Below are 69,282 nucleotides of genomic sequence, written 5' to 3' on the forward strand. Positions count from 1 at the left end.
AGCAAGCTATAAAAACATGCAAGGGTAAAAACCACGATAAGCATACTCTTCTGGAGATCCTTCCAGGAGTCATAGCCTTTTGAATATCTTGAGCAATTTTGAGTTTAAAACTCTCCATTGTTGCTTCATCAGGCATCTCCCTTTCCAAAGATGAGAGGCTTGGTAACTGCAGATCTTCAAGGTATCCATATGCACCTGCTCTTAAAGGAACCACATATTGTGCATAATACACAAAAATTCCACTTTTATGAAAAAAACTCATGGTCTGATTAGCATAAATAATGTCTGTAAATTCTTTATGAATGGCATGGAATGTTCCGCTGAGGCTCTCCACAAGTTGCCACTCGAAACTTCTTGATGGAAAGATATCTACAACCAATAATCCATTATTTAGCATATCCTTCAAACAAAACCATATACTCACGTATACTTTACAACTCAAACTTATAGTGTGCTTGTTGGGAAAAACATTCTCGTGGAGCCAAGTGCATATCTCTAGCCATGTAAACATGTTGCACCAAAGTAAACTAGCCTTGAGGCATGGCTATGAAGGCAAAGATATGTCCCTTCCAATGATATTTGATATCCCCTTTTTTTTTTTTTTTCACTTTGTGAGAACCCCTACAAGATGGTAGCATTGTAACCCAATCATTTATAGTAAATGTTTTGGGCTCCCATTCTCCATTTGCACTCTTGATATACATGGTGCAAGAGTTTATAGAATGAGAAGAACGTCTTGTGGACTCCTTTCTTCATTCTTTCACTTTGCTCTAAAATGGGGTGCACACCCACATGCACGCGCGCGCACGCGCACACACACACACACACACACACACAAGGCCAAATTGGCCTATGAGACAAAAATAGATACATTTTAAGTTTAAGGAATTATCATCTTTTCCAAGTACAATAAAGAAACTATAATCTAAAAGGAAACATCTAGGTAGGAAATAGCAAACAAATGAAAATAATTAAAGAGCACTAGGAACTAATACAGGTATCGATATCATTCCAAGATATCTCTCATGGTTCTATCCAAGATGGATTGGCTAAAGCATCAAAGTGGAGCTACTCAATGACATCCTAGTATCATCTATATTGCCTTATGGTGCTCAAGCAGGGATGTGGATCAACAAGCCATGGGAGAAGTAATGTGCAACTCTTAGTGGCACTATCTAAGGTGACTCCCTATGATGGACTCATGAGTTAGTGTGGAGTATGATCTAAAGTATCAAATGTATCTACAACTTTGATGGCAATAAGGATATGCTACCATGAATCCCCAAAGTGACTTTCTTTGAGACTATCTAGAGGGCGCTTCACTATTTGTTTGAAAACCTGTTGAAAACACCAACAACAAAACTAATGTCTAACTTGGTATTACACAAGTAGATGAGATTGCCAAAACCAATCTCCTATACCTCACAAAGTCTACTAGTGTTGATGTATCCTCGACGGATCATTTTTCATTGACATCCATATGTGTAGATATCTCCTTATAGTCTATCATGCCAAATGATTTCAAGGTCTCACATGTATATTCTTATGAGAAACGAAGATTGTGTGTAATGTATCTGTTGCTTGTTAGCATAGGGTAATGCTTAGTAGTTTCTTAGGGTATTTTCTCACTCCGCAATTCACACTCCACAAGAATTTTCAAACTTTGATCTAAGTGGGTAGCCCTAGCTCTTCCTCATAATAAAGCATCTAGCTTCAATCCACAAGGATTGACCCAAGGGATTCTATAGACCTAATAATGGCTAACAACATTCTAGCTCCCAACTAAGATGATCACTTGGTAATCGATCATAGCTAAGAGCAAACTAATTCACACTCGGTTCAAATGGACTTGAGAGACAAGGGGGAGTTGGACTCAACCCCTCTACCCATAAGGAAAAATCTCATCTTTGGGCCCCTAATATGGTGCTTAGTTGAGTTCTAAGACCTAAACCTAAGAAGTCATCTTTCAGCATTGACCTAGTTTCCATAATTGGAAAGCACCTAATCAATTAGGTCCACCTAGCCCAAGTACTTTCATCAAAAAATTTGCTCAATTCTCATTCATAACCATAGTACTCTTTAGTTTTCTAAGCATAGCATACTATACACATTGTTTGAAAAATAAAAATAGCTTCTTTAATTATCCAATAGTATTTGGTTCCTTCCACATCTTCATTAAATTCATATACATGAAATCGAAAAGATTTTCTTTCAAAACAGGTGTTTTTTACCACTTCAATATTTACATTGCTAGATCCACCCATAAGAGCCACATATACAAAAAGATCTGCCATGTGAGATAGCATTCACCCTACCCATACTCCCAATTCATGATGCACTTCATATTATACTCATATAGATTTCTTCTCTATAATAGGCTTGAGGAGTTTACCACATGTAAACCCTCTATATCGCATGTGTTTAAGGCCCATTTAAAAATACCCTTATCTATGAATATTTCCAAAATAAGGCATACCCATTCTCTACTTTATCTATGAGTAACCCCTTTATATGGCACCCTTATCTATATATATATATATATATAATGTGTTTTTAAAAACCCTTCTTTTGAACCATGAGATACACTTACATATTTATGAGTGATCACCAAAAATTGACTAGAGCCCCCTAATTTTTGTGCTTCCATAAGATGGAACCTTCCCTACACAACCACCTACCTTGACATTTGTCAAGTGTTTGTATGCATGTAAAGATCTATCTCAAGAGTAAGAGCCCTAGCTATTGCCCTCGGGGAGATGCAATACTGATCAGTTCCACCTTTCACCTAAGCATAAGCTATTATTAGTTTAATTGCAAAATATAAATCACAATCATGTCTTGTCAAATACAACTATTAATCAATCTTTTCCACATAGTATTTGCATTTTAATTGAACAATTTTGTAGTAGATTGTTGTGCTTTTCCATAAGAAGATATATTTGTTTTTTAAGAATTTAGTTAGAAATTTTGACTTGCCCTAACTCTAAATTATTGGTTTTTCCTAGTAAATATGACTCTGCTTTTAATCTATGGAATAACTTGTCTTGCTTGTATGTCAACAATGGACACTAGGTTTTTTCTATGTGCATCACTCTATTTTTCTTAATGTGTCAATCTTTACTCTTTAGGTCTAACAAAATCTGCCTAATAGATTTAATAGATATCCTAGCATACTAGTATTTGGAAGTTTTGCAAAGCTCCAAATATATATTTCTTCTCAAGTTTTGCCAACAAAGAGAGAGGGAGGGAAGAGAGAGGATATTTTGTTGAGTTAAATAAGAGGGAGGGAGAGCTTTGGATACCTCATGACCCCTCCCAATGATTAGGGAGATAAGCCTCCCCCTTCATTCCTTCCTCTTATTCTTCATTATTGTCTTCCCCCCCCCACCACAAAGGTTCAACATTTTTTCTAAAATCCCATTTAGTCCATGGTTCATACAAGAGGGAGATTTGCTGATTTAACTTTAGATTGGCTATAGATTTTGAGTGCATGTGCTCTTCTTCTTACTTCTAATCTTCTCTTCTTCCTCCTCTTTGCTTGTACCAATGGTACTGAAAGGATGAAGAAAGGGAACATGCTCAACCCTTTTTCCTTGCTTGGTCTAGCTTTTGTTTTCCAAGAACAGAGAGGTGGTTTGGGATGTGAAGTTGGTGCCTCTCTCTCTCTCTCTCTCTCTCTCTCTCTCTCTCTCTCTCTCTCTCTCTCTCTCTCTCTCTCTCTCTCTCTCTCTCTCTCTCTCTCTCTCTCTCTCTCTCTCTCTCTCTCTCTCTCTCTCTCTCTCTCTCTCTCTCTCTCTCTCTCTCTCTCTCTCTCTCTCTCTCTCTCTCTCTCTCTCTCTCCAAAAATCATAGTGATCTCCTCAAGTTATCCATGTACTATGGTAGAGGGAAGAAGACTAATATAGAAGCAATATAATAGGAGGTGGAAAGCCTCTTCCAAGGCCTTTTTCACTCTCACGCTCACAATCTCTTTGGGGGTTTTAAAAAATCAAAGTTTTCATTTGGAGTTGTTATCCCATCTTTGGAGCTTTTCATAAATTTGGGAACCAACTAGAGTTAATGAACACATTTATAATCTCTTTTTTTTGGGCAAGAGAAATTTAAGAAGTTATTTGAAGTTGAAAGTCATAACATTGAGAGAAATGTGGTAAACGCAATCACAAAAAGCTAAGATTAATAAAACTTGCATAGTCACTCCATAGTCATAATTGTATTATACTATAGAGCTCACAAAGTGATACCATGATTATATTCTTTTTTTTGTATCTTCATAAGTTATTGCACAATTACAACAAGATTAGATCAATTGTTATTTGCAAATGACTAGCCTTTACCTTCATCTATCACAAGACAACGTTAATCCACAATAAATTTACTAACGTGTATGAACCTTTCTCATCTACTTGCTATATATAATTGTAGGACCACATATATCCAATGGATTCGGTGAGTCACATCTCCAACATCATATCCAAATCTGTAGGATTAGCATCTATGAAGCCTTATAGTCTTTGACCAAACAAAGTTGTAACTTTATTGGTTGATCTCATTGCATCTTGATATGACTCCTTAACCTCTCCCCTTGCTCTTATTGCTTTCTCACAACAATGGAATTTTGCATCTCTCATTATGTACATCATGTTGCTCCTCTTGTTGGCAAGAGGCACAACCATGGATGTTGGAGAATCATACCAAACACCATGGCCAAAATTAGTTGTAGTTTATGGAGGGTTTATGCTAAAATATTGTCCATTTCTCTATGCAGTCCAAAAAACATTATGGCCTTATGTCATTATGAAATAAAATTTATATGAACCCATATCATAACATAGCAATGTTATAGTGAGCAATTTAATATGGTAAAAGACAAACATAATAATCCAACCATTGTTTCAAGATAAAGAGAACACAAAAGATCGTAGAGACCACACTCTTTAACCTAAGGCAAACATTGATGAAAAAAATAATGTTGCAACAATAGTAGTGATGGTAATGTATTGTATGTCTCTACTCTTGGTGATGCATTTATTATTGCTACTAATAATGGTATGTCATAGGACTAAATCCTTAATTCAAGGGCATCCTCCCATTTTACTTCTCATGAGGAGTGGCTTGTTGCTTATGATACCAATAGAAAAGGATATGCCCATTTGGAAAATGACTTTGCATGTAGCTTTGTTGGAGTGGGAGATCTACATCTATCACTTGCTAATAGTTTTTCTAGTATACTCAAAAATATATGATATGTACAAGATCTAAAGAAAATTGTCACAATCACTAGACAAATTATGGTCATTGTGTTGTCTTTGGTAGTCACTCTTGGCAAGTATGCAAAGGGTCTTGCATTTTGTACTTTTTGCATATGTCTAGAGTAAAGGATCATATTGTACGTGATTAAGAAGCCATTTGTATTTCTTTGGCATAGTCATTTGGGTCACATGTTTGTGACAAGAATGAAAGTTCTTTCTTATTTGTAGTATATTTCTTCTTTTAACTTTTTAGATTTTGAGATGTGTGAGCATTTTATGTATGGAAAGTAAACAAAAGTTTTACATAATAAGATTATTGGTACAAAGAAAGTCAAACCATTGCAATTAGTGCATAGTGATGTGTGTGAACCTATGCATATAGTTTCTTTGGGAGGAGCATCATACTTTGTTACTTTCATTGATGATGCTACAAGGAAAGTATGGGCTTATTGTATTTGCAAAAAAGTGTTACATTTGATGCATTCCAAAAGATTTTAGCTTAGGTGAGAATCACTCAAGAAAGAAACTCAAAGTCTTAAGGACTAATAATAGTGGAGGAGTATACTTCTTACATCTTCCAAGACTTTTGCAAGATGCAAGGTATCAAGAGGGAGTTGAATACTCCTAAAAGCCCAACTCAAAATGAGGTGGAAAATAAAATGATAGGAAAGGGTTTGGAGTATGCTATCAAATGTAGGTATCATCTATGGATTTTGGATTGAGGCTTGCATTCATTGCTAAGGAGAACATGGGGCATGTCTAAATAGTTGCATCATGACATCTATATACCATGGCTAAAAGAACTTGTTGTGCAAGGCAAGGAACAATTGGCATGTAAGCTTCAAAAAATTTTATATGGAATGAAGCAAGCTCTAAGGGAGTGCTACCATAAGCTTTACGCTCTTATGATCTCTCGAGTATACACATGGATTAAGACAAGTTATTGTCTCTATACACAATGGCTATAAATGGTAGCCTTGTGACCTTGAACCTTTATGTGGATGATATGCTTATTGCCAACAAGAAGCCTCTATTGGGTGTGGATGCACTAAAGAACAGGTTGCTTGAAACCTTTGACATGAAGGATTTGAGAAATTCAAGCCATATTCTTGCAACGAGGATCATGATATAAGAAGATTCTCTATCTAGCTCAAAAGGATTATATTGGAAAGGTATTTGAGCATTTCAATATGGAGAGGGGGAAGCCTATTAGTGTTATGTTGCCTCCATATTTGAAAATTAACAAGAGATCAACCCTAAGTTACATGAGTAAAAGGCTAAAACAGCCAAGATACCCTATGCATATATGGTTGGCAGCTTGATGTGTGCAATGGTAGCTACACATACATTGATTGTGCAATGCAAGTGGTTAACAAGTTTGTGGCAAACCCTAGCGGTCTAACAAGATCTAACGCTGGATATGCTAGTTTGGATGATCTAAATAACCAAATCCATCTATTGCAAATGTAACAGCCATTGAGCTTGCAATAAGTCTTTGCAGCATCAAGCTAACTCTCCTTTTGTATCAATTGGAAAAAGAATTTTCTTTTGTCTTTTTTTAAAGGTGGGTTTATTCTTTGTTTCTTAACACTTGGCTTACAAGTAGCCATGACCTCATTGGTAACTTTAGGCACTTACTTAATGCTCACTTTCTTTTTATAAGGAAAATTTTGGCTCATTGGCTTTCCTTCTCCTTATGTGCTTTCAGTAGTTCCTCAACCACTAGTTTACCCCCATCTCTAAAGGTTGTGCTCAATTCTAATGCAATTGTTCTACTTTCATTTTTAAGAATATAAGCCTATGTACACTTGTTGAAAGTAATGATAATCTTGGCATCTGGCAAGCTAAGGTGTTTTCTTCACACATCAAGTTCAACATTGCAGTTAGAAGTCCACATCAAGGTTTGTCCAAGAAGGGTCTCTTCTCCCACATCCTCTCAGTTTAATAATAGAAAGAACACTAGAGGGATGCTTTTTGTTACAACCAACATTAATATCTTACACTTTCCTAAGAAAGAGTAAGGTGCTCGTTGTATGGGTTACTTATGGTGTTAGTTGGCATAAAATCTAGCTAAATTAATATTTGTTCATGCATTATAAGTGAGAATATTGAAATCAGAGCCTTCGTTGATGAGAGCATCTATAATGTGCTCTCTCTTTACTACCAAATCAACCTTAAGATAGCAAGTGGTACCAATTATTTTTCTCCCTAGTCAATCTTAACAGTTTTGATTCTAGAACAACATTAGGTAGAAGTATTGGTAGTTCTAGTGAGGCTCTATCCTTGGATTTGTCATTCGGCCCCTCTTCTTCAAATATGTCTTTTTAAGAGTTATGGCCATCTAACACCCTTCTATCCTTTCTATGTGTTAAGTTGCTAATAGTGCACAATTGTAAATGAAGTTCAATTTATAAAATTATTCCAGCTCCAAATCGATGCTTTTGCAAGCTCTTCTAGTGCCTTACAGTTTGCTAGGAGATTGTGCTCAAGCCTTCCCCATAAGAACTCAATATTCTAATAAGCTCAAATTTATTCCTCAACCTTTCATACAGCATTCTTGGCATTTTCTCATTCAATAATGAACTGAGCATCATATAGATACCCTCTAGGGCATGTCATCTAGCTCAACTTGATTGGCAACTACAAGCTCCTCCTTTACACTCGATTTCTCATTAGTCATTTTGTATTCCTCCATCTTTGAGAAGGAAATATCTATGATTGTCAATACATGCATCCATCCTCTCTCATCCTCGAGGAATGCAATGTATTTGTTCAAAGGTCTATGGCTTATGGAACATTGCACATTGCACATTACACATTGCATTTGAGTAAGACAAAAACCACATCAAGGCCAACTTGAGAGGTCATCCAAGTTTCCCATTCTGCATGGACTACATGTGGGTGGTTTCTAAACAATACCATTCCATTTCCAGAGTCCTCTATTAGTTTGGCATTTCTCATTCATGGCCTTCCCAATAGGAGATCATAGTTCACTCTACTCATCAAAAGCACTAATATGTCCATTAGATCCAAGCAAGGCTTACAAGAAGAGACCAAGTTGGCATTGATTCATTCTAAAAATTAGCTTCAACAACATTCAAGGAACATTCATTATATCAATGCACACTTTGCATCTTTCTCAACCTATAGATACTCTTCACATGTATAGGCATCTTCTATGTTGGTTAAGGAGAAAAGAACTAAAGAATAGCAAGCATGAGATATCAAGCTTGATTAAATGTTATGTAAAAGATTTAAAGGTTCACATTTTATGTTTCAAATAGGAAACTATCAAGAGAATTTTTCTTTTTAATGTATTCATTAAAAATTTTAGAATTCCAACACTTTCAACCATATTTATCATCTAGAACTTTGTACAAAACCTTTTGACTAGGAAAAAGATAATATAAACGATGCCAAATCACATGGTCCTACATCTTAAAGAGGCCAGAGCTAGAGCATACCAATTCTCCAACAAGTGTGCTTATGGTGAAGAGGAAAGGGTAATGAATGAGTAATGAAGGGATCCACAACATTGCATCAAGATTTTGTATTTTCTAGGAAAGGAATATTATAAAAGAAAATGGAAAATAAGAACATCTTGTAAGAAGTTAAGTAGACTTTGTTCCATACTTTTACCAATAAGATTAAATAAGGTTTATCCATAAAAATAAGAAGTAAATAATTTTTATTCCATACTTTTCACAAATAAGAGTGGCATAAGGTTTATTTCATACAAATAAGATGTTATATTAAGGGTATTCAATACTCTTTTACAAATAATGAATAATCTTGTTGGTATCAAGTTCAAGATTGAGGTAGTATTTTGTGTTGATATTCAAATGCCTTAAATGGGCATAATTCTATCTATGAGATGATCCATTGTAATGGAGTCTTAGTATCAAGATTCTAGCATGAGGAAAATATGTCCTTCTCTAATGGAATTGCTTCCTTTGTTCAAAGGGTTTCGCTAGTAGTATAGAATAACATAACCTTTGTAGAGTGTGTATCAACCTAGATTTTCTTTTTCACAAATAAGAGTAGCATAAGGTTTATTTCATACAAATAAGAAGCTATAATAAGGGTGTTCGCTACTCTTTTACAAATAATGAATAATCTTGTCGATATAAGATTTGAATGCTTAAATAGCATTTTTCGAAAGGATCAAGTTCAAGATTGAGGTGGTATTTTGTGCTTATATTCAAATGCCTTAAATGGGCATAATTCTATTTGTGAGATGGATCCATTGTAATGGAGTCTTAGTATCAAGATTCTAGAATGAGGAAAATATGTCCTCTAATGGAATTGCTTCCTTTGTTCAAACAGTTACATGGGTAGTATAGAATAACATAACCTTTGTAGAGTGTGTATCAACCTAGATTTTCTTGAACCTCCATGTTTCAAGATTATGCATGAGACTTAACAATCAAAGATTGGATCGCATCAAAGATTTTAATCTTAAGGCTACTTTATTTTTCCTAGTTGAGGTAAAGGGCCTATGATATGAAGGCTTCCCTATTTTTCCTAGCTAAGGTAAATTACCTATTGAAGAACACTAATATATATCCAAACTTATGTTTGAACGTCATGTTGTAAAGAAATTAGGTATTCCATATGTGAAAGCTTGATATTAGTTGCAAATAAGCCCTATCATATACCCCTTTAGGGACTCAAATGGTGATCCTTATACACAATACATTTCAATACCTATAACAATACTTCCTTACATACTACATATTGAGATATCATTGTAAGTCATACGGGTTGAATCCAAGCATTGTTCACAAAAAACAATTTTCATGATTGACACAAAAACCTTGAACCTTGTGAGCTTTTTGAAACCAAGTCCATGTATTTTTGGCACTTTATACTTTCTTAAGCTCTTTAACTTCTTTTTTTGGGATATAAAGCTTTTCTAAACATTTTGCAAGTAACTTAACATTACCCCTTGGTTTTTTGTGAACTATGAATAAGTTCAAAAATCTTAGATCCGACATCTATAAGCCACTACAATGCTAAGCTATCATATTTATATATGTATAGACATACTACAACTTAGCATTTTGTGGATAAGGATTGTTCATTGCCCTTGACGTAGGATAACCAACCAAGATAGTCAACTAAGTATTTTTCTTTATGCAATTTTCAATCACCCTTTGTTAGCATGGAACATAAAAATTTGGACAAAGATTGTGATCCCTAGATCATACACACAATAAAATTACCCTTCCATTTTAAAATAAGAAACTAAAATGGACCAAAACATTCTTTAAAGCATTCAAAGCGACTACCACATTCATAAACTTCAAAATCTCACCTGCTCTCACTTAGAATATGTATTATTTTGAAATGCCATTGGATGATTAATGCAAAAAACAATGGAATTATAATATTTTGAGATCATGCACTTCAACTCATGTCAAACTATGAATTATTCAATCTATATCGATAACACGATTTTGATTCTTGTTAGGTTCAATTGGAAGAATGATTTGCTTAGGGATATCTCTCATCAATATCAATGGAACCTAAAAATTTTCAAATAAAGTATGAGTGCATCTACACTCCCCAAACACATATAATAGTTTGATTTTTCTCAACATCCATTTCCAAAAGCTAGAATGTCAAAAATCTTAAAGCATAAGGTCAACCTTTAACTCTCATGGTTAAAGGTGGATGCTAATATAATTTGTTGATTGGCTCTTACATAGGAATATCATAAAACTACTTAATATATAGATAGTAATCCATTCTTACTTCACTCATGATAAAACTTATCATCCTTCAATCACATTACTAAAATGTGCATATGACATTTTTTTACGTTAGCAGAGGCAAAATCCTTGGGTCAATAGATCTTTAAAAGGCATTGAGTCATGGCCCATGTGTGCCAAATGCTTTCCCAAAGATGAATGATGGCCCAATTTGACATACTCTTCAATGATTTCCTTCAAAATCATGAAATATTATGTGGCTTCCAATTATGACTTGATCCAAAACACAAAATGAATTGAACATCTCTATAGGAATCGTTATAGCATTGCATCCATGGTAGACCATTATAGCCCAAGAGAAGCAAATTTTTATTTATTTTACATATTACTATATTTAAGATACATTTTGTTGAATTTTAGTTAGATATGAACTTATACTCAATTTGGAATCATGTGGATTTGTAACATTGTTGGGGTGTGGGAGGGTATATGTTCTTGTCACTAATGACAAGAAAGCATTCCAAATTATTGATCTCTATGTTCCAAATACGATGTCAAAATCAATCCTTAATATGTGATCAAGCAAATTATTGTGCACTCTAAAGAAGTTGATGGCAACCATTGGAGGATTGAATTCTTGGAAGTGAAATTAGTTCGAAGTCCCACAACCTTCAAACTAAGACAAGCACAAGAAACAAACAATGCTTAGAAGACCCTTCAAGTTTCCCAAGTAATGCTAAAACCAAAAATTGTGCCTTGATCAAGTACAATTAAGCAATTAAGTGGATCCATACCATTCTTGGTGTATGCAAGAAAATGTAATCCTACTTTGTTGATGAAGGGAATGCATTTCATAATTGTCCATGCTTGTGGCAACCTACAACCAAACATTATCTACCAAAATCATTTCTTAGGTCAAAGAGTTAGCATTTGGATTCTAGAAAGTGTGATCTCAATCCTTGAATGCAAACTTTTAGAAACAATAAGTTGTCCCAACACATTAATTTAAGATGAGCACAAAAGCTAGCTATGCTTGGAAAGGACTCACGCGAGTATAAGGAAGCTTTTTAGGTTTCTAATTTGCATTCATCAAACCAACCTATGGGAACAAAAAGAAGTATATCTTTGGTAGCACTGTAGTTAAGCTTCTTCACCAATAGTCGAAGCTTCAAAACAAAGAAATTATAGGAATTACAATCTTGACTAGAATGGTCATCGCCATGAATTCATAGAGCTTGTGTGAAGAAGTAATAGTTAAGGTAGAAATAGCCAAAACCGCTTTCAAGAGTATTCAAAGGACTTAAAACCATCCATCCCTTCTTTTCTTAATCGATAGTTGGAAGCCTCTTAATAATATACCCAAACTTGTGTGAGATTCCAAGCATACCTATGTTTGAGCCCACAAAGTCTATGGGACTTTCAAGTGAGTGGGGAACATAGTTATTGTTTAGGCTAGTTGACCAATAACCCATCGTGCGCACATGGCACACGTCTCATTTGGTTCTCCTTGTGTCATTATATACATACCCTAAAATTTCACAATATCATCCTCGTGTTAATTTTTGGAGCCTGCTTAGTTTTCTCATTTGCAATAGGTGTGGTAGATTTTCCCCTTCTCTCATCATACCACATTTCCATCATTTGTCCTACCTCATATTTGCTAGTGTATTATTTTTCGTAGTAGCGACTCGATGTCACTTTATATTCTCAACAACGGCTATCCCCAGCTGGGATGGAAGCCTATCAAATTTCAATTGGTAGGCCTATTATGTCAACTTGATATGTGATGGTATCATTTTGGCAAGCTAAGGCTTCATGATCTTGCCTATCACATGGCACTTAATATTGGGGTGACTCTCATGACCTAACATTGACCTAGCTAGTAGCTGTTCCTCACTGGTTCTGATCCACTATAGCAACATTAGAAAAGGGTGGTCTATGCAACAATTCTGATTCTCCATGCATACAAGTTGTGTCTAGTTATGTTATCACGGTCTTGTGACGTGATAACTTGACAATCTGGAATTTTCTTGAGATAAATTACATAACTCTTCACACTTTCCAAACATTTTATAGATCCTCTCTTCCCTACCCAGCTCAACATTTTCCAAACCATTTGTTTTTCTAATGATCTTTGGTCTCATAAAATTTTTGCATTTACCAATTTGGAGCCTATTGTGCCTTTTTGCCTATTCTATGTCCCAAATTATTGCGCTTCTAATGTATCTATACCATTGCGACTCCACTGTAAAGATGTTTCTCCAACTTAACCTTTCTCACAAATTTGACTGAGCAATCTCACTTTGTGCACTAAACTTGTAGCAAGGATATGCTCTTCCTTCGTTTTTAAGTTCTTTATTTGGCTCACCCTATTACCTTCAGTTCATCTACATGCCAACCACCCAGACAAGGCTCTCCCATTGATGCCCTTGTATCAGTAAATGCATTTTTCATAAAGTTCTAGTGTTGCTTATTGAAAGCTTACCCTTCTTCAGGATGCACCAAAGAAAGTTACAGATGCCCAACTAGAATGAGACTATCTGATTTTGGCAGTACTAGTGCATATATGCTGCTGGGAGCCAGCTTAACTTCCAAAATTTGGGCCAACTCAATTGACAACAAAACAAGGACAAACGAGCTGAAAATAATACTGCCACCTGAAAAAACTAGGTCATCATACGTTTCTTGACAAAATTTCACCGATTTACCCAGTTTTTCTGGTGCTTCAAATGCACAGGACATAATACACTTGCAATTTACCATACAAAAACTGAAGGGGTGCTTATTCTCAGATTAAGCAGGTAAAAGCAACCCAAAATCTTTGTGCTAATCTGAAAATCTGCATTTTTGAAATCTCTTCTGCTTCTGAGCCTCTGTAGTTCCATGGTGCTTCAAGTGTGGTCAGCAAAGACTTACAATCATGTCGCTGATTTTGCTGGAACCTTTTTCTCCTTTTTATCCTTCTTTTCCTTTTTTTTCAGTGCATCCATGTGAGCTTTCAAGACTGTTGCATATGCCATTTGAAAACGAACGTGATCCTTGGCTGTTAGCTGCAAGATAACATTGAATATCTAACATTAGATAAGCACAGACAATTGCCAGTTTTCTATACTGTAACTTCTTTACAATCTATACCGGAGGACACGATGCTTTGTTATGACACATTCTTGGTCATAATTAGCAACTAACGAGAGTGACTAAAGTTATCCTGATAGTTTCAGCTTAGTAGACAGCATCCTTGAGTTCTGACAAGATGCCAAACACAAACACGTTCTGAGGAACTACAGTTGCTACAGATAGGATATGTGCACAGGCTTCCATTGACTGGAATCATAAGCACCATGGCCAGATTCTGCCATTTCCTTACAGAACACTGCTACATCTGTTTTAATACTCTTAAAAGTCAGTATGGTACGCACATATTACGTACATCTCAAGATGCTCAGGTAGCAAATAAACATAGGGCAAGCCTCTGCTTTAACACGACAACTTTGACCAATTTCTAATCTTCAGCATGGTCTAGACAGGCACTTCAAGTCACTTCAAAAAGTCAACAATAATCTCACATAGTTTCTCTTCACACTGTTTAGGTTTGCTTTCACCAAAGGGGTTACAAATCTCTCTTTGAGGTCTCTGAAAAAGAAAATCTTCTCAAAATAGAAGTCAGATGGTCCATCCAACAAAAATTTAAGCAGTATATTGCAGCACAGCAAATTGGAGTGACATTTAACTTTTCATGGTTGAGCATGATTTTCGTACAAAAATATTTTGTGTGTGAAAAATGAAAACAGATTAGCCGGATAATTACCACAGTAGCAATCTTCTTCTTGCCGTCAGTTGCACGAACAAGACAGCTATACTCGATGCTTTCTGCAGGTTCATCCTCAGACTGCTTTTTGGCTTTCTTTCGGGGTCTCAAGGCCGCTTTTGCAACAAAAGAAGCAAAGTTATACATATGATTTTCAGTTTGAATCAAAAGCAATCACATGCAGTATGAGACTCAAATTATTCACCTGCAACTTAGAGGAACTGAAATTAGAGATATCAAGCAGGAGTGTAAATAAAGTCCTGAGGGGGCTACCTTAGCCCTATTTGACTATCTTTTGGCAAGTTCGGAAACAGCTAATACTAATTTACTATAAAGTATGAAGGACTACTACTACCATTTTTGAGTTACCAAAGATCACCGAGATCCTCACTCCTTGTCCAGGACTAAGCCCGAGTTATGGCTTACAGGTTTTAGGATCAGCAAAAAGACACTTCACTTCCCAGTCCGCATCAACATACCCAAACCACATCTTTTGAGCTTGGGTGCTTCGTTAGCATTCTGTGTCTTTCATGCCGTAATCTCCTGGCTGTGAGCTCCGTCAGAATCTGACAGAGATGGACGAACCCTGACATTGCCTTCATGTGTGCATTTGTGGAGTCCAGCTTTAGCATGCATTTTCAGCACGGTTCATGATCATCTCCATCCAGAATTTAGGCACATTTCCAGCATACCACATGGCGTTCAGCTGGCCCCATTTTTTGTCATTTTGGGCAGCAGGTCAGACAGTAGGCAGAGTCAGCCATAGTTGGCAGCAGGTTGGCCAGAATTGGAGGAGCCCTCCATCTACCATCACCAGTTTCAGTCACCTCAATTCTCTCTCTTATTGGTTGCATTCTTTCTCATCTCTGCCATACTCTGGCACCTTCACTGATGCACTCCAGAGATGTGCAAGGGCTGACTATAGCAACCTTGTATGAGATCAGTTCGGTTTAGTTCCTTCTTTATATGCATTCACTTTGTCTCTCTCTTGTCTTCTCTCTTTGTGTTCATGATATGCTTCCATTGCTCGCTTTCGCATGGTATTATGGGAGGAACCTGAGCTGTCCCAAAGAGGAGACCAAGTTGCAGCATTTGCAAGCTTGCGTTGACTTCCTACTGTTGGGCAACATCCAAACACAACTGTCTAGGTGATCATGTCACCTTCTCCAGCCCCCTACCACAACAGCCTGCCCTTGTTTCTCACCCTTAGCAGGTCCTCAACCTCCGGAAGCCCCTCAGCATCAAAATGCAGTGTTTCTATGTGTTTTCTGCAAGTTTTAGAACGACATCAATGGAAGACCGGTACGATTGGCAGGATCAGGTGGAATGTGGATATGACGAAAACAATGAGGACCGCCAAAGTGAGAACCATAGTTACAACCACTGAGATCAAGAGCTCTGATTGGGTAGATTGAGAGGATCTTCAAGATGAAGACAAGACCATGAAGCAGACCATGGTGGCCTCATTCCTACCATGATCATTTTTGAGTTTCTATCCCCCCATCCTACCCTCCATGACATTGAGGGTCCTCTTTTTATAATGGCACCCTTCGAGTAGGTGCCTATTCAAATGCATCTTCCTAAGGAGGAAAAACAGGATGGCTCCAACTATGTGTATGGTCATAAAAGGTGGAGTGCATCTTTGACACCTTCAACTTATGGGACTTTGTCACATGCCCACTATTCGCCCCACTGTAGATCCATGCATTGGATCCAATGTTGATCAAGTAGCCCTTTAGGACCGGCTCAACTCTCGAGGCCAGTCATTCCTCTTCAAGAGCTTCCACAACTTTGTTTCTCATACATCTCAGATGCATCTGCTCCACAACAAGGTTTGGACATGTTAGCTTCTCTCTACCAGGTTTGAACTTTTGCACCTCTGATGACCCTTGAGATGCACCTTCGACAATTATGGTTTCTGACTAAGCCCCCACGAAGGACCGGCTCAACTCTTGAGCCCAATCATTCCTCTTCATGAACTGCCATGACTTTGTTCTCGTACATCTCAAGCATATCTGCACCACAACACTATTTGGACATCTTAGCTTCTCTCTACCAAGTTTGGACTTCCACACCTCAAAGGACCCTTGAGATGCACCTTCGACAACTTTCCATTGTCGTTAGCCAATTCACCTACCATGAAGGACCACATCAACAAGATGGAGGATATACAAGACGAGCTTGCATCTCTAGGAAGAATGTTTTTTCAGAGGACATGGCTATGACCCTACTCTCACACCTTCCATCATTAAAATATTATGTATCCTACACCAGTCCCCTCACCTCCAAGGTTTAGGATACCATCATGTGGAAAGAGCTTGTTTTCATTATATTGGAGCAGGATGCCAAAACTCTAGTCCCCTCACTTCCAAGGTTTAGGATACCATCATGTGGAAAGAGCTTGTTTTCATTATATTGGAGCAGGATGCCAAAACTCTCACATGCTAATCCTCTCCTTCCCTACTCCATCTTTTGAAGCACGTTCATAGTAGAATTCCACTAATTTCAACATTGATATGGGTTGTGCTGAAAACACAGCTTTGTGTCATGCTGAAATCTACTCTTCAAGTAGGTCCAACCTTGATCAGTCCTTCAATGCTTTGATACCATGTCGGAGTAAAGCAGTGCGGAAGCATATGATCGATACTAAGAGTGAACAGAGAGGAGAGAGAGAGACAGAGAGAGAGTGGAACACAGAAAATCTGCAATGAAGAATGTTGTATAAGGAAGCAAATATATACACGGGCGCAGAGTGTATGTCTACGTATGTCTCGACTCTCCACCTCGAAGATCTCACGAGCTGTGAACCTCAAAGTATGTGCAACAGTCTCCACAATCGGTAATCCGGAAAGCTATGATCAAAGAATGTCCAACTGTGTGTTGAAAACATGCAATAAATAGCCTAAAGAAAATTGATGAAAATATGCTATCGACTGTACTATCTGACTACACTACTGACATGGCGATTTGACCAATGCTGCCAGGTGGTACACCTGCGAACTCTACGGAACTACCAGCACACATAAGTGACCAAAAATGCACAGCTTCTCTCTCAAGAATGCTTCTCATCATTCTTCCATCTGCAAACAAATGGTCAATCTGAGAAAGCAAATTCCATAGCATTAGATCTTTTGAGATGCTATGTTTCAAACCACAAGACACAACGGGAGCAGTATTTGCCCTTCGTAGAGTTTGCTTACGACAACACAATACATAGTTCCATTGGCAAAGCTCCATTTGAGGTGGTTGAGGATGGCAAGAAGGTACCACCTATCTTGCAAACTAAGGATAAGATATTTGAGGCTAAACGTTATGCGGAAAACTTGGATGCAACCTATGCAAAGATAAAGTATGAACTTCAAATATCACAAGAAAAGCAAAAGATGACAATTGATCGTCATAGACATGCTTTGCAGTTTGCAAAGGGCAATTATGTATTGCCATGTTTTGAAAAGGCAAGGTTGAAAAAGATGAAAGAAAGAGAATGACTCTATCCAAAGTTAAGTATGAGATACTATGAGCCCTTCTAGGTATTGGAGAAGATCAGCAATGTGGCATATCGACTGAAATTGCCTCCACATTAGTAGATACACAATGCCTTTCATGTCAATTCCTTAAGGCCTTTTCATGGTGATATGCTAGAATATATATATACTGAAACTCAACCTAAGGTTGAGAAGCTGGTTGAGATTTTGGTACCCAAGCAGATTTTAGCACATAAGGAAAGAAAGGTCAAAGGCAAAGTTTCCAAGAGATACTTGGTGAAATTTTAGAATTATTCACCAATGGATGCCAAATGGATGGAAGAGAATGACTTGGCAGTGTCAAAAGATGACGTGCCAATGAGACAGTAGGGTTTACGGGGAGGAACAAGGAGTGAACTCGGCAAACATGGAGAAGAGAAGGAAAGAGAGAAGAAACTCTGATGAATGGAATGATGGAGATCTAAAACATGGAGTAAATGTGATACAAGGGAACAAGGGTGCCGTAGCACAAGGAAGATGAAGAGGATAGCCACAAACCACGAACCGCAATGTCCTCCTAAAGGGGTGTGAGAGTAGTGGAGAGGCTGGAGAGAAGGGGTGATGGACTGAATGAATCAACCGTGAGGAATGAATGAGAGAGTGGCCTAAAAATAGACACAATAAGTCTAGGATGGTGCCCCTTTTTGGGGCTGCAAACCCTAAACGCAAAACGCAGAAATGCAAAAACACAAACCGCGGGTGAAGGGTTTCTCAAAACCCCCTCAGTGTCCCTCCTAGGCAAATTGTTCACTTGCCCAAGCACCGTAGTACAAAGATGATGAAATCATGCAATGCATATGAGAAATGTCGAACTTTGTGTGGTGCCGAGAACCATAAGGATATGCCTGTACTCAATCTCGGGAGGTGGCTCCATGCTGACCAAGGGACGAAGAAGATTCAATCTGTAATCTAAGAATACCACCTGAAAGTAAACCTTTGAAGATAGTCAGGAGATTGGATGAGATGTAGAACCTAAAACTCAACCTCGAGAGAGAAGCCACTAGCTCGGTGACTCCATGCTAGAAGGAATACTAAGGCCTAGCCACCAAGTCACTGTGCTGAAGACCCAAGGGCCCCGATCTAGGTAGATCCTCTAGATCTTGGATATGAGTAGAGGAAATGACTCCTCAAAGGGGAGCCACTCCTCGAAAGTGAAAGGTAGTGGTGTGTGAAGAACTTCATGCCACATAGGATCCCTCTCTGAATCAAAAGGAGTAGAAGTAGTAGCCCCCTCTGAAGCCAAAGAAGAACTGGAAGCCCCCTCTGAGAGCGAAGTAAGAAAATCCCCGCCAGTGTGAGAGAGAAAGGGAATCCAACCACTCATGGCTCACGAACTTCGAAGCATCTGATGACGAAGAAAGTGCCGCCAGATGTGCTGAAGAAGGGATCTGGGGCTCGGCAGAAGAAGCTAGAAAGCACCTAGAAGTGGCCTCTCGAATCTCGAATCTGAGTGAAAGAGGGTGGGAAAGAAGGAGGCTCAGGATGAGCCAAAGGTGGGGAGTCACAGGCTCTTAGGAGAGTGGACTATGGAGGAGATGTGGGCCGTGGAAGCCACTATACCCAGAAGTAGGTGGGGGAAACCTCCGCACAGTGGGGTGGTCTCCAGGAGGGCTTATTGCCTCGTAGGGTCTTAGAGCCTCCTTGTGCTCGAAAGGACTTAGTGCGCATCAAGTGCGGCTTATTGCCTTGAGCATAATGCTCTGATAGCCGATGCAGAACCATCTCCGTGGCCCAGAAAGGAGAGGTGGCACAATGAGTGCCTGGAGGAAGACACATATACTCCGAGGGGGTAGGGAACAAAGGTTGATGTCGACAATCATCGGTGGAATGACCGTTCTTGCTACAGTAGGAATACCCAATAGACTGGCAATCTATCAGTGGAGACGCCATGGTACCGGTGTGGCAAACTGGAGAAGGGAAGGTGGGAGGGAGAAAAAGGATATCTCCAAATGTGCAGCAAAAATCATAGAGAAATCAAATGTTAATGCCGAACCCACAACCGGTCTTTGTCTTCTCTCATGAGGAGGATCTTTGAGGGCAAACGCAGCCAAGGAAGGCTGCATCTGATGCAAACGACAATGTAGAAGAGAGAATGACTAAAAACGCACGAAAAACCAATAGTAGAAATCAGTATGCTGAAATCAGCTTCGAACTGTGTGGTAGGCTGGAAACAAGCACCAGACTGTTATAGACAACAATGGCCACCTTGGACCGCGATGTCCTCTACGTCCGGGGTGTGGGCAGCAAGCTCAAATACCTGAAATCTGCAAAAACGAGATTGTTTTCTGAATGGAGAGTAATCAGCAATAGTCGCTTTGCTGTAAATAGCTGTAGACTGCAGGTGGATAGTGGAAACAGGCACCAAACTATAGATGACAGCAAGGGACAGCTAAGACTACGATGTCCTCCGCAAAAGGAGTGTGGGCAGCTAGCTGAAAACACCTGAAACTTGCAAAAACGAGATTTTGATACAGTGGAAAAAGAAGAGAAGTGGATGCCGGACCCACCACCGGCCTTTGCCTTTACTGGAGTGGAGAATCTTTGCCACTATTTGAGCAGATCCAGCTCTAATACCATGTCAAAAGATGACGTACCAACGAGACAATAGGGTTTGCGGGAAGGAACATGGAGTGAACTCGACAAACATGGAAAAGAGAAGGGAAGAGAGAAGAAACTCTGATGAATGAAATGATGAAGATCTGAATCATGGAGTGAATGTGATACAAGGGAACAAGGGTGCCGTAGCACAAGGAAGATGAAGAGGACAGCCATGAACCACGAACCGCAATGTCCTCCTGAAGGGATGTTAGGGTAGTGGAAAGGCTAGAGAGAAAAAGTGACGGACTTAATGAATCAGCGGTGAGGAATGAATGAGAGAGTAGCCTATAAATAGGCACAGTCAGTCTAGGACGGCGCCCCTTTTTTGGGGCTGCAAACCCTAAACACAAAACACAAAACGCAAAAACGCAAACTTTACCTAGATACTTTTCGATAAGAGCCAACTTTAGTTCGCGCTCAGTTAGGTTCAGCAAAGCAAGGGTCTAGAGTATTGCCTGATGCTCAAGGAGGAGATAGCACTTCCACTTTGCTAGTTGTGGACAACTCTCGTATGTAGTGAAACTCGGATATATTTAGCATGCATCTAAGGTATTGTACTAACAATATGTTATCCATGAGTTCACTACTTAGTGTACTAGTCACTATGAGACGTATGCAGATCAGTATGAGTTTCACCTGGGCACTGGAACTATACTATTGCATCAGTTTATGATTAGTTTGGCATGAATTTTCCCTCAATTTTGAGACAAAAATTCTGATCAGTTTCAGCTTAGTTTTTGATCAGTTTGAGAACCATTTATGGTCACTTTTGGGATCAGTTTTGCATTGATTGCTAGTCAATTTTTGCAATGAGTTTATGAGCAGTTTGGGGTCAAATTTTCAGCAGTTTGTGATCGGTTCTCAGATCAATAAATGATAAGTTTATGATCAGATTATCCTTAGTTTTCAATGGTTTAGAGTGTTGAGAAAAGTGCAATCACATCCACCATAGCCTCTGTGTAAGTAACAAACAAGGCAAAGAAAGACATTGCAAATAAAGCCTTAGACTAGGTCATGGATGCATGGTTTATTAAAACCACAGTTGGTGAATACCATGGTCACTTTCCACCTTTCTCCACCTACCAATACCACCTACTGTAAGCCTATAAAAGGCACTCATCCCCACACTCATTCTGTAACTAGCCTTCCTTCTTGGAATGGGTGGTGATAACCTGATTTAAGAGTTAATTACAGCAATAAATAAATGCACATAAAATGAAATACACACTTTACCATAACATTCTTGGACAGTAGACTCCCAATCGGCCCCAAAACTGACGCCCCTTGCGGTATTTCTTTAGCTTCATTCAATTGGAAGGAGTATAGCTTGAGTTTCTTCAATCTCCTCTTGCTAACCAATTGTTCATGCTGTCATAAATGGCCAGCAAGCCTTTTGGGTCATTTGCCCCTTGATTCACCTAGGACTTCTTCTCCAATTTGACCCTTGACTGGCCAACTACTACCCCAACTCAATTTGGGATGGGCTAGCTCCTGAAATCCCTTGATAATCTTCAATTATCAGCTGTTGATTTCAGTCCCTTGATCCTTCAATCTCTGGCATGGATCCCAAGGTGGCTCCTAAACCCTAATTTCTGCTGTAAATTAGGGTTTACTGCAGAAATTAAAATGGCTGAGATCTCCTCCAAATGGCTAAGAATTACTGAGAATGGCTGAGCATGGCTGAAGGAGATGAGAGAATGCTGTAGAGAGAGAAAATTCTGAGATTCGTCACGAAGAACTGATCAAAATCAGTTGCTGCCCTACTGTACCAGCCCCAAACAGATGCATCAACAACAATAGGAGCATCAGAGACTGTGATCTTCAGGAGAAAGTGCATCAGCAGCAATTGCCAGCTTCCCAAGGTCAAGAATATGCAATCTCCATCAACAAAATGGTCTCTAATGGTTGGGAAATGGCCCCAAAAGCTGGCAGTAACAGTCCAACACCTCTTCCCAATAGCTCCAAAATGAAAAAACAAGATTTCCATCTCCCTTCAGCCCTATTTAGCCTTTCCCCCACTTGCATGGAAAAGTTTGGCCAAGTGGCAGCTTTCTTAATCCATTTTCAGCAATTTCCAGCCATTTAATTAATTTTCAAAATTAATTAATTCAGCCCTTAATCCATGCCCAGAAAATTGACCTTGCCCATCCAAAAATTAATTGGCTAGGCCATTTGCAACCCAAAGTGGTCCCATGCATTGATTGACCCTTGGACAAGCATTAATCCATTAATTAATGCCTAGTCCCTAGTGTCACCACTAACACTTAATGGCCAATCAATGGTCCTAGGGACAAACTGACACCAAAATTCACCTAGAATCTAACAAGTGTAACTTGTTACAACTTTTGCCTTTGGCACCCATCTTTTTCACAGGATCCTTAGGCCTTCAACTGTAAAAAAGTAGCTTGCACCTCACATGTGCAACACATGTGCATCTTTTAATTGCACATTTGATTAATCCTTTAATCAAATGCCAATTAAACATAAGCAAAGCATCAAATTTTCACGTCCTTGTGACACATTCCATCACTCATTCTCATCAGTTGTACTTGCATTATGCTTGGATAATATCAGTTGTTCTTCTTTGTCAATGCTTATGCCTCATTATGATTGTTTATTTGCTCATCAGTGATCCTCCTTAGCATGCATCCTCAATATTTTAGCATAGAGCTGGTTCCATGGACAACATATTAGTAAATGCCATTGACAGTTTCAACCATGGTTTATCCTAAAAATACGCTTTACTTTGGTTCTAAAGTCAAAACTGTTGAGAAACATAAGTTATGGATGTATCCAATGCGTTTCCAGCAACAATTCTAGATTGCTTATGCTAGCTGGAAATTTTCAACAAGGTTTGGGACATCTAACATGGTTGGACAATAGTATGCAATGTTATGACTGTGATACCTTCTAGAAATTTCACTGCAATATACTTTTTCTTTGGCACAATGCAATGCAATCGAGGATGATTGCAAGATTTCAAGGGGGAGGTCTATCACGGGGATGTGAAATTTTGAGATGCTTCACTCTTGTTGATAACATTTGATTAAGTTATTAATCAAACGTGCAAGGTTGTTTAAGCACATGTGATACACATGGCAGTTATTTCATGGTAACAAGTTAAGGACCCTGGGACTGTGTCAGCACGGTTTTGGGGGTCAGTCTGTGTCAATTTTGACCCTGGGACTGTTATTTGGCCAATAAGTGTTGATGACGACAGTAGGGATTGACATTAATTAATTAAGACATGAAATTTTGAAATGCTTTAATCTTGCTAATAACATTTGATTAAGTTATTAATCAAATGTGCAAGGTTATTTAAGCATATGTGATGCACATGGCAATCATTTCATGATAACAAGCCATGGACCCTGAGGATACATTGGGTGTCAAAGGCAAAAGATGTGATAAGTTATGCCAGTTGGGCTTTGGGGTTAATTGGTATCAATTTTAACCCTCTAACAACTATTTGGCCAATAAGTGTCGATGGTGACACTAGGGACTAGCATTAATTAATTAATTAATACCAATCTAAGGGTCAACAGAGGTTAGGGACCACTCCGGATTGCAAATGGCCTAGCCAATTAAATTATGGATGGACACATTTAATTTTGGGCAAGGTTAAAAGAGCTGAAATTAATTTTCAGGATTATTTAATTTTGAAAAGTAATTAAATGGCTAGATAATGCTGAAATATGGGTTTAGAAGGCTGCCATTTGGCAAAAATGCCCATGCAAACTACGAAAACGTTTTTGAGGGTTAGGTCTCAACCATTCAATCAATTTACAACTTGGTAGAGGGGGAGAGAGAGAGTTGCTAGTCCATTTTCTGATGAGAGAACAGCAATTTGCTACTGCAAAAGACAACTATCTGGGGGCTTCAACAGGCAAGGGACAATAGGGAGTCACCTTCTCGAGGCTGACTGCATTTTGGAGGTGTCTAACAATAGGTAACTACATCAAATGCAGGCGAATTTAGGGTTTTCTTGCAAAGAAAATCAAATTTCTCTCTCATCTTGGCTTTCTCTCACCTTCTCCAACCGATTCTCAAGAGATCTCAGCATTTCTCAACCATTTTGAGTAGATCTCTGCGAAATCTAGAGGAGAGCAAAGAGATCTCTGATGTAAACCCTAAGTTTTTGAACCACCTTGGGACCCATGCATGCCATCCATTGTGAATTGGAGCAATAATTGGCCAGTTGATGGTTCCATTTGTGCAATTCCTGGGTGAAAATCAAGGGTCAATTGGCCCAAATTGCTTGTTGATTGTATGTACAGCAAGGGGCTTTTGGATCAACAAAGGAGATTGTAAAATCTCAACTTATACTAAATCAATTAGCAACTAAAGTTAAAGAAATATCGAAAGGGGCGCCAGTTTTGGGGCAACCGGGTGTCTATTGTCCAAGATTATTAAGGTAAATTGCACATTTTTATTTATGTTTATTTGCTAATTGTTGTAATTAAGTGCTTAATCAAGGAATTACCACCCTTTCCAAGAAGAAAGGCTAGTTTTAGAGAGTTTCTTAATTTCAGGTCTCTTTCATGAGATCATTTGTACAATTTCTCAATCTTACATGAGATCATATCTTACAAGTGGGATTGTCCGATACATTGATGCACATGGATCCTATTCTAGTGTATACACATGACTTTATTGTACATTATTCTATATGCACTACAGTTCAAGTATATTGAGACCTCATTGTATGTTCTTCTTGCATTTGAGTTCAAAGCTTCTCCCCTCCCATCATTGTAACCATTCATCCCACAATTTTACCCACTTTTGACACATTCACACATGTAGTTGTATTTAGTCCCTGATATTATTTTCTCTCTCCACTTGAGTGTCTAAGATTCTCCCCTCCACGATTGTAAATAACAACTTAGGGAAAGTGTTTCTTGTTTTCAGTGTTCCACAGTTTCAGTATCTCAATTGTCTGTCATTTTACATCATTAACTCAAATGTAAAAGTGGATAAATTAGTGGGATGCTCAAAAGAAAGCGATTATGCCCACAACCATGTCTTCTTCCAAGTATTTGGCACATTGACACACTCAAAGTGGCATTCTACATACACCAATCAACTACATCTCATTTTAAATCCATAAATTGTAGTTGAATTCAGTTTTCATCATTATATATTTACTATTTCCCTCCATTAGAGCTTAAAATATCTCCCTTCCATCATAGCGAGTTCAAAGTAATTGACAATGTTTCTTGTTTTAGCTTATATTTTATAAGAGAAGAAAACATAATGCTCAATCTTACATGAAGACGCCACTCACATTAGTTTCAATATCCCTTCGATGCCCTTTGGCTCCTATCTGAACCTTTATTCAGATTTACGCCCAGAGTTCCCAATGTTGAGTTTCATTGTGTCGAACTCCATATCTGGGATTTTTCAAAGTCCATGTGTTGGGCCCTTTTTGCTAGATTTTCCTTGTACTCATCCAACCCTATTTCTAGTTGCCAGTAGAGTGGCAGCCACCATTTCAGCCAGGTCGGTCACTTTCGCATCTCGTACCCATATATAGATTGTGCCATATTTTGTATGCATTCAATTCTCATTCAGCATTTTCATTCTGGGTTCATTCTGCATCCATCTGACCACCATCATTGTGTTTAGCTGCTGCTGCTTATCTAATCCCCTTCATCTTTGATCCATTATGGTATTAGAACACAGCCCTTCTCCTGCCATTGAAGTTCCCTTAAAGCTGATCACTTGCTGTCCATGGGAGTTTTGCAGCCTGCACCTGCATTCCTTGCTACAAAAGCCTTCACAAACAATCATGTTTGCTGATGCAGCAACATTCAGCACCTAAGACTTGTTTTGCAGATTTCAGACCTACCCCTACTTCAAGGAAGCAGTTTTCAGATCAACAAAGGAGCTGCTTTTTATAGAAGCAACATAAACTATAGTCTATGGAGTGTGTTAGTTATTTTCTCCATGTGTGAACACACCTTACATAAAACATCCTGTTGGAAATGGAGAGAGAGAGAGAGAGAGAGAGAACACAAGACAATGACCAAGAGTGGGCAACAATTCCACACTCAAAACATGCAAGTACTAGAATGAGAGAATGAAAGTACAATAGGTCTTAACTAAGCTAGACCTGTCCCTAACTCAAGTAGAGTTAATTTAACTCTAGAATCTAGTGTCACTACTTTTAAAGTCCTAGACACACTAAACTTTGACACTTTAGTCTTTAATAAGTGTCCACACCACACAAATTACATTGGGCACTACCCATAATTGACCAATTCTAACACCCCCTTGAAGTGCCAATGTGATGATGTACAAGGAGTGGATCAATCACCAAAAGGTAGTCGGTTCAAGGATTTCCGAAATTCCTCAAACTTTTTGTTGGGATAAAGGCCCGGTAACCTCCATGTATAGTATACGTACATTGTACATGTGAACGCACCCTTTACATGCCCCAAGTATAAATACATTTTATTCTTTGTGTACCAACACATTGTTGATACACTCAAATCGACTCATACTTTCACTTTGCTCACTCTCTCTCCAACCATCACACTCTCACGCTCACTCTTGCTTAGCCTCCATCTCTCTCTCTTGTGCCCCTCTTGGTCCAACAACTGGTATCAAAGCTTAAGACTCTGCGCGGTTCCAAGATCAAGGGGCAATTGGGTGATTGCAAGACAGGGCTAATGTCCAGTGTGTAGGCTCACTAACGAGCTTATGACAAACAGGCAGGCGACCTCCAAATAGGCGAGCGACAAGCAAGAGACTTGCTGCAGCTAGCGACCGGCGTGACAGTTTCTTCAGGCGGGCAACTAGGCAGCAATGGGCAGCGACATGCACCCACGGGGACCAAACAGCGGTCGCCAGCAGCAATGGTCAACGACACACAACGCGGGGACCGAGCAGGAGTCGACGGCGGCAAAGGGCAGTGACAGGACCCACAGGCAGACAAGCCACACGCGACGGCCATGCGACCCACCTGACAACCCACGTCAATTTTTTGCTTTAAAATCTAAATTTCCTCCTAAATTTTTCAATCACCACTTACTCATGGTGGCAGTTCACGCACCGGAAGCACAGATCTCAAATCTGTGAAGATTCGAACCAAAAATTTAGGGCTTTTCCCAGATTTGACATCATTCATGCCTGTCAGTGACTTTCGAGTCAGAAATTGCAAATATTGCGAGCGGTAACCTAAATTAAATTGGGGATTTTGCCAATTTTGTTGAAATTTTGCTCTTTTGAGTAAAATTTCCTTACACTAGATCCCAAAAATTTGGGGCTTTTCATGTATTGGCAAAGTTTTGCTCAGCTGGGTCAGATTTACTAACATTTATGCAATTTTGGACTTGAAATTTTGGGGATTTGCGCAAAATTTGGTAAATTTCTGCATCTTTTGCTCGTGTAGTGGCTAGTTCATGTACAAACAGCAGAGATTTACTTCTGGTTGAGGAAAAACAGCAGTGTATTTTGTTGGTTCAGCTTGTGCTTCCACAGACTAGTGCATTTACTCCTGTGTTCGTGATAAAATGACTGCAACTTCTTCCAATTCAGATATCAAGAGTTTGATGGAGATTAAACAGTTTGATGGTCATGGCTTTGACCTTTGGAAAGACCATATGCAGGGCATTTTGTTCCTAAAGGATTGTGAGGATGCTTTGTAGGAAGATAAACCCGCACTAATGTCTGATGCAAATTGGGCCAAAGTGAATAAAAAGGCTGTGGCTTACATAAAGATGGGTGTCATTGATGACATTCTGACAAGCATTAAGGGTTTAGACACAAGTTATGCAATATGGGAGAAGCTAAAAACTACTTATGAGATCACCACACCTGTTAATCAGGTGCATTTAATGCGCAAGTTGGTGAATATGCGACTGGATGAGTCAAAGATGCAAATTTGGACTTTGATGATAAGTTGAGAGCGATCTTTTTTATTATGACATTGCCGGACTCATGGGAAACCTTGATGGTTTCACTTAGCAATAACCCCAATCTCTTATATGATGGGGTGAGGGGTTCTATCTTCAATGAAGAAATTAGACGTATGTCCAATGGAGAAGGCAACAACTCAGCTTACAATGTAAGAGGCAAGGCTGAAAAGAAAAATGCAAATGCAGGACACAAAAATAGGAGCAAGAGCAAAGGAAAGGAAAAGAGCAACATTACTTGCTATCACTGTGGTCGGAAGGGCCTGATTGCACGTACTACAAGAAGGAACAAGAGAGAGAAGAATGCAAGAGATAAAAAGAAAAAGGAAGAAAAGACACATGCATCGGAGACAACCAAAGGCAAAGAAAAGGCCAATGTGGCCTCTAGTGTGGTCATTGAGGAGCTTTCAGATACAAAGGCTGATGTATTACGTGCAATTGATTATGATGCCCTTATATCACATGCAGGATATGCAAATTACCAAGGCTGATGTGATTGATGCACTCTTGTCGATTGATAATGGTGTCACTCGAACTTGGATTGTAGACTCTGGTGCCTCTTTCCATGTAACTCCTTGCTTGGAGTGTTTTGCTATGTTCAATGCAGGCAATTATGGAAAGGTGTATCTTGGAAATAACCATGCTTGCAGCATTGATGGGAAAGATCTTGTGCTAAAAGATATCAAATATGTACCTGGCATTAAAAAGAGTTTACTATCTGTTGATCAGCTTGACTTGCATGGCTACACCACACTGTTTGGTGGTAGTTTGTGAAAAGTGAAAAAGGGGTCCATGCTGATTGCAAAAGGAACCAAGAAGGGCACTTTGTATTGTTTGCACTGCAAAGCCTTAAATGGCAAGTTTCTTGCAGTTGCTGAAATCTGCAACCACTTGGAGTTATGGCATAAGAGATTAGGCCATATGAGCCAAAAAGGACTTGATGTCCTTATCTCTCTAAAGAGGATTGATGGAAAAGGCTCTAAACTTGACTTTTGTAATGAGTGTCAATTTGGAAAGCAAATAAAAATTTCCTTTTACTTTGGTGTCTCTCGTAAGTCCCATGTCTTGGACTTAGTGCATTCTGATATATGTAGTATGCTCGTGAAATCGTTGGGTGGTGTTGCATATTTTATCTCCTTTATTGATGACTGTTCCAAGAAGATTTGGATTTACTTGTTGAGAAAGAAAAGTGAAGTGTTTGTTGTTTTTAAAACTTTACATGCATTTGTGACCACTCAGACAGGTAGAAAGCTGAAATGCTTGAGAGCTGATAATGGAGGTGAGTTCACATTGACTGAATTCAAGTCCTTTTGTGACTTAAATGGTATTAAGAGGGAGCTTACAGCCCCTCGCAGCCCTTCTTCAAATGGGGTGGCTGAAAGATATCACAGGAAATTATGTGAAAGAGTGCGGTGCATGCTGTCCACTGCTAATCTCCCTCGTGCATTTTGGGGAGAGAGGCTCAAAACCACGGTTCACATTTGCAACCGCTCTCCAAATAGGTCCTTAAATAATGGCATCCCTGAGGAGGTTTGGTCTGGCAAATCGGCTTCATATGACTATTTACACATATTTGGCTATGATGCTTTTGTACATGTTAGGGATGAGCTAAGGAACAAACTTGACCCAAAATCCACCAAATGCATTTTCATGGGCTATGGTAATGAGGGTGAATTTGGCTACAGAGTGTGGTTACCTCAGTCCAAGAAAATTATTCACAGCCATAATGTTGTGTTTAATGAGGCAAATTTGCTAAAAGACACCTCAGCCTCTATCAAAGATCTGAAAAAGGTGAAATTTCAGCGTTTGCAACCACCTATTACTTCAGAAAATGAGCCTCAAGGTGCTGTACCACAGGCTAAAACTGATGATCAGCCAATTATTTTTGAGCCAGATGATGATGGACAGCAAATAGAAGCACAAGGAGTCTAGGCTTGCTGATTATGAAAATACATGTGCTGGAAATGAAAATGAAGGTGCTGTACAGCATGAATAGCATGCTGAAAATGGTTTACAACAGCCAATAAATGCTGAAAATAATATACCTCCAGATGTAGACCCAATTCCTGAAAATGTTGATCACTGGGTACGCACGTCTACACACATAAGAAGGCAACCACATAGGTTTGACCCCTCCTTGCATTATGTGATGCTTACAAATGAGGGTGAGCCTCTTACATACAAAGAGGCCAAGTCATGTGAGTTCAGCAGTAAGTGGGAGCTAGCTATGTAGGAAAAAATTAAATCTCTATATGCAAATGATACTTAGGATCTTGTGTCATTGCCCAAGGGAAGGAAGCCACTTCCAAACAAATGGGTGTACAAAGTCAAGACAATTGATGGGAAACCCACGTATAAGGCAAGGCTAGTTGCCAAAGGGTATGCACAAAAGGAAGGGATTGACTTCCAAGAGGTCTTCTCACCTGTTGTGAAGATGACCACTTTACGTGTGCTTTTTGCTCTTATTGCTGTTTTGGATTTAGAGCTGTATCAATGGATGTAAAAACAACTTTCTTACATGGTGACATTGATGAGGAAATCTACATGAAAGAGCCCAAGGACTTTGTAGTTCCTGGAAAAGAGGAGTTGTGTAAACTAAAATGCAGCCTATATGGGCTGAAGCAAGCACCACGGCAGTGGTACAAAAAGTTTGACACTTTTATGCTATCTCATGAGTTTACACGCAGCCATGCAGATCATTGCTTGTACATGAAAAAAAATACAAATGGCAGCCCCATCATACTTGTTTTGTATGTGAATAATATGTTACTACCTGGGAAAAAAAAGACTAGCTTGGATGCTCTCAAAAATCAGCTGAAATCAGCTTTCTCCATGAAAGATTTGGGAATGCAGAGCATATTTTGGACATGAGGATTCGTAGAGATAGAATGCAGAAATTGTTGTTTTTATCTCAAGAAAAGTACATTGGAAAGGTACTGGACAGATTTAACATGACTGAAGCTAAGCCTTCTGGGGTACCCTTACCTCCTTATCTCAAGCTTAGCAAAGCCAACAACCCGAAAGATGACTTGGAAGCAAATGCTGTGAAGGGAGTTCCTTATGCATCAGCTTGTGGCTCTCTTATGTATGCTATGGTTGCTACTCGTCTAGACATTGCTCATGCAGTGGGAGTTGTTAGCAGGTTTATGCCAAATCCTGGCAAAGCACATTGGGAGGCTTGTCAAAAGATGACTTACTAGCGACACAGTAGGGTTTGCGGGGAGGAGCACGAAGTGAACTCGACAAACATGGAGAAGAGAAGAGAAGAGAGAAGAAACTCTGATGAATGGAATGATGAAGATCTGAATCATGGAGTGAATGTGATCCAAGGGAACAAGGGTGCCGTAGCACAAGGAAGATGATGAAGATAGCCACAAACCACGAACCACAATGTCCTCTTGAAGGGATGTGAGGATAGTGGAGAGGCTAGAGAGAAGAGGTGATGGACAGAATAAATCAAACATAAGGAATGAATGAGAGAGTGGCCTATAAATAGGCACAGTCAGTCTAGGATGGCGCCCCTTTTTGGGATTGCAAACCCTAAACGCAAAACGCAGAAACGCAAAAACGCAAAAACGCAAACTGCAGGTGAAGGGTAAAGGGTTTCTCAACACCCCCTCTCACGCCCAAAAAGGAAAACAAGCGAAGAGTGAGGTGGAGATGCAATGCTACATGCTGAAGAATGCTCGTGCAGCAGATGCCACTTGGACAGTGTCCCTCGTGGGGAAATTGTTCACTTGCCCAAGTGCCCTAGTACAAAGATGATGAAAACATGCAATGCATAGGAGGAATGTCGAACTTTGTGTGGTGTCGAGAACCATAAGGATATGCCCGTACTCAATCTCGAGAGGTGGCTCTATGCTAACCAAGTGACCAAGGCAAGAAGATGTAGAGGACCTCTAAGATCCAATATTTCCACCACAAAGGGAACCTGTAGTAAAGAACAGTAGATAGAGTGAACTGGAGAACTTGAAACTCAACCTCGGGAGAGAAGCCACTAGCTCCGTGTACTCATGCTAGAAGGAATATGAAGGCCTCGTCACCAGGTCACGACTAAACCTCCAAGGTTCCGATCTAGGTGGTACCTGAAGATCCGAGGTATCAGTAGAAGAGATGACTGGTCAAAGACAACCACCCCAAGAAAGTAGAGGATGGGTGAAGAACTTCATGTGGAGTAGGTTCCCCCTCTGAGGTGGGAGGTGGAGAGGCCCCCGCTAAAGTTGAAGAAGTAGATGTCCCCCTCTGAGGAGGACAAAGAAATAACATCCCCCTCTAAAGTAGAGAGGGAATCCAAAAACTCATGGATCATGGACTCCGAAATGTTTGATGACGAAGGAAGTGCCACCAATCGTGCTGAATTAGATATCTGGGGCGCCAAAGAGCTCCCAGAGGTAGCATCTCGAACCTCAGTAAAAGGGTGGGAAAGGGTGGGGCTCAGAATGAGCAAGGGGTGGGCAACAGTCATTGTCGCTCAATGGAGGAGACTGGGTAGCCGAAGAAGAGGAAGGAGTCGAGCAGCTACTCTCTCTCGAAGGAGCGGGCTGACGAGGAGACAGAATCAAACAATCACTGTCTCTCGGTGGAGCGGACTGTAGAGCCATAGGTCGTGGAAGCCACTGTACCTGAAAATGAGTGGAAGAAGGCTGCCACTGGCATTGTGACGATCTCCAAGAGGTTGTAGCGCCAATTGATCATCCATGTGCTCGAAAGGACTTAGTGCGCATCGGATGCGTCTTATTGCCTTGAGCATAGTACTCTGATAGTCGATATAGAACAATCTCTGTGGCCCAAAAAGGAGAGGTGGCACAAGGAGTGCCTGGTGGAAGATGCATATACTCCGAGGGGGATGGGAAGCAAAGGTTGAAGTCGGTAAGCATCGGTGGTGTGTCCGGTGTGTGATGCCACAGTAGGAGCACCCAATAGTCTGGACATCTGTTGGTAAAGAAGCCATGGATACCAATGTGCCTTGCTGTAGAAGAAAGAGGTCAACCACCATGAACCACAAACCGCAATGTCCGCCTCAAGGGGTGTGAGGGCAGTGTGAAGCACCAACGGCAATGTCCACCTCAAGGGGTGGGAGGGTAGTGGAAGGGCTGGAAGTGAGCTGCCAGTGGGAGGAGAATGTAACCAGCAATAAGAGGTTGCAACCAGTAGATAAACACAAGTGAGGAGAGAGAAAGACTAAAAACACAGGCAACAAGTGCAGACAACAGGTAAGAGAATGACTAAAAGCACAGGCAGGACAACATCCAAGAAAGAGAAATACTAAAAACACAGACAGGACAGCCTACAAAAGAAAGAAAGACTAAAAACGTAGGCAGCAGGACTGTGATGGCATGGCAAGCTGTACCGCAGCAGGTCTGCACAGAAACAGCAGTCACCTAACTGAAATCAGCTCCAAACTACGTGAAGAGGGCTGGAAATCAGGCGCCAACTAATGGAGACAACAATGGACAGCTCCGGCTAAGATGTCCTCTGCGAACGGGATGTGAGCAGCAAGCTGAAACACCTGAAATTTGCAAAAACGAAATGTTGATGCAGCGGAAGAAGAAGAGAAGTGGATGTCGAACCCGCCACTTCTTTGCCTTCATTGGAGTGGAGGATCTTCGCTGCTAGGTGAGCAAATCTAGCTCTAATACCATGTCAAAAGATGACATACCAGTGAGACAGTAGGGTTTGCGAGAAGAAACACGAAGTGAACTCGGCAAACATGGAGAAGAGAAGAAAAGAGAGAAGAAACTCTGATGAATGGAATGATGAAGATCTGAATCATGGAGTGAATGTGATACAAGGGAATAAGGGTACCGTAGCACAAGGAAGATGATGAAGTCAGCCACGAACCACGAACCGCAATGTCCTCCTGAAGGGGTGTGAGGGTAGTGGAGAGGCTCGAGAGAAGAGGTGACGAACTGAATAAATCAGCTGTAAGGAATGAATGAGAGAGTGGCCTATAAATAGGCACAGTCAATCTAGGATGGCGCCCCTTTTTGGGGCTGCAAACCCTAAACGCAAAACGCAAAAACGCAAAAACGCAAACTGCGGGTGAAGGGTGAAGGGTTTCTCAACAAGGCTGTCAAGTGTATTCTTCGATACCTTAAGGGTACACAAAGAAAAAGTATTTGCTATGGACAGGGTGCACTTAGTTTGCAGGGTTATTGTGATGCAGACATGGCAGGTGACTTGGACACTTGTAGGTCCACCAACGGTACGTCTTTACAATTGTTGGTGGGGCTATTTCTTGGTGTTCCAAGTTGCAAAACATTGTTGCATTGAGTACCACTGAAACTGAATACATATCAGCTACTGAAACTTTTAAGGAAGCTATATGGTTGAGCTAACTTGAAGATGATCTCCACATATCTATGGGTATTGTAATTTTGGGATGTGATAGCCAGAGTGTTGTGTGTCTGGCTAAGAATGCCATGTATCATTCACACACAAAGCATATAGATGTGCGATATCATTTCATCAGACAGATTCTGAAAGATGGTCAAATCACATTGACCAAGATTAAAACACAAGATAACCCTGCAGATGTTCTCACTAAAAGTCTAAGCAAAGCTCAGCACGACATTGCATTCGACTAGTGGGAGTTGGACCTTTAAGTGGAAGGTTGTTGGGATAAGGGCCTGGTAACCTCCGTGTATAGTACACACACATTGTACATGTGAACGCACCCTTTATATGCCCTAAGTATAAATACATTTTATTCTTCGTGTACCAACACATTGTTGGTACACTCAAATCGACTCATACTTTCACTCTGCTCACTCTCTCCAGCCGTCACACTCACACTCACACTCACTCCTGCTCGACCTCTACCTCTCTCTGTTGTGCCCCTCTTGATCCAACAACTTTTCACATGATAGTGCCTTGGTGAAAATAACTACAACATTCTCCTATGTGGGCATGTAGATCATAATATCCTCCCCTGCAAGTGATTTCTCTCTAACATAGTGTAAATGTATCTTGATGTGCTTCATACAAGCATGAAACACTAGATTTCGTGCTATTGCAATAGCACTCTGGAATAGAAGTGGGTCTCTCCAAATGAACATGAAGATCAGGCAATGCATAGCACAGTCAAACACATTCGACTATCACTATAAAAGCTACCCTGTACTCAACTTCACAAGATGACGTAGCCATAGTAGGTTGCTTCTTGCTTAGCCAAGAAATGCATGACAAGCCTAAAAAGAAACAACGTCCACCAGTAGACTGCCTTGTATCATGATCACCAGCCCAATTTAAATCACTGTAAGCATGCATTTGAAAGTCTCCCCCCTTGGAAAATAGCAAACCATGTGACTGTGTTCCTTGTTGCAACTAGCCAAAAATGCACTTAGCAGCTTACAAATATAGAGTCCTTGGACTATGCATGTATCTGCTCACATGTGATACTACATATGATATGTTAGAATGGGTGTTGCACATATAGATGAGACAACCAACAACCTGGTTGTAAATAGCAACATCTCATAGATCATTGCCATCATGCATTGAAAGCTTCAGCCCTATTTTCATAGGTGTGCTCATAGGTTTAGAATCATGCATGTTAGACCTTACTAGAAACTTCTAAACATACTATGACTGAGATATATCAATACCATGGTGATTTTGGGTGAATTGAATCCCCAAAAAATAGTGAATCAGCCCCATATCTGACATATCAAAAGTAGACTGCAATTCAGCCTTGAAATCTATAATTTTTCTCTCATTTGGTCCAATGAGTAGCATATCATCTACAGAAAGAATGATGATGATCAAATCCCTTCCCCCCCTTTTCCTGCTTCATGTAGCAGTGGGTTCAATTGGGCTGTTTTGGAAGCCTTGTACATGGAGTTTGCATAGGGCCATACAAATCCAAATGAGCAAGCTCCAAAATACTCAAAGAGCAAGGTGTGGCCTCCCTAGCAAAGAAATCTTGTTGTTGCTTGCCCTCCAATAAAGCCTTGCATAACCCCTTACACTCCTTCATACTAGAAATCCTATAATTATAGAGCTATAATAAAGAAGGCTCAACTTGTTGAATAAAAGGTGCCCATACCTTTGATACCACATCGTGGAGAGGAGATTTGAGGAGAAGCCATGAGACTAACCGATCAATAGAAAGTTGAATCCTCCTTGCCCACTAGAGAGATGTAAGGAGTTACTCGATAAAGGCCCCTCCTACGCCCCTTGAGTGGCCATTGCACCTAACCACTATGTCTTGATCAAAATAGAGAGACTCCCCCTACCAAGTACTGCAAGTAGATTCATGGCAACTCTAGGTAGATTATCAACATTTGTAAAAGTCAACTACAAATGCAAAAGATCCTAGGACAATCCCTTGAGAACACAATCTAGAATCTAAAAGGTTTCTCTAGGACATTTTAATCCTCACAAACCTTGTTGGTTTTTGGGAGACATATGAATCTATTTCTTCCTCTCTAAACATATGCATGTAAATGTGCACGCAACCACCAAGGGTGCAAGAGCAAAAGAGGGACAAGTACAATATATCAATACTGCTATATTCTCATTCATAAGGACTCAGTACAACTTTTAGAAATATTAAAACCACCTAACCATTTTTATTCTCCTCTTATACTCTACAACTACTTGCCACAAAAAAGTAGTGTTATTAGTCTTTAGGCATATCAAATAGGAATAAGCACACTTACAATGTTTAAGTGTAACCCACACAGATCCCTTTTCCCGAGTCTTCTCATATAGCTTAGTAAGCTCATTCAAAAATGGATCAGGATCAAGTCGAACCTGAGTGTCACCATATAACATGAATAATTAGATTGATTTAAAGGACCAAAAATGTTACACTCAATGTTTAGTATTTGTGACTTCTAAAGTAGGACATAATTCCCCACAACCATAGACCTCTACCTAATACAATTGACCAAACAAGATACTTCTAACACACAATATCACCTTACTTAAGTAAAAATCTGAGAATCAACAATGCCATCTACACATCTAAGAAACTGCACATGCCATGTAGACATCTGAGAATCTACATATGCCATGTACACAATAGACAGCGCATCATGCACAAGACCCAAATAGGGCTCATACATAAAACATGAACTTTAACATAGATAGCCATGTACGCAATAAATAGCGCATCATGCACAAGACCCAAATAGGGCTCATACACAAGCGTTTTATAGTATGAGCTTGGCAATTCAAGCAGTGCAAATCATACTATCAAACGCTTCAGTTGAAGGTTATCGTATAATTGTAACGAGTAAACTCGCATTATTGTTAGTTGACATGTAGATTAGATATAACTATGGAAAAGAAATGGAAACGCACCATGATGCTTCTTCTTGTGTGGTGTGTCTGATGTATCGGGTAATTGCAGAAATCTGAACCACATACAAAAGCACAGATTTGACATGTGAGACGAATCATTCCGTACAAGGACTTCACAAGGAATATTTATACGATAACAGATCGGCGGACAAGAGCACAGATTTGATCTTTGAGACTGAAAATGGCGACTCATCTAGCGATTCTGAGCATGCAAAGATACGATCGCGCAGATGCTAAGTTGTCTTTTCTGAGTGTAGTATAATTTTTTCCCAGCATCGCACAGAACAGAGGAAAGACATACCTCGATCTGTCTGTCTCCCTCTGAGCTCGTCAGCCGCATGTAGATACAGTCTTTGAACAATTTGTCTGTGATGAGTCTCCCTTGTCAAGACAGACTAAGATGCTTTAAGATGATGATTCCCCGAGTAGTAAGTCTCCCTTATAATATACCCATTAGCCTTTAAAGAGGCAATGGATAATACGTTGTTATAAGTTTTTGGGTGCTAATAGATTTTAATACTATCCTGCCCATATGCATAGCCCAGGGTTTGAACTCACATGCCAACAAAGATATAACTAACTTTTCAAGGGTTTTCTTATTGCAAAGATCTATCAAACAATTGATTCTTACATGCATTCCATCGTTACTTTCTTTGCTTTTAAGTAACAGACTTTTCAAAGCATCCATCATAGACACCCATGTTGAGTATGCCCAAAGAAGGTCAAAGGTGCACAAGAAGGAGTTCAATGAAAGAACCAATCACAAGCAAGCACACTACACTCCCATTGGCTCCTTGATCAATAAAGTAAAAGAATTCTAGAGAAACAATGATCAACTGCATTAATCCCTTTTCGAGGGGTGAGTTAATAGCACACTTTTTGCCCAAAGAGTTATATCACTAAAACTTAGAGTAAACTCAAAAGACTCAAGGAATATGTACTCAAGATATATAATCCCAAAAGAGAGATGGGGCATTTTATTAGAAAGGTGGAAGAGCAAGCAATCAAGAAGTATAAGATTTTGAGCATCTTTTAGGGCACAAAGGGATGGAAAAGTATTATTACAGAGAAAGATGCCCACACTTTAAATATACCAAGCATGGTGGTGCTCTCATGCCAAGCAACGTGCTACTCAAGGTGTTCAATTGTGGTGCTTCCATTGTATTTTCTGTCCCTGAGAATAAGGTACAAGGAAGAATGCAATCAAAGGAAAGAGCCTTTTGTACAAGCCTTGCAAGAGAGTAAAAAAACAGAGGCCATATGCACTTGGCATGCACACTTGTTTTTGTTGAATTTCTTGAGAGGGAAGCAATGGTGGGATGCGAGGTAGAAGCTATGGAGTGCAAGAGGATTGAGAGAGAGAAAAACACAAGAGACTCTTGTGGATACAAAATGAATGGTACCCTTATTATTTGTCATCTTCGCTTATTTATGAGTGTACAATGTATACATATACAAGGGGTGCCTACCCGACCATTGGCCATTGGCCTTTACCCTAACAACCTCCCACTCAAAGGCCAATGCACCTTTATGGGAGTATAAGAAGAAAGTGAAGATATTATCCAATGCCCATTAGCACTTTATAGTGCACAAAGCACTCAAAAGGTAAACTCTTCATGAGAAGATATGTAAGGTTATCATCTGTATGGATATTGACAGCTCAATGTGCTTTGTCTTTGCATGAAAGACAAGGTTCCGTGCCAATTGAATAGCACTCTGAGTATCACAATGCAATGTTGGTACCTCTCTTACAATGCCAAAGTCTCCCACTAGACGAGTAAGTTAATAGCTTCTTTGTAGGCCTTAGTGGCTATAACATTCTCTACCTTGGTGGTAGATAAAGTCATACATGGCTACAATTGAGAGATCCAAGAGATTGCATGACCTGTGAAAGTAAATACCAAACCTGTAATAGACCTCCAAGAGTCTACATTCCCTACAAAATCAGCATCTACATATCCAAGAACAGATGCATCCTTCCTTCCGAAGCATATGCACATAAACCTAGTACCATTCAAGTATCTCTTAATACTTATTATTGCCTCCTAATGCTTCTTGCTAGGGTTTGCATTATACCTATTAACTACTTCCATTGCATAGGCAATGTCTAGATGTGTAGCAACCATGACATACATCAAGCTACTAACTATGGATGCATAAGGAACCTTAGCCATTTTAGTCTTCTATTCCTTTCAAACTTGCCAAGATACTGGCAAAACCTTTGTTCCATAGAAATCTCGAACCTAAGTAGACAATCCAAGTATCCAAAAGTTTCCCCTTCATTGATTTTTCCAAACTATACAATTGTAACCATCTAAGGGAATCATCACATCTAACATAAAGTACTTTGATATTTAAAGTATTAACAATAGAGCCTAAGAGAATATTGAATTCATGAAACACCTATAATAGTTGTTATAATAATCCCAAATCAACCTTGATGGTAAAGGAGTTATCATCCACAAATATTTGAGTACAAAAATAACCTCCATTTGGGAGAGGTAGACCCTAGACAACAATGGGCTATATCTTTATTTCAAATTGATTCAAGCTTGTGTATAGTAACCATTGATAGAGACAACAATAGAGGCATTACAAAAAACACATAATGAGGAAATTGGAGAAGAAATTTCCAATTGATATTGCCATAAGCCTTGTCTAGGTCCATGTTTTCAAAAATGCAATCACCTCCCAAAATAAGCAATGTTCAACATGACGAGCAGGCACCACAAGTTGATCTTGTAATTTTTCAGCCCTTTAGACATTAACTTGATAATACCTTAGTTGAGAGAATAAGGTATATCACCATCAATGTTCATCTTGTTGAGCGATATGCACATGTCATTGCCACAAACATCTCGACATTTCATGCAAAACCTAGGAGAAAATCCATGAAGCCCAAGAGCTTTTCCTTACTTCAAGTTCCTAAATGCAAAATCCACCTCGTCCAAGCTAAAAGTCCTCTCTAATAAGAGGGCCAAGTCCATATCAATCCAAAGGCATGAGTCCTACATAAATTTAAATCCTCATTGATTGCATATTCAAAGCCAACAATTGTTGAGAGGTTTTCCACAACAACAACAAAAAAAAGTAATTTCCCCTTCATCTTGAACATTTAAATCATCAACATCCTCAACAACAAGAGTATCTTCTATTTCTACTTTACAACATTACATCATTTGATTGATATTCCATCTTCTTTATCATATTCCAATCACAAATTAGAACAATATTTTCCCCACCAACAAAGTGGTTCATCAATTCCCATGTTTTTTAAGAACATATAGAGTGACATTGTTAATAAGATTCCCATCTAAGATGACCTAGATAGCAAGAATGCATCATTTTCCATTTTTGAACAAAAGCACAAGAGAGAGCCCCCACTACATTTAGGAGCTCAAATCAAATAAATGTGCTACCCGACATCAAAATTGATTGCTACCAAATCGAAAGTCTTGCAAAGCTAATACAAAGGTTTTGCTTTCTTTCAAAATTCTTATGCAAACCCTTTTGTAGAGCATAGCCCCTTGTGTTCCAAGACATTAATGTAACATTGTTTGTTCACATTTCCATGCAAGTTAGCATTTCAATGATCCATTAATAGCTCTCCCAAAGGTGCATAAAGGTTGGTGGCAACCACATTTTCTTAATTGACAATTTATTTGAACTCTATCTTTGCCTTTGCCTTTCGTAAATGATCATTTAGTAGGTTTATGATCAATGATCTCCATATTTGCAATAGCTCTGAGCTTGTCCTCCCTTGAGGAGCTATGTGACTTGCCCATAATCTCTAGTTTAGACTATTCAAAAGAAGTATTCCTTTAGCTCTCCCATGTTTTTTTTTTCAAGTTTTTAGGGCATTGGAAAATGTGGCCATACTTCTTATGTTAATGGCATGCATTTTAAAAAAATGATAATTGCACATCACAAATAGCATATAGCCATCTATTATCTTAGGTCTTGTGGATTTCAAGAAGTTCAATTCTTTTGTCCTGAAAATATGTAAGCCCTACAATCCCTTATGGGTTAAAAAGAGTGGTGGAACATACAAGATTGAGAGTGTGCTTGAGACTTGCCATCAACCTCATATACTACATGCAAATTGAGGAAAGAAACCCAAGCAAGCATTCACATTGAAGAACTTCACTAGACAAAATCCACAACACTATGATAGCACATGCATGCCACTAAATAGCCAAGGATCTAATCCCTCTCAACAACACACCCAACCAAAAAATGAAAAAACCCATTGACAAAAACCTATAGTATTGCAAGCTACAATCTTCCTAATAGGTTCCCAATAATCACTTTGGGAACTCATTCTCTATATGGACTCTACCCATAAAATAGAAAAGAACATGAGAGGTAGTGAAGTCATATGGGAGTCATATAATTAGTGCACAAAGACCTGATATGTATAGCCATGCATGCTTTATGAAATCTCTAACTACTCCCAACAATGAGACTTTGTTTGGCTTTGACAAGCTTTAGCACATTAGAGGCAATTGCTTGAAAAATGATCTACAAGTTTAATGTCTTAAAATTCACATGGTTAGTGTATGACTCAATCTTGATCTCTGTAATGTTTGCTTTTTGTACCTTGGAAGCTTCCCCTTTCTCAAGGTACTTAAATTCTCCTTGCCTCTTGCCCTGTATGCATCCATTGCACAGTGAGGATTAACATGCAAAGGGCTTTCTACCTTGGGCTATTGTGAAGGGAAAAACTCACATGACAAATACAAAGCAAGTTAAAGGCAAAGAAGGTCAAGACCAAGTGTTGAAATTATTTCACAAGAAGGATTATTTTATGACACAATCATATTATTTTAGGCACTTGTAAAACAAGAAAACAATATTCAATTATAATATTTTGTGAGAGTTGCCCTTACCCTCACATAAATTGTATATTTTCAAAGTTAGAAGATCCACAATGGAAGTGAGGCTTGCAAGCATGCAACTTCTATTCATTTTTTACTAGATTATATCAAATTAACCTAAGTAGCATGCACACATTATTGGAAAGAGCAATCTAAGCCACAAAGGTGGGTAGGGTGCCCAACTTTGGTGGAAACCCTAACCTTAACCCAAATTTATAAAAGCCAAAAAAGTGAATAGAGGCCTCATTCATGTGTGTGCAAAATTTGAACAAACTCTCTTCTTGCTTTTTGCCTTCTATCTTCTGCTACTATTATTGATAGTGAGAGGGACAACGAGAGAGAGTTCGTGCTGAGTAAGGCACTTGGGTTGAGAAGCTCACCTTGTCTCTTTCTCCCATTGGTGAGAGTTGAGAGACAAGTTGTGTGTGAAGGGGATTTGTGAGTGAGAGTGAGGGACAAAACAAGGTGAAGCTCTACTATGAATTTCTCTTCTCTGTCTTCTTATTCTCTCAATGATGGCATGTTCAATGGAGATATGAAGGGGTTGATATGCTCATTTAAGGAATGTATCACATGGATTGTGGAGCCAACTATTAGCTTTCAAGCTTTGACTACAATGTGGAAGGGTAGGTGAGTTCAATATAACTTAAGGCTGATCTTGTATCCTTACTTTCACACACACACACACACACACACATTATGCATGATTGGTTTAGAGGTGGAGTGTGAGGTAGCTAGGTGAGAGATAGTTAGATCCAAAGAGGTTGAAGCTCTTGAATCGATAAGAGTTTCATTGAAAGTCACATTGATGAGTGTAAAAGCCAGCATTTTGGGTCCATTTTAGTTCACTTGCTAGAAACCAAGGACAAAATCAACCACCAAGGTGCTTGAACTCTTACTATGTGGTAGAATAGGAGGCTTGTTTGCTTGAGTGTTGAATGGAATGGTGAGGATTACTACAACAAAATGGAAGTAGAGATGTGGAGGCTAGATGGGGATTTACAAGTGCATCTAAAATCCCATGTAAAATATCATGTAAACACCCAAAATGCAAAGCAATGTCTACACCATCTAAATGTTCTTTTACATGCATTTTAAACTTCACTGTTTTACACATGTTTAAATGCAAATAATGCCAAAATTATGTAAAATTGTGGATCTAGAACATGGCTTGAGGCAGAAGCTATGGAGGTTGGAAGAGAAAGAGTGAGTTCATGAAGACACTAACACGATTGGCTGTTACACAAGTGAATCAGGTTCCAAGATGGAAGCTTGGACTCATAAACACAATCTTTTGTATAAACTGACAATGACACAGAGACTTTACTGAAGGACAAAAGTAATATGACATTGCATTAGAAAAGAGAGCAAGCACAATGCTTTATAGGAAACTGGATGGTAGCACTTCTCCTACTGTGCTTATGAGATTCTAGTCCTGAGCCCACACTGCTCCATACCAAGAGGCTAAGTAGGTGTCATTGCAGAATGTCAACTCCCCTCCTCAATCACAACCAGTAGTACAAAGTGTGTAGAGTCTTTAGTGAGAGAAACACTTGCAAAGTGTGAGCACACCATAAACATGGCAAAACACCAGAAGCTATCACAGAAAAGGCTAAGTGTGGATACCACAAACATGGTGGACATCCAAAGGTTGTAACAAGGGCCTCATAAAGTGTATAGAGGCTGTAATATAAGGCTACATGAGGATTTTACAAGTGTATAATAGAGGCATTTTGGGCTAGGCAGTGCAAAGCTAAAAATGTATATCAGAATAGTGAGAATAGAAGGACTGGTGAGGCTTGTTCTTCTGATCTTGGTGATCTTCTTCTTCCTCCTCCTCCTTTGCTCCATGGTCTTCTTCTTCTTTCACTGTAGCAAGATATGCTTTCTGGGACCTCTTTTTGGCATGGCGGAATTTTTCAATATGTTTGGTCCTTTTGCAAAAATCACAGAATAGTTGGTCCTTCTTGCCTTTGTACCTGTTGCCAACATATAACATTTGTTCATCTCTAGAGGTGCTTGGTTCTTCTTTAGATTTCAGCTTCTTTTCCTCCTCTAGCAGTGATTCCTGCATATCAACAAGCTTAGGATTTGGCATATTGATTAAGGTTTTTGATACATTATTATATTGAGGAGGCAATCTTTTAAGCATAACACCAATACTAATATCGTCATCCATTTTCAAATTTATTCATGCAAGCTGGGTTAGAAGTCATTCCACGTGACTTAAATGTGTAGCAAGAGGTGTGTTGGACTTCATGTCAAGCCTAAAGAATTCAATCAAGAGACCATACTTTGATGACTTAGACTGTGCACTAAACAAAATGTCAAGTCTCTTCCATGTAATATGTAAAGTTTGATAATGGCCTGAGCCTTATCATCATTCTTTTGCCAAGTGACTGCAAGGTCTGTATCACGAGGCTTCTTCTCTTTGCCATTGGTGATGGCCCAAAGACCCTTCTTCGTTAGGATGAGCTTGATGCGGGTCTACCAGGTGTGAAACCCAACCCCTTTGAAGTGAACTGTCGGAGAGTCCTTGCCCATGTCGGAGTTGGAGGATCAACAGAAGATCAGCTTCAAATTCTCAGATTTAGGCAACAGAAGACGATCTTGAGTGCACTTGATAAGCACAAGCACCAAAAGACACTAGATGAATGGTATCAATAGATATTGATGCTTGTGGCTCGAAGCTTGGAACCTTTAGAATGACCTTCAAAATCTCCCCTCCTTGATTTGATGCTAACAAAGTGATGGGGACAACTTCAGATTCAATGGATCAGAGTGGCAAAGGCTTGATTTGAGTGTCAGGAGAGAGAAAATAATGGAAAGATGAAGCTTTGAGTTCTTGGCTATGGCAGTCACAGTTAGGGTTTGCAGGGCAGCCTAGTTTTTCACGGATTGCAGGAGCTATAGTGCATCATTTCCAAAACTTTTTTTTGTAGAAATGAAGCTTACTTCATGGGCTATCAATGCCCTATGGCGCCCTGAATCGCAGAGTGTACAGAGAATGAGATGAGTATGAACAGGGCGGGCGCAGTTTTGAGCAGCATGCGGAAAAATTCACAATGTTGGGCCATATATAGCCTAATGTCAAGGTCGCATGTGACAGGAAGAAGCGCCCTGATGTGGGGAACAAGTCCTCAGAAGGAAGTGTGAGGAGATACTGCCTGGATATGGAGATATAAGAGCTCCAAGCAAGGTTGGTACTTCCTGGCTATGGCTGCCATGGAAGGTTGATGAAGATAGAATAAGAAAATGAACTCATTGGTTGGACTTGAGCTTAGCAGAGTTGGAGAGAGGTTGGAAGGGGGGTTTACTGATCTAAACCGATGTATGCCATGCTCACCATGGCTCTGATACCATGTAAAAACATGGATCTAGAACATGGCTTGAGGCAGAAGCTATGGAGGTTGGAAGAGAAAGAGTGAGTTCATGAAGACACTGACATGACTGACTATCACACAAGTGAATTAGGTTCCAAGATGGAAGCTTGGACTCATAAACACAATCTTGTATATAGACTGACAATGACATAGAGACTTTACTAAAGGACAAAATTACTATGACATTGCATTAGAAAAGAGAGCAAGTGCAGTGCTTTATAGGAAACTGGATGGTAGCACTTCTCGTACTATGCTTATGGGATTCTAGTCTTGAGCCCACACTGCTCCATACAAAGAGGCTAAGTAGGTGTGATTATAAAAATCTCAACAAATTACATATAATTATTTGAATATTCTAAAGTTTACTTTTCTCACATCTTTGGTTTTTATACCTTATTAGCTTAAAATCAAAACTCGTAGAAGAAGGCAACATTCAAGCAAACAAAATAAATTTCATAGTAGCAAACTCAAACACAAACTAAAAACAATGGAAAGTTTAACTTTGAATGGAGACTAAGTCAAAATAATTGTAAGCTTTCAAAACTAATCAAATTCTAGTGAACTTTTTGAGTTAACCATTTACATTTGAGTTTCCTTCTATATTAGACTCGAATCGATCATACCTAGTCTTGGATGGCTCTCTCCTAAAACTACAAAGTTTAACATGATAGTTTCTCTATGTAGAGCACAATGTAAGTTTCCTAATGAATGTCCCACCACCATGAATTTGGCATCAATCGACTTATATGAGATCAATATCGAGGGAATATAACCTAAGTATTCATGTAGCATGTCTATATTTGTGCATTTGAGATTTGGGTCCTCATTGAGCCTATGGACAATTGACCCATCTACTCTTGTAATGATACTTGATGGGTGTTTATATAGTCTAGCCACATTTACTACCTTGTATTGAATATTCTCATTAGTCCTTTGATCAAATTGGTTCAATATGCAATCGAATCTATCGCAATGTGATGTTCTCTCAAGTTCACTCAATTATTATTTGGTCAATGAAGTGAGTAATCTTGCTTGAGTTGGGTCAGTATGGGGTTTATGGTTTCAGATTTACGTTGAACCATAAACCTTGAAAGAGTGTAAGTGTTGAGGACATAGGCTAGACCTAAGTGTGTGCTTGTCTAACCAAAATGATATGCTTATGAGACCTAGTTTATTGTGATTAGTTCAAGGTTTCTGAGTTTAAGGTTTAGGATTTTACTTTTTATCCTAACCTAGGCAATTGAATAAATTTTATATATAACTAATTGCCAAATAATAGAATTGAGAAAGAAGAGTACATGAGAGATTAATGGAGTACAATTATCCCCTTGTCCATGGGTGAGCACATCCCTATGCACGCATTTATTTAATCTTATTCTCTTGGTACTCAAAATACAAGAAAATCTCAAAAATAGGCTACACATTTCTCTTCCTTCCACGACTCATCTTTCCTAATTCTTTTCTCCAAGTAAACTATCTTACCTAAAAATAACTATTTTTCCTAAAAATAAGATCTAAAATATCAATCCTAATCTAATCAAATCGTATATTTAATAAAATAATAATTTTAAGTTTTTATGAATTAGCATGATGATAATCACTAGTATTTATGTGCATATAACCATCACTCTAAGGAGCGTGCATAAAATAATTCCACGTTACTTGAACATCCAATAAATATCCCTTGCACACCATAAGCACTCTTTAAAAAATAATATATGTATTTAATAATCTATTGTACCAAGCATAAATCAAATTAGTTATTGCCATCTAACTACCAAGCATGAATGACTAGTGTCATATGCATGCCTGCGCACTACAAGCTATAATCATGCGATAATTAAACAATATTAAAAATATAAATAAATTAAATCATTATCTTATTTTTCTCTAATTATTATTGGAATTTTGATAATATGCCAAGGGGTTAAGAAGCAACTATCCTTAGTTAGATAAAATAATCCACAAATAAATACAAGGGTGGCCAACCACATACTAGTGTTGCCTCAATGTGACAAACACGCACGAAAATAACAAGGAGAATAAAAATATTTATGTATTATTTTGATCTCATGAATTAGTACATACCCCAAAAGGAAAATAAGGTAGCCATGGATTTTCATAGGCTATTGCCTTAGTGCGATAAATATGTGACCTTCAAACTTTTAATGTGATTGGAATGGTGAGCATCAATTAAAGAATTATATGTAGGGGATAAATATGATTTTTGAATCTATTGGGATTTCTCAAGAGAATGGTTTTTATACTTGACTCAACATTAGTGATAATGGTTACCAATTCATGTAGTGGTTGTCATGATTTATTATCTTTTTAGAACTAAAATCTCAATATCCTTGTCTAACAAAGGTTGATCCTCAACTATAAGAGTAACATGAGGTGTATCTCAAAAGGGTTTCAATAAACTGATGTGAAAAGAGTTATGGATTTGCTAATGTAGAGGTATACCCAATCAAAAAGCATTATCATTCATCTTGTGTATAATGCAAAACAGGTCATAATAGTGAGAAGACACTTTGATATTTGGATATCTATCAATATATTTTAATCAACATTTTTCTACACACAACCATATCAAATCATTTTCATTAAATTCAATTGCTCAATGTTTCTTATTAGCTTGTATGGTGTAGCACAATTGAGATTGTTTAATGTGATCAATGATATTCTTTAAAATTGATTTATGGTTCGATGATAAAGCATTGATATCAATAATATCAGAAGTTATAGTGGTCATGGGAACTACCACTTTCTTACCATATATAATCTCAAATGGTGCTCAACTAGTAACTAAGTGTGGTTTATTATTATAAGTGAATTGTAAATAGGAAGATGTTGATCCCAATTATTAGGTTGATTGATCATATAAGATCGAAGGAGATCTAAAATAGTGATGTTCATAGCATTGATTAGACCATTGCATTCAGGGTGGAAAGTAGGTGTGAAGTCCATTTTAAAACCTAAGTTCTTGAATAAAGCAACCTAAAAATTACAAAAGTGACAATCATGATTAGATAAAAGAATGTGGAAAAAATCATGATGCAAAATAATAGTGTTAATGAAAAGCTTAGCAACTTGAGGAGTATATAGTTAAAGTCTTTTCACATGGAATAAAAAAGACTCGTTCACTAAACCTATCAATAATGGTTCAAATTATATCATTATGGATTGAACTAGTTGGCAAACCAGTGATTAAATCAATGGAAACATGTTCCCACACATTGGTAGAGATGGATAAAAGTATGAGTAAACCAAATGTTTCGCCATGATACAGTTTAGCCCTTTAATAAATAAGACATTCATATGTAAATTGAGCTATATCATGTTTTAATTTAAGCAGTTATGGTAGATTGAATATCTTTATGGCCCATATAGGGGGTGAATGTGTTTTGTTCATAGCCATGACTCTAAATAATGTAGATACACACAACTTCTTTTGGAAATACAAGATTGCATTAGCAAGAATATAATAATTGAAAACAAAAAGGTTAGAGTCATGCATATGATGCCATATATCACAATAATAAGGATCAAAAGGATATGTAGAAATCACACAATTAAAAGATTGAATTTCTATTTAAGAAATATTATTTAAATAAATAGTTTTTATTTTATCAAAGGTAAGAATATGGTGAGCATAAACATAATCAAGGGGCGAGGACTAAGAGCATCAACTATAACATTAGCATGTCTTGATTGATATTGAATCATAGGAGGAAAGTTTTGAAAAAAAGAAGCCCATTTAATGTGCCTATTAGAATTTAATGATTGAGATAAAAGATGCTTTATGATTTGCTAATTAGTTTTTATTAGAATTTCTACATCCATAAGGTAATGTTTCTAGGTATCTAGAGGATGGATAATAACTAATAATTATTTATCATAGGTGTTCTAATTCTGCTCGAATGGTTTCAATTTGCAACTCTCATAGGCAATGGGGCAGACATTCTATATAAGTACAACACCTATTCTTAATCCACTAGCATCGGTGATAATAAAAATGAAAGCTTGGTTTGAATCAAGTATTTGGAAGACAAGCACATGAGTCAATAAATATTTTAGAGAGTCCTAATATTTTTATTAACAAGACCCCTAACGGGAAACAATATTTTCATGAAGTAAGAGTGTTAGAGATAAATCAATCAAAGAGAAATTATACACAAACTTCTTATAAAAACTAGTTAGGCCAAGAAAAGAACAAACTTCATGTGCATTTCTAGGGACATGCCATTCGTTAATAGTATGCACTTTCTTTGGATCAACACTAATACATTGGGCTAAAACAATATGATCTTGATATTCAATTTGATCTTGAAAGAATATGCTTTTAGTAAGGTGAACATAGAGATGATTACCTTTTAGCAAATCAAATACTATTTTTAAGTTCTTTATGTTCACTTTTCAATTAACTAAAAACCAAAATGTCATTGAAAAATACAATGATGAAGTGTTGACAATCAATAAAAATTTTGCTCATAAACCTAGCAAAAGCCACAAATGTCTTCATTAAACTGAAAGGCATAACAATAAATTCGTATTGTCCAAATTGTGTGCAAAAAGCAACTTAAGAATGCTAACAATGTCCATTCTAATTTTATGGTACTTTAACTGTAAGTCAATTTTACTAAAAATTGAAGCTCCCTTTAATTTATTTAGCATATCATCAACACAAAGTATAGAATACCAAAAGCTAATAGTAATTTTGTTAAGTGTCCTATAGTCGATGCATATGTGATATGTTTTTTTTTTCTTGACAAGAAGTACAAGTGATCCAAAAGGTGACAAACTAGAATGAATGATGCCTTTATCTAGAATCTTAGTGACGTTGTTGAGTTTCCATTTGATGAAGTGGACTGTGCTTATAAGATGTCTTATGTAAATGAGAAACTCTAGGAAATAGTTCTATCTTGTTGTCTAACTCTCCTCAAGACGATGGCAACCAAGGTGAATAGTCATCAATGAAATAGTCCTTATAGGTAACTAGAAAATGCTTTTGTGATGTTGTAAGAAGTGCAATCTCAAGATCCTTAACCTTCGTGATGTAAATCATGTAGCCTTTGCTTTGTTTCCTAAGAGCATGCTTGGTTAGGTATGTGAAATCAAGGAAAATAACTCTAAGTTGGTATTTCCATGTAAAGTGATTACCTCTTCCTTCAAATCAAAGGTTTCAGTGGACTATGTGGAAGAACTTTCCCCCATAGATGAAGAAGGAAATCACTCAATATATCCATGAGGCAATCATTGGGCAATGAGATAAGCACTTAAGGTCTCAATCCATTAAAGAATACCTCATCAAACGGTAGGGCCTACCCCTAGAAGAAGCCTCTTGGTGCTCCGCAATCATTGTCAATGAATCTCCCCACCAAGAGGCCCAATGGACTGAAGACTAGTTGGTTATGGCCCATTTGACCACCCTTTGCCTATAGATTGTACATTGTTTTAGAACAGTTTTGTACTTATCCAAATCTTAAGCATGTGCATCCTACATAGGCTAAAAGTACTCGTCATAAGCTCCATTTTGACATGTGGCATGCCTCATTTTGAGTAGCCTATCAAAAGTTATGACCTGTTTACCTTAGCATGCCAATCATGTACGTCGTGCTATCCCTAGTCTCTACCCACCCATTTTTCATTGTAAAATGGCTCAGAGTAGTACTCTGCAACCCATCCATCACTCCCCTCCAATTCTCTTTGTTTTTTAGGGAAAAAACCTTTAGGGTGGGGATGGATTTTAATAAGTGGGATACATACAAACTAGGGGTTAGACGCCCAACCACATTGACTAGGGTATATAAGGTGTAAAAGTCCTAGATTAGGGCAACATGTTATTATCAAGAACATACTCTTCACCTTCATCTTCGGCTTCCATGGCTTCCTCCTCCCTTCTCCCCTCTTTTTTGTATTTCTCTCTCCTCTTCTAGTCTTCTTTCCTCTTCTTCTTGCTCTATTTCCATCTCTTAAGCTTCTTTCCTCTCTTCTCTTAGCTTCATTCATTACATGCAATTGGATGTGTAGCCCGTGTCTTAGAGCCATGCAAGCGATCTCCAACTTTCTCCTTAATGATTCAACGGCCTCCTCCTCTTCTGCTTATGTGGTGTCTAAGAGAGTATTGACGAAGGCGCATTGTTGGGCTTCCAACCTTATTTGTGTGGTCACTGCCCTGCTTTCTGCTAACACCTCGTCACCTTCTGTAAGGGCTAGCTAGCTCGTTAAGGCTCTTTTTTGTCCTTCACTCATACCTACCCATTTGTTTGCTCTTCTTTTCATCTCCACCAAGCTTTCATTATGTCTTTAGGCTAAGGCTCTTATTCTTCACTCCTGCTCTTCGATTTCTCTTTCTAGCCTTTTCTATTCTTCTAGCTCCACATCCACCATGTTCTCCAACTTGTCCATGTTTTCCTAGTACCTTTGGGCTCTCTCTTATTCCCGAGCTATGAGCTCCTCCATGGCGTCTTTGGCCCTCTTCATTTGTCCTTATAGCTCTTTTATTTTAGGATCAAGAGTTTGTACTCCCTTTGAAGCCCCATTAGCTCGATTTTCATCTTCAAGCTTTCTTCTCCAGCTATCCTCTTGCTCCTCCTTAGCCATGAGCACCACCTTTAGCTCACTTATTTTGCGTTTATACCTAGCTAATTGGTAGGTTTTCTCGAGCTACAAAGCCACTAATGCATCTTTCTCTGCTTCTAGCTCGACAACTGCCATCTTCTTTTCCTCTTTTGCTCTTTCCAATCATGGGACATGAGTTTCTTGAACATATTAGTCGTAGTTTGCTGACAACTGCAATGTGGTGAGGATAATTGTAGTAGATGCTTCTATCTTCTGCCTTTTGGGGTCCTATCTAGACTCCACATCTACAGGTGCTAGTCTTTTTTCTCTAGTCACTAGAGTTCCTCCATTACACCTTGAGTTGTCTCTTTATTAACCAGGAACTACACCCAGGCCCACAAGGTTATTGGCATCCACTATGGTAGAAGAGGCTTGGGTGGGTGTAGAGACTGGGGTGGTGGGCACTAGGACAGGTGGGATGGGGTTAATTAGACCATTGCCCTTGCCCTTGGCTATTGGAGGTGGCATGTCTTTGGGTGCTTGGGAGCTGTGCTTGGGCATTCTTCTTCGTGAGGGCTCATGGCTGCCAACTCCTCTCCCCTTGTGAAGGTTGCTCCATTGAGAGGCGGATGGCCAGTGCTATGTCTTCTTCTTTCTTCCTCCTTAACGCCTTAGCCTCACTCTACTTTCCTCCTCCTCTCCTCTTTAGCTTTCTTGGATTCCTCTTTTATTCTTTTTGCCTCCTCCTTTTCTCTTATCTTTCTTCTTTCTTCAGCACATTTGGACTCATTTTGGGCTCTTAGTAGATCTGCTTTTTCTTTATTCCTGCTCTCTGCTTCGACCTTCTTCTATGGAGTCTTTTTCTTCGAGTTCTTGGTCCCTCCTTCGGGTAGATTGTGCTTGCTACTCTCCTTCCTCGTCACTCATTATCCTCTCGTTGGATTGCTTATGTTCTTGGCGCGGAGGGGACCTATCTGGCGTCTTGCCAACTTCCTCATCTCCTTGCATTTCCCCCAAGGCCTCTATGATGATGGCTACCGTGACCCTCTAAAGCCAATGGTAGAGGCCTTTGACGATGACGACTTCCTAGATTTGGAGGCCAAGGACTCTTCCCTTGTGGGTCTTCCACCTATGGCCAATGCTTTCGTCAATGTCTCTATCGTCCTTTGCACGAAGCCATTTAGGTTCACCTCATCGAAGGACTTGGCGTCGATGCTTTCCAACATTGGCACATTGATTTTGCTCATCAATGCATTGTACCTTTGGTTGGAGAACAAGGCATACACCATTTTGGCTTGTAGTTGGACTTTCGAGTTGGGGATGCCAACTAGGCCAATGCCATCATTGGTGTGGACCATCACTTTTTCCATTTCCAACATGACGTACACGTCCCTTTTTGTCCATCTTTCAACTTTGTTGGGTAGGCCCAATGCTCTCTACACCAACTTGGGACTCGGCTTGATTTTCACTTGGCGGGCTTCATTCTCTTGATGCATCGTGACGGTGCTGCAATTTTTATGAAAGTTCTAAGGAATTTCGTGCACTTCTCTTAGTCCATGGCTTGGCCCACCTTCTCCACATACTTCTATAGCTTACACTACTTCATGAGTTGCTGATGATTGGCTCCTCCATGACTATGTCTTCCAAATTTAGGATGTGCTTGAATTTGAAATGGATGTAGACCCTTGTCTCCACAAAGAGGCCATACCTTGCTTTCTCTTCCTCTGAGAATGGCAGCTTGCTAGTTTTCTCCTATCCTGCCATTGTAGGTGCATGTCATGAAGCCATAGCCCACCATTAATATCCTTTAGATAATTTTTGTGGAAAGACACGTAGGAGATAGAGGAAACACTTATACAAATATAGAAAGAGAATTTTTATTTAAACAGTCCATGCATTTCACAAAAATTTCTAACACTTTTACTCAATCATGAAATGATTTCTATGCATTCTTTTCTGTTTTTGAACATTGATTGAGTTTTTAGGGTTTGTTTTTATGTTCCACATCTTTTATCATTCACACCCTCCCCCCTTGTAGATAAGAAGAATCACTCCTAGGGTTAGAGGTTGAAGGGTGGAGACCATTAAGTGCATGCTCACGATGTTTCACCTTCGCATGAGCCAAGTGTAGAGGTTTGGGGTCATACTCCATTTGAGCATAATGGTCTATGTCGATGGGTTGGATGCTTACGTGGGTGAGGTAAGTGAGGACATCCATGAGGAAATGATTGGAGTCCATTTGGTTGGCAAAGTGTAGCTTCTCCTTGCTCAACATGTGATCTAAGTAGGGGTAAATCATGATGTGCTCTTCGAGAGGCCGGTTGCGGATGGTGGTCAATACTCTATAGGAGGTTGGGGCTACATAAGTTGGGTTGTATTTCGAGGTCTCCATTACACATCTCTGCTCAACATCGGTCATGATTTGGTAGCCTTCTTGATCCCATTGGAGTCTAAGAGCATACCCTTGGTGCAAGAAAGAGGAGTCATTAGCAGTCAGCTATTTCAGCTTCATAATATCCCGGTCAATGGGGGCAGGGACTATGCCCTTGTCATAGGATGTTATGAGGCATTGCTTGCATGCTTGTTCGTAGGAAATCTTAGTGTCTATGAGTTTCTCAACTGCTTGGGGAGCCTTGATGAATACAAATTTCGATTCTTCCCATGAGGAAGACAACATGCGTATCTCCATTGCCAAAAGCCTTGTCTAAGAGACCTAGGTCTAATTGGTCACAACTTTTAGTAAGTGTGGTAAACGTGGCATCCAAATGCCAAAGGCAACCAACTAAGTCATCTCCTGTATGTTTATCTAAGTCTATGACCAAGGTAAGTATCGAACATCATTTGTAAGAAGGTTTAAGGCCTGTTGGGGGTTGGGGTTTGACTGGACTCAATAGCTTAGTGGTTGACGTTTGCGGCGGTTGCGGCTGCTCCAGAGTGTGCAGTTTGGCATGTCCTGCTCTAGGCTTGGTTTGGGATTCTACCTTTGTGTTACCAAATGTCTATGAGGCTTGAGTCGCACTAACATTACTAGATTGAGTTGGATTGGAGTCATCCAGTTGCGATTTAGATCGATAGATGCATTGAGGTTTTGGGTCAATGATGTTGGGCTCTATGGGCTTCGTGGCTTGAGCTTTTTGTGGTCTTAGTGTCTTATTTGACATGCGGCTCTGTATAGTTGGGTTTGAGGATGGCATTTGAATAGTGATGTCGATCAACTTAGCTTTAGACACCCATATCTGATCTGACATGCGGCTCTGTATAGTTGGGTTTAAGGATGGCGTTTGAATAGTGATGCCGATCAACTTAGCTTTAGACACCCATATCTAGGCATTATGGCATTTGAATAGTGATGCCAATCAACTTAGCTTTAGACACCCATATCTAGGCATTGCCCTCATAATAGCCTTGCGCTTGTAATAAGGACTTGGAGACCCTTAACCATTCATCGGTGCCTATAGTTTCTTCTTTGCCTTCTTGGTCTCGAGTATGCTCCTAGGTGGCAATCCTTGATGTTTAGGCACCCACTTGAACCGTGGTTCAGGGGCCTTAGCTTTGATCTCAATGGTGTGCTGATGGTGTGGCATGGTGGGTTGTGACAAGTCTTGACCTCCCTCCTTAGACTTGGTGGTGGGTTTCTCTACCGATGGTCTCGTGAGCTTGGATGGAGCCATGCTGCCCTTATTGAAAGCCGTGACTATTTGTACATTGCCGATAGTAAGGTGAATATGCTATGACTCATAATTAACATTACAATGTGCTTTCTTTTTAAATGAGTGTCCTAACAGTGATTCCTGACCAACATCTTTTATGTTCGGCAACACAAAAGATTATGGGCATGCTTTCAGACTCAATAGAGGCTGCTATTTTGCCCTTCCCTAGAAGGGCATATGATCGACCCCCAAATGGGTTGAGTTTGGCATTTGTAGGTTGTAGTTGTGGGTGGCCAATTCGAGTCCAATGATCGTGAGTTAAGATATTGAAATTGACTCCCTCATCGATCAATGTGTCGAAGGTATGAGTTTGTTGGGCAGTGACCGCTATGCGCAAGTAAGTGGGAGCGCTACTGCCTCTTCATCTTGCTCCTCAATTTCCATTATTGTGGCAACTTGGACTTTCACAGAGGACTCTAGCATGGGAGGCTCATGCAGTGGATGCATGGGAGAGTTGTATTTCTTCATGTGGCTCCCGTTGAAAAAGCCTATGCCCTCTCCGTCTAGGGTCTTGAGCTCTACATTTCCAGTTCGACTGATAGCGCGGACTTGAAAATGTCATAATCCCTTGAACTTCATCTTCTATTTGTGGCCTTTTATTGAGTACAACAACACTAAGTCACACTATTTGAAATCTTGCTGCTTGATGTGCTTGTCAAACTAGCTCTTGCGACATGCCTTTTTGCAAATCAGCGCATGGGTAGCTAGAAGTCGAGTCTTTGATAAGCATTCTAGCTCAAACAAGTGGTCAGTCCATGCCTCCTTTCCGTCCCATCTCTCTTGGGGGGTTATTCTCAAGCTGTTCGGGACAAGGAACTCTATAGGTAGAATGGCTTCAATCTCGTAGGTTAACTTGAAGGGAGTTTATCCTACTGTTGTTTTATAGGTTGTTCAGTATGCCCATAAAGCTGCCATCAATTTATTGTCCCAGTCACTACGCAAGGCAGAGACCACTTTGGTTAGGATGTTCATTAAGATCTTATTAGTAGACTTAGCCTGGACATTTGCTCGAGGATAGTAGGGTGAGGATCTTTGATGGATGATTAGACAGGTCGACAGGAGATAAGCAATCACTTCATTAATGAAGTGCATGCCTTGATTACTAATGAGTTCAATGGGACAGCCAAAGCGTGAGATTACTTGCTCCCTAAGGAACTTAGAAGTGGTTTGAGTATCGTTTTTTCTCATGGCTCATGCTTTTTCCCACTTGGTGAGATAATTTGTAACGATGATGTACTTGACCTATGAGTATTGTGCCATAGGACTAATCGGCCCAATGAAGTCAATTTCCCATTTCTTGAATGGTTGTCTTTCAATGATTGGACTTAGGTCCATTTTGTACTTGCAAATGGGTACCTTGCGAGCTATTGTGTCTCTGCTGAAGTGCCCTCCTGTAGTTCTGCCGTGTGCTTCCACAAGTGCATCATGCATCTCATGTTTGCATATGCATCTACACAACAAGCCGTTATGCCCTAACCTATAGAGTTGTCATTTTATCAACTGATAGGGTTGCATTTTAAGGATGAGTCACATAAGTCAGGCCTTCTCGATAGGTCTTTCAGGTAGTCTGTGCTCAAGCACTTGGACTATGTTGTCTACCCAGTAAGGCATCAAGTCCGCTCTAAACAAGTCCCTTTCATTGGATAGGTTAAATAGTTATGCATTTGGCAAGTTGTCTGTGATGCCTTGTCTAGCAGCTTCTCCTGTGGATATGCAAGACATATGGTTGGCCATGTAGTACTACTTCCCTTTGCGTACAACCATAGAGAAGTCGAACTCAAGAAGTAGAAGTAACCATCAAGCAATGAACCCCATAGTGTAGGATTTGCTAACAATATAAAGCAGGGCTTGATGGTCAACAAAGAAGACAAAAGGTGCGGCCAAAAGGTAATGTCAAAATTTCTTTACAACAAAGACCATGGCTAATCCCTCCCTCTCCATGGTGGAGTAGTTCATCTCAATATCTGTGAGTTGTCTGCTAGCAAAGCTCACTGGACAGTCTAAATTGTGTTCATCTGGCTGGCACAACACAGCCCCCACTCATGGCGGAAGACTTCGAGGCATCAATGTGAATGTGGAAGATTATGGTCCAGTCTGGGGCTTATAAGATTGGTGTTGTGGTTAGAGCCTTCTTCAACTCTTCATATACACATTGACATTCCTCGGTCCATTCAAATATTACCAACAATTTGTATAGAGGCTTAGAGATTAATGCATAGTTTAACACAAATCGTCGATAGTACCTTGTATGGCCAAGGAAGCACTGAACTCCCTTGTAGTCAGTTGATGGTGGAAGATCGATGATAGCCCTAACTTTTGAGAAGTCAGTGGCAATGCCATTCTTTAACACCACATGCCCTAGGATGCATCCGTGCTTTACCCAAAACTAGCATTTCAAGGGGTTCAATGAGAGACGATATAGTCTACATCTTCCAAAGACTACTCGAAGCTTGCCTAGGTGTGCCTTCCAATTGGAGTGGACACATAGATCATCAACAAATACCTCTAGCTCTTACCTAAGCATGTCCTTGAAGATGGAAAACATGAGCATTTGAAATGTGGCTAGTGCATTCATCAACCCAAAGGACATGACTACATAGGCAAAGACGCCCCACTTAGTAGTGAAAGCGGTCTTGTGCCTATCATCTGGGTACACTTGCACTCAATGGTATAACCAAAAACTGATGGTAGTCGTAGTGTGTTTTGAATCCTATATTGAAATATCTTTTTCCTTGATTATAATGGTTTTTTTTAAGAATCTATGTTTGTCTAATCCTTTGAAACACTTTCTTGCATGTAACTCGCTCAACACTCTTTGCTTGCCAAATGGACATACTAGCTCCAAAACATGATAAGCTCTTCCAATATAGTGATCAGCATGGCATTTCCAAGTCCAAGTGGTGGTGCTTCTACATGTGATATTTTGAGTATTGTGTGTTTTGTGAGTTCAAGATGGAATTTAAATTAGGATAGAACTCAGGTGCCCTCTTTGGGTATTTTGAAGTAGGAAATGAGACTTTGGTGTGTTGTACCATTGTTCCACTATTCCAAAGTACTTGTTTGTTTGTAAGTGCTATGTATACTATTATCACCTAGCAAATGGAACCAATACCATGTGCAAGAAATAGTGCGTGCTCAATGAAAGGTACTCCCTCATGTGCACGTGCATCTAAGATTTATTGCATATAGCTACAGTGGGCCTCATGCTGTGCAAGTGCTCAATGATGGTGCAAAGCATGCTTCAGCCCAACTCATGGCATGGAAGTAATTGAAAAGATTAGGATACAAACCTCGAGTATAGTGTAAAACATGCTTTAGCCCAACTCATGGCATGGAAGTATTTGAAAAGATTATGATACAACCCTCGAGTATAGTGTAATAGATAAGTGCAACATGAAGTTCTTGGAAACCCATAATCCCCATGATGTGCAAGAGTCTCGACAAGAAAACTTACCTATTCCACAATGTTCAACAACTACTGTCAATCTCCAGTGATAACTTGTCCAAAAAAATATCAAACTCGACCAAGGCTATTAAGCTTCCACACTAAGAAATCCAAACAAAATGACACAAACAAATCCTAAGCTAAACAAACACAGAAATTCCAACTACGAAACAATAAGACAAACTATCATGCAAACAACTAAGCTAGCAAAAATCAAACCTAACTACAATTTCACTAGGGGTTTTCAGTTTTTGAAAAAATGCTTGACAAGGTTATTAGTTGTAAACCCCTCCTAAATATGTGATAATTTAAGGATAGTCAAGGATAGACAAAAACTTCTCTTTTAACCTTCATTGTTGCAAGTAATAAGCTGACTAGATATAAACTAATTAATCAATTAGCCATTCATTTGACCTAATAAAAACTACTTTAAATCTATCAAATGACACGGGAACATATATCGATGTAGCTAGGACTTAATTCACACGTGTAACCTCTTATGCACTAGCTCTAACTTTTGGCCACTTTGGGGCCATCATAGCAAGCAAGCTTTTTCTATCACGTTATTTACTCTAGACCCTGTATTTTTTCCAAACCCTTATGTCTTAAAGCAAAGCTTGGTGAGGCAAATAGGATACTTAGAGGCGGGCAAAGCAAGGAAGTATCTAGGTTGGGAGAAAAGGATAATCCAAGCACTAACTTTCTCTGTATTTCTCTCTCTTTGCACTATCTCTCTCCTCTCTCTCTCTCTCACTCCCTCTCTTCTAACTATCTTTACCTCTTCATACTCTCTCTCTCCCTCACTCCCCCCCCTCTCTCTCTCTCTCTCTCTCTCTCTCTCTCTCTCTCTCTCTCTCTCTCTCTCTCTCTCTCTCTCTCTCTCTCTCTCTCTCTCTCTCTCTCTCGTGTTTGGTAACATAGAGCCAAAAGAATCAATGGCATTGGACCTTAGTAGCTAAGGCTTATATAGTCTCTAGACATACATTTATGTCATACTCTTTGTTGAGCCGTATCCCGCCTTTTTGTTGCCAACTAATTGGAAATAAGTGACGCATTGCTTTGCATTGAGAGTTAATGATGTTGATGATGACAACTTTGTGTTGGGTGACATATGCGATTGTGATGATGTGCATATTAATGTCATCAACAATGATTGTGGTAATCTATTGAGACTGATGATAACAAATGAAGGGAGTGAGCCCTAAAGTGGAAGCATAGAGTGGATGCAAGAGCTATGGTGGAGGGAGCAAGAGCAAGAGAGACAGATACACCAGATGTGGGAACTCCAACGATCACAATGTGTGACCAGCCTTCCCTTTATTCAAATATCATTGAAAGAATAAAGAATGAAGTGACAATGATGGGTGCCCACCACTTGTAGTACACAGATGTGTCAGTATATGGGTATTGTTAATGTAACTAATACATGGGCAACTAGGCACAGATGCCTTTACCCCCAACAACCTCCCACTTAAAGGTGAATGTGCCCCTAAGTGAGGAGAGAACAAGAGAAAAGTGACAAAGTACAAATGTACATAAGTACAACAGGATGAGGAAGGATGTCATCTCATCCAATGCCCATCAACTTCCTACGGAATGCAAAATGCTCCATTGAGAGACTTTTAGTTAGTAAATTTGCAGGATTTTGGTCAATTGAGATCTTGACAAGCTCAATGGACTTGTCCTCAATGACCTATTGAATAAAGCGGTAACGCACCTCAATGTGCTTCATCTTTACATGGAAGACTAGATTCTTGGCCAATTGAATAGCACTCATAGAATTCAAATGTAGTGTAGGGACTACATTAGTAATGCCAAGGTCTGTGGCATAACCAAAGAGCCTCCTTGCAAGCCTCAGTGGTGGTTGCAATATACTTTGCCTTTGTAGTAGATAGGGTAGTGCATTTTTGCACCCTAGACATCCAAGAAACAACATCTCTAGCAAAGATGAAGACATAATCGGAGGTGGACTTCCTATTGTGCCCCAAATGGATGATAGCAATGCAATCATCTTAGAAGCTAACACTAGATGGCCGATAGGAGACTATAACATTTAAATTAAGTCTCTATTTTCATGTTGATCCTTGTGGGATTGAGGCAGAGTTTTCCCAATGAGGTAGACTCAATAAGTTCAAGGTTACGAATGTTTGGTTATTTTGATGAGTTTTAAACAACTATATATCACTATCTAGTGTGAAAGACATTGAATGTGTGAAGGCATATACTACGTCATTAACATTGATCGTCATGCTTATAGATGGACAACAAATTCAACAAAATCACTATGTTTATGAGCAAGTGATCCAAGTTATTTTGGCTATTAAAGTTACTATCCTAAGCTACTTGTGCCATAAAAGTTATTATAAAGAAGGCTACCCAGACCATCCTTTCCAAATATAGAATCCTAGAAGTTTTTGATGAGCCTCCTTTTGCTATCATATTATTGATGTATCAAACTTTCATTAGTAAATCTTCATAAAAGAACCCTCATCATGATGTAATGCCATTTGGTTTGTTAAAAACAATTTGAATAAAAGATGGTTTTCTCTATCAAACGTGTACAAAAATTGTCGTCCTTAAAGGAAATCTTAAGTTGACATGGGTAAGATTTATGATGCGTATTAAACTAGCTCCTTATGTATTGAAAACCGAAACACTCCACCTATCATTATTCCTATTGAACTGCAAGAGGATAAATCCCTTCTCAAGAAAATCAAATCTCTAGAATTTGATGGCAAAGGAAAAGAGGTGAAAATTGATGCAATGCCCCTAATCATGCCATGTTGGCCAAGCTAAAACTAACAAGGGAAGTGTGTCTTCTGTGAAAATAGTGGTGCAAAGACACTAGAGTCTCAAAAGTTGCAGCCACACGAAAACTCACAAATGTACATTTACAAGTGGCAGGTGCCCATCACTATCACTTATTTTTTATTTTTTAGTGGCATTTGAATAAAGTGAAGGCCAACCACACATTGTCACTATTGGAGTTCCCACATCTTGTGTGTGTATGTGTATGTGTGTGTGTCTCTCTCTCTCTCTCTCTCTCTCTCTCTCTCTCTCTCTCTCTCTCTCTCTCTCTCTCTCTCTCTCTCTCTCTCTCTCTCTCTCTCTCTCTCTCTCTCTCTGTGTGGGAGCTTTTGCTCAACCGCCAAGACCCACGGACCGTTTATTGTTCAAGCGTTCCAAGCGAGCTCTAATGGCTATCTCTCACCTAGCCGATGCGCCGTCGATCCTACGAGTGTAGTGAGCTTACCTTTATGCCCGATCGAGTACCCTCCTCTCTCTTGCACTCCGATAGCTCCACGATTCTTGATGCTAGCTCAAGCATCCTCAAGCCTCCTCCATCTCCAAGCTCCATCCTCCATAGCCGTGCGCACAAGAGAAGAGAAGAGAAGAAGAGAGGAGGAGATGGTGAAGAGCTTCACCCTCTTGATCCCTCACTCTCACACACACTCACTCCCTCACACTCTCACACTCCCTCTCTCAAGAGCACACACAAGCAAGAAGGAGAGAAGAAGAGGGGAAGAAGAAGACTCTTTTTACCACACACCAAAGAATGAGCTTCTCATTCACTTTTCAACTTTATATACAATGCCCTAAATCCTTTTTGGGCGGTCATCCCCTTTTCCCTCTTTTACATGGCCGACCGTAGCCTAGGCCCTTTTTCCCATTTCCCACCATTCTAATTTATCCTATTCCCAACTAATGCGTACACTTTGCACAGGAGCGAGCCTAGCACTCTTTTACAAAGATTCGGGGACGCTTCCGCATTTTAATTCTTTTGTTGCCTCGGGCCGACACCGAAGCTTCCTGAGGGTCATGCCTGAACATTTGAATTTTTCAGGGACCCGGTCAAGGCACCTTTTTCTGGTTTTATCCTGCACCTTTTTGCTATTTCCATTTTTTCCATTTTCCGCTCCTCTGTGCTGCGGGAACACGGTAACATTACCCCCCTCCTAGCCAAGTGCCAGTCCCATGGCATTGCGGTGGGACATAGTGGCTAGTTAGGTCCGCCTGCTGGGTGGAACAGGTAGGTGGGTGGTTGGGGGAATGATAGGTGATGGAGGTTGGGGACAATGACCAGGAAAGATTTCGGCGTGCTTTAGGCTCCATGAAGATACTCGGCATCTTTCACATTGTTGTGGCGCCCCTTATGTAGCCGGTCGTCTTTTGAGTATTAGAAACGCTTGAAGCAATAAGCAATCCCTTAGGAGGATGGTATTGTAGGGATTTATTCTGGATAAACCCCCCGAACGTTGTTTGTCTTGAAAACCCGTGGCTTTGATTGAAGATCCTTGTCTTTGAGTTGAAAGTCTTCAGTTTTGAGGCGAAGGTCTTCAAGCTTGTGGAATCAATAAGCGATCCATGGATCTTGAGGCGTTGGGCATGGATCTTTGGACGATGAGGTTCCAAGATCTATGCCAATGGCAATTCTACCTTGACTTGGTTCGATCATGGTGGCCATCAGCAAGGCAGATGGTTGGATGCTGGTGCATGAAAAGAAGTTTGGGTCATTAAAGGGTGCCGTGGGTGATCTTATTCTGCAGGTAGCTATTTCTTGAGAGTCGAACATAACCTACAAGAAAAGTTGTGCACTCACTAAGGGGTGTGTTTGCTTGTCGTGTAGTGTGTGGTGCTCGTGGCAATGGAACTGGGAGATGGGTCTAACCTTGGATAAGCACTTGGTAACGTCCCACACTTGAGGATCCAGTTCGTGCTTCGTTGAAGGTGTGGGGTGAGTCTTAGGGTGATAGGTCTGAAAGTCTTGCCCTTGATGTGCCCTAAGCGTGAAGTGGGGGAGGGGGCTAGGGAGAACCCTAGGTGTAGTGACTATGATGCTTTTTTTTTGTAATGATACATAGGCCTAATTATCTTGATCGGAATGAGGAGGAGAAGGGGGTCGGAGAGACTTGCTCAAAAACTGGCGACTTTGCATGTAATCCTTCAGATTCATGCGTACATGAAGGGAGGTGGTGGAGAGGAAGGGGTGGTTGCATCTAGTGAATTGGCTATCGTTCATGTCTTCTAGGAGGGTTAGGCAAAAAGAGGGAAGGAGACTAGCCCTCATCATGAGACGAGCCATGGCGCAGTTATCTATAGCGTTAGGGTCAAAGAATAGGGGAGGCAGGCCGCGCTCTTGTGGAGTTGGGTCCTGCTTAAGAAGTAGCCTAAGTAACCTAAGATAATTACAAGTGGTTATAAAAGCGGGGTTAAGACATGAGGAGAAGTCCGCAAGGAAGCGCATCATAGACTCGTCCAGGCTTTCTACGGCGGTAAAAAGAAGGGCATGCTCAAAGGATACTATAGTGGAGTTATAAATAATGGGAAAGTCATACCGCCCGTGGAGGGTGGCATCAAAATCTACCCCTACCCTTCAAGGGTATGCCATGTAGGCAGGGTCGTTCCGCTCGAATGGTAGGGTATTACAAAATGCCATCCAGGTGAGCATCCTTATGTCGCATACTCGCCTCCTCCATAGGGGTTGGCTCTTATAGTTTTGTATAGTGTGGGGGATTTCAAAAACCTTATCTTGCCAGTAGTCGGCCGCTTCTGTACCCCAAGAGGTTGGGGTCTTTTCCCGTTCTTCCAGCCATTTTTTCCCCAACCGGCCACTGACCGCGATTACCTTGTCCATCACTTTGAGTAGTAGGACCCTCCGCAGATATTGGGTAATAGGAAACTGAAGGGGAATGGATCCTTTCCTAGTTCCTGTACCTCCCATACCACCAGTTCTGCGTGGAATCCTGCGGGAAGATCATCTGGGCAAAGAAGGAGAGGTGCGGACGGTAGCACGGCTGGCTTGGCTCTCAATATTTGTCTGGCCTCCTCCACCAGCTTTTTGCGTCTTTCTTTAGAGATGGCTTTTCTTTCTGCAGACAGCTGGGTCCCCTTGTGGCGGCTCTTGGGCCTGCGGCGAGGGGGGTTGTGGGACTACATCTTCCCTGAATCAATTCACATTGATTTCTAGCTCTGCTTCTTCCCCCTGCCGTTCTGCGTGTGCTGCTTCTTCCTCGAATCCGAGAGTGTCTATCTCCTGGGGGGTTAGGCCGGCCAGCATTAGGTATTTTCGTTGTTCATCCAAACTCAGCCTAACCTCCGCAGGTAATGGTGGCATCTGTAGTCCAGCATATAGGGCTCTTCTTGCCATGCCGAGATTTCTTTGCATTGCCTCCAGTGGCTCTCCTTGCGCTACGTGTGTGGCGTTCAGGATGGTGAAGGCCACTTGGGCTGCCTCCGCCTTGCTCTTCGTGATGATTTTCTCCTTTTCTGTCAGAGCAAGGCACCGCGCCAGTGTCTTCACCCTCTTTTCGTTGTGTGCAGCCCACTCCTCTGCCCTTTTGTTCATTACTTCCAAGCCCTCTCCTTGTCTTAAGGTTAGCATCATGAGTTTCTGCTCATAATCCTCTAGTTCCCTGACTAGCCTCTCTTGTTCTCCTCTTTCAGAGGTCAGCTGATTTGTCAGGCGCTTGAGTTCCTCCTGCTGCTCCTCCATGCCTCGTTTTCTTTCTTCGTCCCTGGCATTCAGGTCCGCCACGAGTGCATCAATCTGAGCAGATTGCGCAGCAAGCTCCTGGTACTGCACTATTAGGAGCTTGTGCTCTCTTTGCATGTTTATTAACTCTTGAGTCTCGTTTTCGAGCAGCTACCTCCAGTATTCCTCCCTCTCATCCCTAGCCTTCAGTTCTTGCCTCAGATCTGCAATCTCCTGCTGCTGCAAGGATATCATTCTTGTCTTATCCAGTTGGAAGGCGGCCACTGATTCCTTCTCGGTTGCCAACTCAGCCACGGCTATCTTGCGCTCCTCCTTCGCTTTCTCCAATTGGGAGAGCAGCTCGGTGACATATTCGTCGTAATTAGCTGGTGGCGTTATCATTGTGTGAATGGGCGAGGTTGAGGTTTCGACTTTTTACTTTTTGGACTCTTGCCTGGACTCCGCATCCATGGCTGGCCTCTTCTGTCCTGTGGCCATAGTCTCCGTGCTCTGCCCCTGGCCCATCTCCTTGTTGATGAAATACTGCATCCACACCACGAAGTTTGACACACCTACACTAGTTGGGATGCTGGGGGTGATGGTGGTGAGTTCCGCGGAAGGCACTAGGAGGGTGGGGATCGGATGGAGCGGGGCCTTGCCCTGCCTTCAAGGACTGGAGGTGGCACAAACTTTGGCACCTATGTGCTAGACCCTGGCCCCTCTTCTTTGTGCGGGCTCAGGTTCCTTAGTTCATCTGCTCGGCACTATTGTTCAATGGACCGGCGAGTGGCCTCTGCCAAGTCCTCTTCCTCCTTTCTTCGTAGCTTCTCCTCTTCCTCATCTGCTTTCCTCTTCCTTTCCTCCTCCCTTTTTTTCTGCTCCTTCTTCTTTTTCCCTCCTTTTCTCCTCTTCTACTTCTTGTTTTGACGCCTCCTTTCCTTTTCGTAACTCCTCTTTTTCCCTCTCCTCCTCCCGTCTCTTTGTTCTCTCTCTCTCTCCTTTGCTTCTTTCAGGGATTCCTTCTTCGCCCTTTCCAAGTCTTTCCTTTCCTTCTTCCTGCCTTCATCATTCTTCTTCTTCCTCTGCATCGCCTTCTTCTTCGTTTTCTTGATTGTCTTTTTGCTAGTCTGTCCCTCTCCTTCTTCTTCTGTTTCCATTCTGTCTCGGTGGACCTCTCTTTGTCCTGGCGAGGAGGTGACCTCTCCGACGTTTCTCCTTCTCTCTCCTCCGCCTCTTGTGCTTCCTTTACTGCCTTCTGAATGAGTGCAGTCAAGACTCCTCCATACCCGATGAAGGAGGCCTTGGAGGAGGCTTTCTTCCTTTTCGTAACTTTAGATGCCGGAGATTCTCCTCCTGTTGGTGCACTTCCTAGGGCTAGCGCTTTGGCTGCTTGATCAATCGTTTTCCGCACATACCCATTCCAATCTACTTTGTCTAGGGTGTGAGCTGCTACATTCTCCAGCACTAGCACGCTAATTCGATGCATTAAGGAATTGTAATGTTGGCTGGAGAAGAGCACGTGCACCAACTTGGCCTGCAACCTGGCTTCTGTGTCAGGGATGTCCTGGATGCTTATGCCGTCATTCGTGAGCACCTCTTCCTTCTTCATTTTCAGCAAGGCATAAACATCCCTTTTTTGTCTCCTTTCTGTCCTTGGTACCAATTCCAAAGCCTTCTCCACCAAGGCTGGATCCAACTGGACTTGCATTTGCTTTGCACCCTCTCCTCAGCCCACTGTTACAATGTCACCTTCTTGGTTCGGATTGTATGTTCTGAGGAATTCTACCCATTTTAGGTGATCCGGCTCCTACGAGAATTTTTCAATATACTTTGTAAGGTTGCATTGTTCCACTACCCTCCTGGCTGCTTCCTCCTTGGCCACCACGGCTTCGATGTTGTGGATGGTTCGGAACTTGAGCTGGTCGAAGGCCCGGCTCTCTAGATGGATGAGATACTGCTCCCTTTCCTTGTCTGTGAACGGGAGTCGATGGGCGTGGTCTTGTTGCGACATTTTCTGCTCCTGCCATAATTCGTAACTTTCGTTAGCATTTTCCACATATCACTTTGCTGTTTACGCGAGAATAAAAACTCTTGAATGAATTTCTTAGGAAGCTATTTTTTCATACTATATGCTTATGCTTTTCACTACCTTTACTTTATTGTACCCCCTTTTTATTCATTTCCTATCTGATTCCTTTCACCTTCACCACATGTTCCCCAAGGCTAAGTGTTACAAGGGTGGTCACTAGCATGGTCAAGAGATCGTTAGATACTCGTCCTTCTTTTAGCCTAGACTGTCCAGGCCAATGGCCGTGGCTGATTTGCGGCTCTGTTGCGTCTAGGCTTGGTCTCAGCGGCACTGCTTGTGGCACAGTGGCTTCGGCCGACTTAGGTTGAGGCAGTGACATCGGCGTGCTTATGCTGGAGAGATCATCGATCTCGTCCTCTATGATGGGTTCAGCATCTTTGAGATGCTGTTGAGCCTCCCTCACCCATTCCTTCACCTTTTCTATGGCCTCTAATTGTTGCTTTGGACGCGGGTATTCCCCCATCTTAGCGCTTCCCTTTTCGGCTGTCTTAGGGGCTGAAGTCTCTGTCTCCGCATCTGAGACTTTTTTCCCAGTAGGTAAAGTTGTAGCACTCTCGGTCTTTAATACGACCTTATCTTCCGATCTCTTCTTTTTCTACCTGTGGCTTTTCTTTCCTATTGAAG

The 69,282-nt window shown here is 40.2% G+C and overlaps 1 protein-coding gene across 1 annotated transcript; it reads right to left on the reverse strand.

The window, feature by feature from the left end:
• Positions 1 to 13,589: 13,589 nt before the first annotated feature.
• LOC148011822 (Signal recognition particle, SRP9/SRP14 subunit) lies at positions 13,590 to 38,574 on the reverse strand. Its single transcript, XM_087670738.1, has 5 exons — positions 38,420 to 38,574; positions 38,119 to 38,171; positions 37,473 to 37,566; positions 14,772 to 14,887; positions 13,590 to 14,013 (listed from the first exon to the last, which is right to left on the reverse strand). The coding sequence occupies exons 2-5, from the start codon at positions 38,119 to 38,121 to the stop codon at positions 13,882 to 13,884; spliced, it is 345 nt and encodes a 114-aa protein (XP_087526864.1). The 5' UTR covers positions 38,122 to 38,171; positions 38,420 to 38,574; the 3' UTR covers positions 13,590 to 13,881.
• Positions 38,575 to 69,282: the final 30,708 nt, after the last annotated feature.

Source organism: Lygodium microphyllum, chromosome 28 (genome assembly GCF_053477565.2).
Source record: "Lygodium microphyllum isolate KBCC chromosome 28, Lygodium_microphyllum_v1.1.10, whole genome shotgun sequence".
NCBI classification, from domain to species: domain Eukaryota; kingdom Viridiplantae; phylum Streptophyta; class Polypodiopsida; order Schizaeales; family Lygodiaceae; genus Lygodium; species Lygodium microphyllum.

What these genes read in the sequence shown, in the direction of transcription:
- LOC148011822 (XM_087670738.1), bottom strand. An exon ending in GTGGGTTACACTTAAACATT is followed by an intron (nt 14,888 to 37,472) that starts GTAAGTGTGCTT and finishes TTGTTGCAAAAG; the next exon opens with CGGCCTTGAGACCCCGAAAG. An exon ending in AGAAGAAGATTGCTACTGTG is followed by an intron (nt 14,014 to 14,771) that starts GTAATTATCCGG and finishes GTTATCTTGCAG; the next exon opens with CTAACAGCCAAGGATCACGT.